The sequence below is a fragment of the Lygodium microphyllum genome, chromosome 24 (genome assembly GCF_053477565.2).
Source record: "Lygodium microphyllum isolate KBCC chromosome 24, Lygodium_microphyllum_v1.1.10, whole genome shotgun sequence".
NCBI classification, from domain to species: domain Eukaryota; kingdom Viridiplantae; phylum Streptophyta; class Polypodiopsida; order Schizaeales; family Lygodiaceae; genus Lygodium; species Lygodium microphyllum.
Window position 1 is genome coordinate 22,396,674 of NC_141158.1, and position 72,089 is coordinate 22,468,762.

The 72,089-nt window shown below is 42.3% G+C and overlaps 1 protein-coding gene across 5 annotated transcripts; it reads left to right on the top strand.

The window, feature by feature from the left end:
• Positions 1-7,995: 7,995 nt before the first annotated feature.
• On the top strand, positions 7,996-38,975 carry LOC148014913 (uncharacterized). 5 transcript variants are annotated; one of them, XM_087664903.1, is made up of 6 exons: positions 7,997-8,375; positions 8,472-8,687; positions 9,111-10,058; positions 10,422-10,574; positions 10,663-10,740; positions 38,706-38,975. In XM_087664903.1, exons 3-6 carry the CDS (start codon positions 9,195-9,197, stop codon positions 38,751-38,753), a joined length of 1,143 nt encoding a protein of 380 aa, XP_087521029.1. In that variant the 5' UTR covers positions 7,997-8,375; positions 8,472-8,687; positions 9,111-9,194; the 3' UTR covers positions 38,754-38,975. The 5 variants fall into 5 exon arrangements, with proteins under 5 accessions (XP_087521026.1, XP_087521029.1, XP_087521028.1 ...); XM_087664900.1 differs by lacking the exons at positions 8,472-8,687; positions 38,706-38,975 and adding an exon at positions 10,888-11,232 and having other exon boundaries at positions 7,996-8,375; XM_087664902.1 differs by lacking the exon at positions 8,472-8,687 and having other exon boundaries at positions 9,100-10,058.
• Positions 38,976-72,089: the final 33,114 nt, after the last annotated feature.

Sequence of the window (72,089 nt, forward strand, 5' to 3'; positions counted from 1 at the left end):
TTTTTCTTTTCCTCCAGGGAAAGGGCAGGAAATAGTGGGGCAGTAAATCAGTATAAATAGTGGGGCAGTAAATCTAAAAAGCAAACCAAGCATGAAAGTTAAAAAAGTGAACCACGCATGAAAAAGCTCCAAATTAAAATGCCATGCAGGAACAGGTGATAGAAGTTGAAAAAATAATAATAATTTTTTATTATAAATGATGAAATCTGTTATGGTTGTCCCACAAATTGGTTGCCAAAATACTAAGGAGCGATTTGACTGGATGTACAGGTAGTGACCATGGCAGGCCAAGACAAGGTGAGCAAACTCCCTTTTTCGGAGGAGGAACAGGCGCGGTACGGCCTCACGGTGGAAACCAGAGCATTCAATCAGCTGAAGTTCCGCCATATATTCAATTTGGAGGATGTAGTTATTGAGGAGCCAGCAGTGCGACGAATCATGGAGCAATGCCACTTGCAACAGTACCTGGAAGCAGTAGGCCGGAGAATAGACTATGCCCTGTGCGCAGAGTTCCTACGCACCTTCAACAAAAACAGAGGCACCATCACAGTACGGGACGCAGGAGCCACCAACCAGGTGCAGGTTGAGCTAACCCCGGAACTGGTAGAACGAGCTCTGGAACTTCCAAACAAGGTGGAGAAGAAGCCGAAAAGGGACGTCTACGCCATGTTGGGAATGGACAATGTGAAAGTCCACACCAACGACGGAGTCAACTTGGCAGACATCCCTGATCCAAAGATCCAGCTGCAGGCAAAAAAGATGTATGCCCTATTTTCGAGTCAACGGTACAATAGCATCATGTCCAGGATAAATGTACCTTTACTCGAAAGCATCGCGGCTCAGGCACTGGATGAGGTAAACCTCAATGGCTTCGTGAGAAGGACGATCGAGGCCTCAGCAAAGGCCCTGGCAACGGCAGGAAGGGCCGGGGCAGGAGAATCCCTCTCGCCTCGATCGACCCGCAAGGCCTCGTCCTCCAAGGCCTCCACCGTAGGGTTTGGAGGTGTCCTCACTGCAATCCTCCACGAGGCAATAGGGCAGGGACGTGCTGAAGAGGACAAACAGGGAGGCGGCGAAAAAGGAGGCGAATCGCCGTCGCAGTCCCAGCCCCGGCCGGACGAACAGTCGGATGAAACAGAGACGGACACCGACAAGGAGGAAGAGCGCCAGGCGGCACCAGAAAGGGAAGCGGAGCAACGAACCAAAGCCCTGCATGGAAAGAGAGAGGAGGAACGAAGGAGGAAAGAGCAGGAGGAGCTCGAATGGGCCCGAAGAGAGTCGGTGAGAGAAGAAGAGGAAAGAAGAAAAAGAGCTGAGGAAGAGCTGAGGAGGAGAGAAGAAGAAGAATTGGAGCTGGCAACGCGTCGCTCCATCGAGGAACAGCATAGGAAAGAAATAGAGGGAGCGGGCAGGGCATACCAATCCGAATCTGAAGCGCCCGGCCCCAGCACTGGTGCACCGAAACCCGTGCCGCCGCCTCCTACAGAAGGGAAGGGAAAAGAACCGATCAGACCCGCCTCCCCTTCCCCCACACCAGCCGCACAAGCCACTCCCCTTAAGGTGACGCCCCCTGACACGGCCACCCTGGTGCACACCGCAAAGGTAGATGAAAACAATATAGTTACCTGGCTACAATTCTTAGTGGAACGAGAATTGGCAAGGGACGCAGCCAAGGCCACTCCAGTCTCAGGGGCCAAAATGGCAGCTACGACCGAGCTAGAGCAGGAGCCAGACGAGAAAAGACAAAAGGTGGAGGAGACCGCCACTACTACGATCAGGCCCCACTCTCCACCCCCAGCAGGCCACTATGATGACTATGTAAAGGAGCTGCTCGCCCAGTTGCAAACAGCCAGGCAGGAAAGGCGGGTGGCGGTGGAAGAGCTGGCAGCGGAGCGCGAATCGCAAGCGGCCCTCCAACTAGACAGAGTAAGACAAATAACAGAATATCAAAAAGAAATTGATGCGCTTAAGGAGGAAGCCAGCACCAAGGAGGTGGAGGAGCTGAAAGCCCTGAAGGAGCGCGATGCTACTTGGGAAGGACGAAGGAAAATTCTGATGGAGCGTCTCACCAGGGAAAGGGAGACAAATGCCCACCTTCAGCGCAGAAATGACCAGCTATCTGCAACTAACTTGGAAGCACAGAGCCAACTCGAAAAAATCAGAGAAGACGTTGCAGAGCTGGATCAATTGCGGGCAGAACAGGTGCACCGGTTACAGGCGACGCGGGACCAACTCAACGAGCAGATTGCAGAACAACAACGAGAGCAGTCCCGTTTGCACCAGGAGCTCGAAGCCCAACAACAGCAGCTCAGGGCAATGACCCTCCGACAGGGAGAGAGCCTGGAGGACATGGAGAAGCGGGCAAAGGAGTGGGCAATTCACAACGAGCAGAGAGTGCGAGACCTAGCGCGCCGGCTGGCCAAGGCTGAGGGTGACAAAGTGATGGCGGAAAACCAAGCAGAGGCAGCTCAACTTGCTATGATGGCTCAGCAGCACACTTTCATCAACACGCTACTCCACACCACCCACTCAGAAACAGGAGAGACCAATGATCAGTTGCAGAAAAAGCTAACAACTGCGCGCAAGGCCCTTATGGCAAGCCTGCACATACCACTGCAACTGGGAGGTCCTCCGCAGAGCCTGGAGGAACAAAGGAAATATCTGACACAAGTAGGACTCATAACACAGGAAATGGATGATCTGGGGTTCACTGAAGAAAAAACACAGGAGGAGGAGCAAGCGGAAGGGGGTGAGCACGAGCTTGAATTAGGGCCTCAGGACGAGGAATATGCCCCGCCACCCCCTCAACCCCAACAAACCGAAGTGCCACCCCATGATGCACCCGCCGAACGAAGAGCGGCCCACACCACTCGAAGGAAGGAACTAGTGGAGAAGGCAAGAAGAAAACTCAAGGCCAGACCCGCCCTGAAACAGCCCGTCCCGTTCCCGCTGCGCACCCAAGACTCACCCGCTGAGTACCGTGCTGAGATGATCATCTGGGAGCAGCAGGAGTATAGCCAGGTCCCCTTCGACCTACGCTTCGAGTTGCCCACCGCTCTGAATAGGGTGCTGCCCATTCAGTTGGTGGAGGATGTCATCGCCATGGGGGCCCGGCTCAAAGCTAGATGGTTAGAAGAGCATGAGGCCCACCCAACTGCTTGGGGACCGAGGACCGCGAATTTTGGCAAGACAAAGTCCTCCAGGTACCCCGCACCGTGGAAGGATATAGTTCCCAACCTACCTGGAGGCAGCGCATTTTTTACGTCAACCTGGAGGCGTGGATGGCGTTTTGCAACACCCTCCCTTCGGAAAGGAACGACCCCACCTATATGCCGTTTCCTCGAAGGGTAGGCGTGGATTTTAACCCGTCCATCCACGACAGGTTTGACTTTTCCATTATTTACAATGTCAACTCCACTTCCCATAGGAGCGCCCTTCTCTTCACCCTACCCGATTTGTACAGCTCCATAAATAAATTCCTTACTGAATTCTCTTCTTGTCCTGATCCAGCCTTCATCACCACCTGTAACTACCTCAGATTAATTAGAATACTAGTGCACCACGAACCTGCGCCCCAAGAGCGCCATCTTCCGCCCCTTTATTTTGATCCCAACGCCATAGATAGCACCACCATGACTCGTTTCATGATGCGCGCTGCCCTTTTGCCATCCTTTTGTGTTGCACTGTTGGAGGACATGAATGACAGCAAGTTCACACAGTGCAATCACCCCTTTCTCTCCACCACCACCCTTAAAACCCGCCTCCATACTAAAGGCTACTTGCTAAGCCGGAAGTTCCTCAACAAGGCCCCCCGACCTCCACCCACACTCCCCCATAATTCGGATGATGAGGGGTAGAACTCCCATTATCCCTTGTATTACTGCTCCCATGTAACCATGGCAAAAAAAAAAAAAACTGAGGTGTACCTTATCTCCCCATTACCACCCTCCTGCTCCACGCAGCCCCCGTCGCCCGGTCTCCTAACTACGTACTAATTAAGTATGCACACGCACGCCACTCCTATAATACCTACACAGAACTAATTCACAGTTTGGGTCCTCAAGTGCAGGACAACACTCAGCTTGCTCGGAGTTCGACTTGTCTCCCAAACTAAGTCTTGCGCACAATACAGAGACTAGCACCCCCCCCTAGGGAGAGACCACCTGACAGGTTTTTCAATTGCAGGTATCGACAACCACGACCCAAGTGGCATGCATTCTTCATCAACCTCCCATGCTAATTGCCCACCCGGCATCCAGCGAGCTGACAAACTCAACCAACCCGGCATCCCCAACCAACCCCCGCATACCCAGTCGCCACTGCAAACCCCAAGCCCCGGTCACCCCGAAGTCCTCAACGCCTACCACCACTTGCTCCCTCCGCCAGTAAGTGCCATGGGACTGGCACTCGTCTAGGAGGGGGCAATGTTAACCTCAAACACGACAAGAGCGAAAGAAGGCAGAGAAGACGTAGGGCAAAGGCGAAAAGAAGGTAGCCCGACGGAAGGAAAAGAAGGAGAAAAGCCCAAAAAGCGCAAGGACAACCGTCAAAGACCAAGGCAACCATAAAAAGGGAAAGGCGCATAAAAAGCGCACTCTAAAATCTTGTAAAAGAGTGCCGGGCTCTCACCCGTGCTATTTGTAAAGATAAAAGGGTAGTGAAAAGAAAGCAAGGAAGAGAAAAGAACAATGGGAAACAGGGCCTGGGCTATGACCGGCCATGTAAAAAAAGGAAAAAGGGAATGACCGCCCAAAAGGGAAGTAGGGTTTTTTATAAAAAGTTGAAAAGTGAATGAATAGCTCATTCTTTGGTGTGGCAAACTAGTCTTCTCCTTCCTCTCTTCTTCTCTTCTTGTTCTTGCTTGTGTGTGTACTCTTGAGAGAGGGAGTGTGAGAGATTGAGGGAGTGAGCACGTGAGAGAGTGAGGAATCAAGAGGGTGAAGCTCTCCACCATCTCCTCCCTTCTTCTCCTCTTCTCCTTCCTTCTCTTCTCTTGTGCGCGCGGCTATGGAGGATGAGGCTTGGAGAAGGAGGAGGCTTGAGGATGCTTGAGCTAGCATCAAGAATCGTGGAGCTACCTAAGTGTGAGAGAGAGGAGGGCACTCGATCGAGCATCAAGGTAAGTTCACTGCATTCATAGGATCGACGGCGTGACGGCTAGGTGAGAGATAGCCATGAGAGCTCGCTTGGAACGCTTGAACAATAAGCGGTCCGTGGGTCTTGGCGGTTGAGCGAAAGCTCCCACACACGGGCATCCAAGTGTTTGGATACGAGTCTTGGTAAAAGGGACAGAACACTAGAATATCATTGTATGTTGGAAAATGTACATACAAATAATTATTGCTATTGTCTTCTAAAGATTGTTTGATATTGCCCCTAAGTATGTTCACACATTAGACATATATATGCTACAAATTCTCGTTGGGAGTTGTAATATGAAAAATCATATGGATTTGGTAGATAAATGGGAAGAGTAATATGTTGGAAGATTTACAATAGCTTCAAATGTGAGAGAGCCTTTTGACATGTATTTTGTTATGAAAAGAAGTAAGCAATTTATCTTTCTTGATAATCTATAGAGCCCATTTGGACAAGTACTTGAGTCCATAATGGTTGCTCTCTTCAAGCACTGTCTCATCTATTAACTAGTTAAAATGTAATTGTTGAAATTTTCTAATAATAGTTTCATGAAATTACTAAGAGTATGTTTGTAGATGACAAATAGAGAGCTAGTTTTGGGTAAGAATATCCAAAATCCCATATTCCCCATCGTGTATCTTTAAAAAGTGAGTTTACACATACCAATTTCCTATAACTTACATACAAAAGAATTATCAATAATGATTATAATTTTTTGTCCATTGACCTATTGCTAGGTTTACACTTTGACTATGATGTTGTAGGTTATGATTTTCCCGTAAGTGTTATAATAAACTTGATGTGACTTTCCATGTTATAAAGACAATTTACAACAAATCTTTTAGGAAATTATTGAGTACAAATTTCATTTTGCTTACATGGCACTAAAATAAATTCTATTGAATGTATATGAGAAAGCATTGAAATTTATTGCTAGTACGTATGTACAAAAGCATCCTCTTTTGAGCTCTCCATTTTTTGTTTAGAAAAAAAAGGAAAAACCAAATGAAAATTATCCTATTTTTATAGGTTTTTAATTAATCTCATTCTCAACCTAAAGACAAGATTATATCCAAATGATACTTTTCCTCCTAGACTTTACATTTTGGCTATAAGAAGATCCTCCATAAAACATAATATCGATAAAAACTATTAAATATCAACTAAACTACATTTACATCGAACATACACCCAAGAATGCAATAGCATCAATGGGACCCCCAAAAGAGAGACATGTAAATGAGAGACCCTACTCTTCTTATAACCTAAAATGGGATGAAAATGGCAAACACCTAAAAGAACACATAAATGGCATGAAATTTATTAGAATGTATTCCAACACAAAGTGTTAAAACATTATTGAAACATCCAACACAAGGACTTTGACACCATTAGTGGCATCTATGGACCAATTATTTGTTCAAGTGGGCAAAAGTAGGGTTACATTTATAATAGTTACATTTGTGCTAGATGATTGGACATCTAAAGGGTCTTGATTCAAAAACATAGCAAGGATCATTTCGATCATCGATTATGCAACACTAACATTTCCAATCCATTTGCATTATGATAGAATAAGGACAAAACTAGCATGCTCACTCTACAATATCGTATGCACACAAAGTAAGATGTTTTGTGTCCAAATCAAGTATTGTGACAATGCTATAAACATAAAAATGATGTGCAATAATTTGATCCTATCATTTATGTCCAAGCTTTAGTACAAAGGTCAATCAAAGGGAGGCCTCCATTTGCACCCACTTCTATGCACCTTTCATCCTAATTGTAAACTTCAATTTCCCCTTTTGCAAACTTTCTTGGGAGTGCACCAACAATGTACAAAGAAACTCTCAAGGCATGTGCATTGTGCATGGAGGAGGTGTACTTGATTCCCATGGCCATGCCAACATGTTAGTCCTCATACCTACAAGGACATTCTTTGGGGAGAAATTGAGCATAGGTGTCTAAGAAGTGATCATGATTATGACCTCTCTGTTGGCAACATGTTAGTCATCGTACCTACAAGGACATTCTTTGGGGAAGGAATTGAGCATAGGTATCTGAGGAGTGATCATGATTATGACCTTTGTATTGGCCTTATAAAGAAGCTGATCATATGAAACTTGTTAAAAGTTTCAACGACAACTAATATATAATTAAATATTTTATAGTGGCAAAAGTACAAACATACCCCTATAGTTTGTGGAAATCCCCATACTACTTGAATTTCAAAAATTACCAAAGAAAAACCTTATATGCATTTAATTTCAAAATGCTTTGAAAATCACCCGACCCCTTCTTTTTTTATATTGAGGACCTATCGCTGAGTATGTTGAATAACAATCACCTTTACATAAATGAGGTGAAGAGTAACTACACTTTTGCCTTAGTAGTTTGTCTCATTGTAAGTTATGAGGGGTATGTATAGAAGTTCGAGGAGCATTTTGGAAATTTCAACCAATTTGGAGGAGAATATTGGAAATTTGGAGGAGAATATTGGAAATTTGGCCAAATATGAACGGCAATATGATTTATTTTTTTTGGGGGGAAATTTTGTCCTTATGACTTTTTATAAAAAGTAACGTGGTGTTAAATACTATACCAAAAAAATAAGAAATACGTAGAAAGAGTTACCTAAAGGTGGACTTTTATTTTAAAGGTTAACATAAGGTTTTGTTATTGATTAGGTAAGGTTTTGACTTGGAGTAGAAGTATGCATGGGACGCGCTCAAAGGTGCAAGCGTATCCTCCTTTAGGGGATTTTATATTTCGTTTTAAGGGGAAAAAATCGCCCGAAAAGTGTACTACTAATAATAATTGGATACAAATGCTTCCGTCTCGGTGTCGACTGAGCTTCCCTTTGCCTTTGATCATCACTGCTACACCCACAAGACAAAAATCTCTCTCTCTCTCGCTCTCTCTCTCAACCCAGCCTTAACACACACTGGCTTCCCTTTGATCATCACTGCTACACCCAGAAAACAAAAATCTCTCTCTCTCTCTCTCTCTCTCTCTCTCTCAACCCAGCCTTAACACAGAAGCAAGCGAAGCACAGTCAGTATTCTGAGACACCATCACCCGCTTCAAAAGACCGCCAATAACAATTATATCTCAGCTTGCATTCTTTGCCCTTATTCTCCCCTCTTGCCCCCTTCACAATGGTTTATAGTAATGATTGTCAGCTTCAACATGGCTCGGAACTCTGTTCTGCATTGTTGGACCCCGCTGATTACAATGTAAGATCCACTTGCAATTTTTTGTCACATAGCAATGCAGTTTTCGCTCGATTTGCGCAGCCCCAAGTTAATGTTCATGCATCTCTGGTTGCTTAGAATCAACGCTCGGAATCATGGCCACTGCAATTCCCACCTTGACAAGTACCCAGTCGGTTATTCATGAGAATCGGAGGCATTGCAGGCATGCCATATAAGAGGAAAAACTAGGCTTATTATGCAAAGGAAAGGCCCGACGTGACCACCACAAATCCCTATTGGAGTCTCCATGTTATATAACTAAATTGCAGTCTCCACGATATAATTAAATTAAACGTGGGTGAGGAGCACTAGGTAACTGTCTTGGTGCATTAGGCATATGTGACTAAGCTTTCACAGGATTGCAACGCTAATCAATACGGTGGGATAAGCATGTTGCATAAAATAGATTTACAAAGATGCTTGACACTGCTGCACACGGTACGGGTTCTCAATACATGGGTAGGCATGCAATGTGACAACATCTGCATGCATGTGCTAGCCAGCTGCCAACATAAGCACATCTACATTCCACTTTACATAAAACTTCTGCACGAGGCTTCTATGTTTGCATCTGCATTAGAGGGCAGCTCTATTTTTTCATCTCGACTGGTCCATTATTTCATGGTTCTTGTTGAGACAAAGTACTTTGTTTATGCTAATATTTAGTTGCACTTAATGAGCTAACAGAATCATCTGAAATTCAAAGGCATGCAACAGGAAGTACAGAGCAATGAACATTTCTTGGCCTCAGATCTTCAAATTGACACTGCATCAGGCTCAGATAGTGTCAAAACTGGACAAATGGCCTTGGATCTGCAACTTGATGCTAGAACAAGGTCAGAGGCTGTTAAAGCTGAAGACAACTCTTTCACATTAGATATATCAAGAGCAATGGAGCAGTCAATAATGTGTGATAGTATCAGCGGTTCAGCTATGTCACCACAAGCATGTCTCAGTTTTCCAACATTAAGCTCAAGTTCTATGGGACTCTGTGACAATCTGAGTGAGGATAACATTTCCATCAGCGCCAAAGTATCATCTGACTTCTGCCCAATGGGTGTGAAAGATCATGAAATTTCCTCCAGTAACGATAGAGCAGCCCCAGTCCTGGAATGCTTGAGTTGCCCTTCAGACATAGCTTCATGTCTAGCTGTAGAAACATGCTTTCAGCCTGAAAATGCTCAGCTTCCCAGTGCAAACTTCAGAAAGGCTGTTGCCAAGAACTCCACAGTTTCTTCTTGTATCCCATCTCTTAACACCCCCATGAGGATTTTAGGACAAGGACCAGTCGGGGTCTGTGATGATGAATTGGATGTTGAGCACGCTGCAATGATCAAGCAAACTACTTTACACAATCCCTCCCTTGTCTACTCTAAAGGTGCATTCATGCTAAATGATTGCTCGGAATTAATTGGCAGCAGCGGGTTTGGTCAAAACAATGGTATGCTGCAAAGGAACCTATCCCTACCTGTGGTTCCAGAATCTGGAGAACTTTCTATCGCTCAGAAACAAATAAACAGCAGTACATTGGCGAGTTCAGACTTCTTCGCTTTGCCTCGTGTTGGCGATGACAATGTTATCCCACTATGCCCATCACATATGACTTATGAAGATTCACACATTGCAGATGTAGAAAGAATGCCTTTCTATAATCCTACAGTCCAGGTTACCTTCAACCTCAGAACACCTTGTTATCAAAATAATCTTTCCGTTAAATCTTCCCTTTTGTTTTCTAGAGAAGATGGTATTTTAATTACCACAAGAATGCCACATATTATCATCCATTCAGTTCCAAAACTCCAAAATAGTTCTGATTAAAAGCACTATCACTCTTTATGTCTTTGCATGTTTATGATCCACTCACTGGTTACATCTAGTGCTTCGTATCGTTTCTTGAGTTTCTATGTACAACATTATGTCATGCATTACCCATCTCCTGGCTTGCTTGTGTTTGGAAGTACTATGCTACAGCTAATTTACCTACATTGGGCATTTCATACTGGACTTTGACTGTTGGTTTACAAACAGGCATTGAGTTCAGATGACCTTGATATATTAAATGCCAACCGGCATACAAGCACTGTACAAGACAGTCACCAATACACAAAAGAAGAGAGGGAAAAAAGGATAGGCAGATATAGGCGGAAACGCAATGAGAGAAACTTCAAAAAGAAAATAAAGGTGAGAGTCTGTATATATTCTCATCTGTTTAGCATGCCTGCCTTAATCATTCAGGTACTCACTTTTGTCTTCCTACATGTGTATGCAGTATGCTTGCAGAAAGACACTAGCAGACAGTAGACCACGGATAAAAGGGCGTTTTGCAAGGACCGAAGAAACTGGACATGTAAGCCTCCAGCATTAATTTCTATTCACCATGTAGCAGGTGTTTAAACTTCCATTTTCCTCTGAAGTTTTGTGCCCCATGGAGCATCACCTTCAGTAAAGAAATGCTCAAAAATAAGGTCTTCACAACCATTATTTCATGTAATAGCTGGAGAGGACAGAATGTGAGCTTCTTGTTTGCTAGCAAGTTTGTGATGCTCTTATGAGATTCAGTAAGCATCCCTTTGAGCTGTTCATCAATATGATACCACTTGACTGGAACCTCCTTCAAAACCCTTACAAGTCTTAATCGTGAGGCTCACTACAGCCACTATACGTCAAAACACTTAGAAGAGTCTTGATTCATCACAGGCACTCAAAACATAAGCACATATAAATTCATATACTTTTGGCAATAAGATGTCAAGATTATGATCTTCTGTATGCAGTTCAAGGACAGGAGAGACATTTTTTGAAACTGCAAATTCATGTTCTTATTTCCCTTGCCTCAAGTCATGAAGTAAAACATAATACAGCATGTGAGGTTTTCTTTCCAACACTGACTGAAGAATTTGACAGAATGTTCATGAATAAATAGTTTCATATTTTTCCAATGAAAATCGGGAAACATAAAAATTTTGTGAGTCTTTATTATTAGCAACTCTGAGGGAAGATCCTAGTGCGTGTAGTAAGAGGAAAGAGGACACGAGAGAGAGAGAGAGAGAGAGAGAGAGAGAGGACCATCTACTGGAGACCAAAATGACCTATGAGTTCACGGATAAAGAAGAACAAAACATGCTAATAAAGGCTAATCAACATGTCTCTCCTTCATGCCTAAGATATCCAGCACAGATGTAGAGATGAAAGTACACATCAAACAGAATTATTTAGACAAGTCAGTCCAAGTGCCCTTTTCTTCTACCACTTTGACCTATGTATTAAGCCACGAGTTGCACACAATTTCACAAGAGCGAGTCTTCATCATATCATTAGTTATGAGCACACATGGGCGCACAAAACTGATAAATTCTACATATTTTAAGATGTTTCATTATCAGGATGGAGATGAAGGAAATTCATATCAACACCTACCAAAGGTCCAGTGGGCCTGAGGTTAAACTATGATGGTTCCACGGATTGCCTTATGAAGGGAGAATTAAAGAAGTACAACTAAGTGCTGCAGTAACAAGTAAAAAGTTTCAATGTGGCAATAAAGTACAAGTGCATACAGAAAAGGGTATGAGAGTATATCTGTCATATGGCATGAAACATTGCCAATGGTTCTCTAGAATTTCTATAACGTGGTTCTCTAAAAATGCTAATGCATGGCCTAGCCACAGTTTCCGTATCACCTTGAATCACTCTTTGATCTCGACTGGTATGAGCAAGTGTATACACTCTGTTCCTCTAGGCTGTGGTGCATCTATGTGATCCACCTATCAGACGAGCCTCTAGAGTTCATTCATCTTCCGTGTACACAGATAGTCATCATATTTATGGACAGAAAATAGCCATAGAGTAGCAGGCAACTAGAGTTCCTAGTGAGTACCCCAGGAGCGGAATAGAGGTGGACAACACAGCATTTCCCGGGTGGATGCACCACCTTTAAGCACACACAGTCAAGTTGGACAAGGTGATGCCCTTTTCATTCTCATGCGGTTTATAGCAGATCGGAGCAATCCAGCCTATTTACACAAGGGGAGGTAGATTGCTCCTACTCAAAGTCACAAAACACATATTGGCCCCAATACTTGGCACCCCTTGCAGCATTTCCTTAATTTTACTGAGAGCTACATTAATTGGATACAAGGGAACCTCTAACTGCTCTGAAACTTAAAGAGTTTCTGACACTAGCAGTCCATAATCAGCGACTTGTTCTTCGGTACCTGCTCACACCAACCATGAGTCTCAGGCATCAGATCTGACCAGATCACCATAAAAGCATGCAATCTCTGCTTAAGCTGAGAAAAAGACACCTGTCCAGTCCAAGACAACTCCCAACAGATAAATTGGTGCCTTTTGTAGAGAAAAATTGCTGCATACAGCCTACACAACCCTAGACAGCAAAACGATACTATCCAAGATCCAACCTTGAACAAAGCCTGCAAAAGATGAAGAACAGTCTGTCTTTATGACCACATCGGTGGAAGAGAAAACAAAACTATCCAGGAAGCTATGGGAGACAGCCATGAGTGCCCTCTCTAGTGTCCCCCAAGACTAGTCGCAGATGCCCACGTTCCTCTCCATGTGCCACAATCTCTCCCAAACTTACACACAACTTTCTTTAGCCTTCTCCATGTTTTAAGCATGGAAAAAGCATACTCTAGCCAAAAATATTGAATGTAGGTGTCCAAGGCCACATGTATTGCACAACTCATGCAATGACTTGCCTACCCAAAGAGCTAGGAGTTAATCACAAGTTAATCCTGAACTTGGAAAAACATCCTTGTCACAACACTCGTTGCCCTAGATGTATTCAAGGCAACGGAAAGAATGCCACTTGTATATTATATTCCTCCCATCTATCCACAAATGAGTACACCCCTATGCTTCCTAATGCTATTGTGCTAGGCTTCCCCTCACGCACTCTCCACCTCTACCCTTGACCACTCAGACACCGAGATATCCATCCTACGCAAGTCCTCTCCTTTGCATACTCAAAACAGTGACTTATCTCCTATCCTTGCAATTCCCTAATGGTGACTATGCCAATGTCTATGCATGGTGGACACTTTCCGGCAAATCCCCAAGTATACTCCGGAGTCCACTCCCTACCCCTACCTTGGTCCTTCCCTATCCTAAACTCAGCAGCACTCACACTCCTATTGCTATGGCCAAATCTACATTTAGTGATAAAACTTGTTTTTGTTAGCATTCCTATATTTTCCACCCTTGTCACCCCTTAGTTGTGAGCTTTGTCAAAGTCAAACAGAGATATAGGAGCTCCAACTATTCACGCATTTCAGTTTCCAACCCTATGATTTCAGTTTTCTAGTGTGTTTTAGTGTGTTCACATTGTGGGATACTGAACTGGTTCCCATGCATTTTAATTTCAATGGAATCAGCTCACACTATCCGAGGTTGGTTGGGGTCAACCTGATTTTGCAGATCGGCTTCATTAATTGCAACCGGCTATATCAAGTCAGCTGCAATTAATGCAGCCAACTGCAGGTCAGCCATCACTATGGCCAACTGCTATAAATAGCAGCACCCAGCCAGAACTTCCACATTCATTTTCATAGCGGCCAGAAACGTCAGAAACGTTTAGAAACGAAACGTTAGAAACATGTTTTGTAAGTTTCTTTCAAGAGGAAGTAAAATAAGAAACACGGGTTTTTTTATATAGGGATTTTTTAATAGTTTTAACTAGGGAAAGAGGTATTAAACCTCTATGAAACTCTCTCTTAAACAAAGAAAGGCCAATCAAGCTTGAGTGATAAAACATGAGAGTCAATTGAGAATAATACGTTACATATCCATAATCCATCATTGACTTATGTCAAAGTTAGTCTTTAGACAAGCTATACTATGGTTCAGACCCCAAACATTATGATTCATACATATCACGCAAAGAAAATTGAAATAAACATGTAAATAGCTCATGTACAATATGGACTGAGTCGAGTTGCAACATCATGATTCTCATTCCAAAACAAACTGACAAAATGTCAAAATCCAGAATGAATCATAATATATTATAAATAACTCGTAAATGAGACTAAAGTCATACAATACTAAACTCTCAAGACAAGAATAGAATCTAGATACTAGATTGACAGATTCCAATAACTAAACAAAATCCCATAAATGTAAGTCTGTCATCCAAAATCTTGAGTCCTCACAAGCCATTACTCATCATCATGATCATGTTTAACATTGCCCAACAGTTTTTATCAAAAAACCCATGTTTTTGGGTCCCCCCTCAAAAAAAATTTTAAAAATCCGCATTTTTTATTGACAAAAACGTTTCATAAGTTTCAAACCCAAAGAAACATGTTTCTTTGCTGCTATGTTTGAAATTTTGCAGATTCCAGCACTCTCTCCACACAACTGCATCATTCCTCCATTATCAGCCTAATCCGGTGCCCTCACTAACAACAGGGGCTGCATGCAAGGACTAATCAGTCTGTTGTATCTTCAACATTCCATTTTCAGATCAGTGCAATCTTTTTTTTCTATTCTTCTCTACATTCATATCAGTCTCTCTCTTCCCTTCTCTCTCTGCGTTCGTGTTTCTTTTCCATTGTGCACTCTCACATGGTATCATTGCCATAGCACTTCTACAAAGAGGAGACCACACATATCTTGCTATAATTGTGCATGTTTTCACATTTTCCAACCATTCAAAAGAGGGTGACTGCTGCCAACTCCTAGTAATAGCATTTTCACATCAGCAATGTATGCAACGATGGAAGCGTGTGTATCTATTGTAATAGATTGCACAATACAAGAGAGGAGGAAAAAGAGAAACACTACAAAGAAAGGACACTACAAAGAGAACAAGAAGAAAAGAGATCAGAAATAATAGTGAGTCACCGACTGTGTGGACACCAACACTAGCTCCCTCTCTCCAACGGAACCTACTGTAAGTGCATACAGAATATTGATAGAGGAGGAAGCACTTGGCCTATAAATTGATCCCCCATCATGAATTAGTCAACCAGCAAATAAAGGGCAATAAAATACAGTCTGCCACATAGAGAATGCCGGTTGGCCATAAAATCAGGTCCAAATAATCTGGCAGCCATGTCATTGGAAAAGAAATGTGCCCAACCCTTTAGAATGGGGGGTAAATGGTACTTGTGCCTACGTCACCCTATATTTACTTCACACACCATGACCACACAGATGTATACTATAGGTAGTGGGCGCCCATCATTGTCACTCTATTCTTTATTCTTTCACTGACTATTGAATAAGGGAAGGCCGATCACACATTGTGACTGTTGGAGTTCCCACATACGATGTCTCTCTCCCTTGCTCTCTTACTCCATCCACCATAGCTCTTGCTTTGCTCTTGCTTCTGCTTGTGTGCTACTACTCGGGCTCTACCTTTCAACTGGTATCAAAGCCAACCCTTCGAAAAGCTTCTCCATCCTTTGCTTCAACCTGGATTCAAAGCTTCAGCTCAAGGTTTCAAGGCAGCTATTGTTTTTTTCTTCGAGTTATGCATCGAGTCTTTCCTTCTTCTGGCTTGTTCAACTTACTCCCCGCTTATCGAGGAGTTTCCCAAGGCTTAGTTAAGCCATGTTAAGTGCTTATTAAGCTGAGGAGCAATCATTCTATCCACTTTGAGTGAATACAGAGCATGCTATAAAAGTCGTGGACAGCTATGACAGCTTGACGACACTTGTATTTTGGCCATAACTTTTGCATACGGTATCGGATTCAAGTGTTCTATAGCTAAAAACAAGGAGCCCGATGAGAGCTACAGATTTGGACACTCACATAGTTTATCATCTGCAGTTTTCTCTTCTTTGTTTCACACAAAATAGAACAGTTCAGTTTGGACAACAAACAGTAAATTCCATGATGCATGTTTGATACTTTGAGGATACTATTTTGGTGCCCAGATGGTATGATTATACTTTTGGGATGGTACTTAGATTGTTTAGAGCTTAATTAGCTTGGTTTTGCAGAGGTCTATTGCTGTCATAACAATTTGGACAACTAGCATACAATAGTGAGCTTTAAGCTTTGAATGCCTATTCTACCTACATGATATTTCGAGTATGTTACATGTCTACGATGATGTCTAGCATTGATGTATGAGCTTGAATATGGTTATGACATGCTTTGACAGTTGGATTTAAGCTATATTTGATGTACTTGGGCTTTGGTCAGTTGCTTTGAGCTTTTATGCTTACTCACACATTTTGAAGCTTCATTTGACACTTATGCTTCTTGATGTACTTGTGATGCGCATGGGTTTCCTAGATGCTTTGATGTATATGTCTTGAGTCTTGCTTACTCACTTCGCATTCCAAATTCACTCCTAATGGGAGACACTTGTACTTACTCAACATATCTTGGTTCTTTGAGATAGTGAAACTCTTGGTTTATGTTTATACTCTCTTATATACTATTGGACGCAATTACCACTGCTTATGGACTTATTTGATTCCCTATGCTTTGGATACCAGCACTTACCTTTGTCAATAGATTATCAATGATGTATATGCTTATGGGATGTATAGCTTACTAACAATTTCAGTTTGTGATAGTCTTTGGTATCGATAGTCTATACTTAGTCACTACTAGTTGCATTCTTTATATCCCAATTGCTACTTGGATATCCCTGACAGTGACTTAGGGGCAATCTCGCAGTAAGTCCTATGGTCGTAAGGTCTCTCTTAGGTGTCATTATTGTGGAAAGCAGGGTCATATTGGGCCACAGTGCCATAAGATACATGATAATAAACGCAAAGAAAAAAGCAAGGGCAAAGTGCACAATAAGTCTAAAGATCATAACATTGTTCCTAGTAAATCCAACGTGAAAAATGAGGAGATAAATGCTTTGAAGCCTAAGTCTGATGCTGATTACATCTTAGCATCCTTAATCTCTTAATGATAGTCAGTTGGCTAATGCCTCGTTCATTTTTTCTCAATGTTGGCTACTTGATTAGGAGACTTATTTTCATATTACTCCACATAAGAATTGGTTTCATTTCTATCGTATCATGATAAGTTCTGTGAGACTAGAAAATGACTTAACATTGAATATTATTAGCATTTCCGATATTAGACTGCAGCTTGCTTTAAGTAGCACTTTTGTTTTGCATAATGTTCTCCATGTTTCAACTTTAACCAAAAGTCTACTCTCTACTAGATAGTTAGATTATGCAAGGTATCATGTATCTTTTAGTGATTTCACGTGGAAGATTACCCATAGGAATCTTACCTTTGCTCAAGGTGCCAAGGGTAGTAGTCTCTATCCCTTGCTTGTATCTAGGTCTATTGATCATGTTTTGACTATGGCTAACATACCACATGTATTTTTATGGTATCGTCGCCCATGTCCTTAAAATAAATGAGAATGCTTTCTCGTTTGCAGTATCTTTCGCCCCTTGACTACAAATGTTTTACTTCATGTGATCATTGTCTTTATGACAAGCAGAAATGTAGTATCCATAAGAAGTCTCGTATTACATGCATGGGTGAGCCTCTAGCTCTTGTTCATTCTGATGTATATGATCCCATGCCTTGTCAATCACTAGGTGGCAAGAAGTACTTTGTGACTTTCATTGATGATTATTCGCATAAGGTCTAGGCATATCCCATAAAGCAGAAATCGGATGTATTGCCTAACTTTTAGCATTGGCTTGCTTTTGTTGAGAATCAATCTAAGTATAGGCTAAAATGCCTAAGGTCAAAAAATGGGGGTGAATACGTCTCTAAAGCATTTGAGCAGTTTTGCAATGAGCAGGGTATTAAGCATCAGTTGACCGCCCCTTACACCCCATTCTAGAATGATGTTGCAAAGCACATAAATAGGATGATTCAAGAGAGTCTGTAGCATGCTTAGCCAGACAAGCTTACTACAACATTTTTATATTGAGATAGTTACTATTGCCATATGCTTAATAAATAGATCCCCATGCACTGCTATCGGTTGTCACATTGCAGAGAAGGTATAGTCTGGAAAACCTCCATTATATGCTCATTTGCATGTCTTTGGATGTGAGGCTTTTTGCCATATTCCCAATGACAAACGCAATAAGCTGAATCATAAATCAGTAAAATGCATCTTTTTTGATTATGGGGATGCAAGTCAGATGGACTATCGCCTATGGGATCTGAAGACTAGGAAGGTCATCCATAGCCATGATATTGTTTTCTATGAGGAGAAGATACATAAGCAACCTGAGCAAGTAGTTGAGATATGCAAAGTGATATTTCAAGAGGAGCCTCCTGTTACCATACAGCCAGCTAGATAGCCTACAGTTGATATTCTAGTGGTCCATGATCATGATGTTGGACAAGAAGTACAAGCCCCACAGCCTGTTTTGCAACGCTCTACTAGAGATAGACGCCAACTTAATCCGTTTGCGCCCTCCATGGACTATGTTACACTGACAAATACTAGTGAGCCTCTTACCTATGATGAGGCCATGCACAGATGTGATAACTAGTCTTGGGAGAGGGCCATGCAATCAAAGCATGACTCATTGCAAAAAAATCATGCGTGGAATTTGATTTCTTTGCTCAGTGGAAAGCGTGCTTTGCCATGCAAGTGGGTGTACAAGTTAAAGAGTACCTCTGGACACCCCAAGCGAACATATAAGACCAAATTGGTTGCCAAGGGTTTTAAGCAAGGGCATAGTGTTGACTTTGATGAGGTCTTCTCTCCTATGTTGGGATGTAAAGGTCCTTTATTCACCTCCGCGTATTGTACACGTGTATTATTATATTGTACATGTGAATGCACCCTTACATGCCCTAAGTATAAATACATTTTATTCTTTGTGTACCAACACATTGTTGGTACACCCAAATCATATCGTACTCTCTCTGTCACTCTCACTCAACTGTACATTTCCCCTGCTACAAATCTTCACGCTTCTTTTATCTGCGCGCTCACAACTCGTATCAAAGCGCAGGTTGTGCACACTTCCCGAGACCATAGGCATTAGTTGCCAATTGCAAGCTCAACAGGTGAGAAGCTGCCGACCAAACTACAGACAAAACAGGCAGAACAAGTCGCGTATAGAAGATCAACGAACATGTCGTGTAGAGAACCAATGAGCAATCGTGCAGATTCTGTGCAACACAGGTCGTGCTGAAGACCAGCGGGTAGCCAAGGCGACGCCAGCAGGCGACAGGTCCCGACCAACGGGCAACCAACAAGTACTGACGTGACACGGCATGACGGGCAGACAGGTCGCGACGCCAGCGGGGTGCAGGCGCACGCAGCAAACCAACAGGACATGACGGGACAGTGGCGACAGGCCACATTGCGTGACTGACGCAACAGGACAGCACGTGACACACATAAGCACACACATAAGCACAGATCTTAAATCTATGCAAATCTGCTTCGGGAATACATCGAACCTAGGAGATGGCAGTTGTGTCAACGGGATCATGGCCATATCCTCGGAGGATATCTTCCATCCAAGAGAGGCAAGCTCACCTCTCATATCCTTTATCTTTGTGATGTGCTCCTTCATAGAAGGAGAGTCATCAAGACTGAGCATCCGCATTCTTTGTAAAGGTCCTTTTGTGTTGATACAAAGACAAAAGCTTGAACCACACCTCCACGACAGTCTTCAACTTGAGAACATGAACTAGGACAAAGTCCTAAACACTCATAAACAAAAAGGATTGAGCTCTAGAATTGAGCCCATCCCGAAAGGCAACACGGTCCAACTGTCAAAGTGAAACAATGCTGTCCTACCGGCTCTTCCATCAAATCAGAAGCTTGATGGCAACAATTACCGTATCCGGTGAGTGATGAAGTTGGCCATATTGGAGTCTTATGATTTGGCGGAGCTTGTGATGGAGGAGATCAATCGGCCCCTCGATGAGAGATGAGTCCAAACTCTCTTCTAGTGCTCGTGCGGAGTTGACCAAAGCTCAATCTCATTGGGACAAACTGAATGCCAAGATTCATTCTTTTCTCTTTCTGTCTTGTACAACAATCGTGATAGCCCATATAGAGCACCTGACGGTGGCTCGGGAGATATAGCTGAAACTTGACCAGACGTACAACCGGATGACCCTTATGAAGAGGGTTTCTTGTGAACCTTGTCCGTGAATAAGTCTTCGCCTAGAACTCCACGTCAATCTCTGTAGACATCTTCACCTGCCATGCCTGCACAAATGCAAAAGAGACTCCCTCTGACTGTGAAAACGCAGCCTACTAGGGCTCTTGTCTCCGTGTGCTGAACCTTCTTTAGCCGCCGAAGGCGATGAAAAGGTAAAATCTGCACTTGAAGGCCAAAAACACAGCCTTCTTCCTTCTCTAACAATAGAAAAACAGCAACAGCTTCAACAAATCTTCTCTTTTCTCACATGCCCACGCTCACCTCAGCCTTGTTCTGATGCGCAGCCCACCTACTCGCACTTGAACACTAAAAACGCAGCCTTGTGTCACGCTGAAAACTCCTCTTCAGATAGGTTCACCCTAGGTCAGTCCTTCAATGCTCTGATACCATGCTAGAGTGAAGCAATGCGGAAGCAAATGACCGTGACGAAGAGTGAACGAAGAGAGAAGAGAGAGAGAAAGAGATAGTGAAACACAAAAAATCTGCAGTGAAGAATGCTATATAAGAATGCAGAATGAGAGAATATCTGCGTATGTCTCCGCCTTGAGGACCTCGATCTCTATCAGCCCGAGTGCTATCTCCATCACCAGTAGGCTGTAATATACAAGTGAGAGACAATGTGCTGGAGGGCTGCTATAAATAGCAGAGAAGAAATGCCAAATAATGACCAGGTCAGCTGCGTTAAATGCAGCCGACTGGTGCAAAACTGTCCGACTGCACCTAGCTGACACTGCCACATGGCATCTGCCCTGGCAGCGATGACATGGCTGCTGGCGTGGCTGTTGATGTGGCTGCTGCTCTACACACTAGGTAACACTCCTGGCTGTCCAGGGAATGACCATCTCTAACACCAACGAGGTACCATCAACTGGATCCTCTTGAGGGCAAGAAATAGGCTTGAAAACGAGCTCCCAAAGATCAAAGGTGTGGAGGATGCACTCCACCTTGCAAGACCACAACGAGTAGTTGGCACCATCAAGTTTATCTTCTTTGGATGAGGAAGGAAGAACATGCACCTGTATAGAGGGGATCACGAAATGAATCTTCACAGCAAAAGGAGCCTTCATTTCAAATGGGGCCCGTTGTGAAGGATGAGCAGAAGAGAGACGGGTTTGAGGAGACTCCTCCCATTGAAACTCCCGAATCATGTCTCTGCTCAACAGAGTTGTGAGACAAAGGCTCCTCCTATAAGTCATATAAACTGGTAAGATATCTTCCAAATCTGCAATCACCCAACAAACTGCATGTGGATGGGAACAATATGAATGTCAAAAGGCAATCAGCTATAAAAGGTGAAGATGTGCCACTTGAGAGCAAGGAAATACTACCGCTTGCAACCACAAGAGATGCCACCACCTTTAGATGATGACGACTGGCTGAAGCAAGCTATCGCTGAGCAATCAATGCTGTTGGTAGGGGTCATCAAGCTGAAAATGCAAATGTAGACCCACCAGATGCTACCGTCTCCTCCACAGGTAGCTACCTTTGCAGCAAACGCAAGGCTGAATGGCTGCATTTGACAATTGGGCTGCTCCTCGGCAATAGATCTCAACTCTATGCTCTCACTTAGGCAATGATACCATGTGACAGTGCACAACAAAAGAAGGAACACGAACACACACACACAGAGCAGAAAATGAAGAAAGGAATACTGCACTGGCTAAAGATGAATGCTAAATACAATGATGTGGACTGATCAGTCCCTACATGCAACCCAAGGCGTCAACGAGGACACCAAATCAAGCTGAGATGATGGCAGCACCAAGTCGGAGTGTATCTGGGAGCCAAAGTGTGCTGAAATCTACAAGAAGTGATCAGCCAAGTGAGGGTTGTGGCTATATATAGCCAAACTCCTCTACAACAGACTGACTACTAAAAAGGCCTCTAAATCTGTTCAACCTGCTAAAATAGGTGATATGACTGCAATAAATGCAATCCGACTGCACATAAAAAATGGAAAATAATGACAAAATATCCCAAGCAATCATGCAGCGGATGTTAAGAAGACTGCTAGGGTTTGCACTGAGAACACACAGAGTGTACGACCACGACAGAAACACAAAGACACAAACACAGACACACAGGGCAAAACTCAAACCCTAAACGCAAGACTCAAAACTCAAACACAAAAACTGAAACACAAACAAAAGAAGGGAGAGAGAGAACACAACTCTGAAGTGAATGAATGTTGTAAATGAATGTAAGAGTGTACAGTGTGCTCAAGGGCAGAGCAATGTTGGAGTGTGACGTCCACCGAAGACGGATCCCAAGTCTATGACCATCAATCGGAGTGTAGGAGTGCTGAATAGTAAATGGCAGCAGGCTGGTCACCAAAACGCAGCAGTCTAGAGGCTAGAAACTCGTAAACGCAGCAATGTACCACTAATCGAGGGCTGGAAACTGTGCACAGCCTGCTGTAAACAGCAGGCTGAAACAGTGTCTAAGAGTGTCAGGGCCTGCAATGCTGAAAACGCAGGCTGGCTGTCCATGGAGATGATGGACAGCAGGCTGAACAGCAGTCTGGGACAGTTTGGAGTAGTCGCCAGCAACTGAGAGCTGTCGCCTACAGCAATGGACAGGCTGAAGATGATGTGGCTGCAATCGATGATGGCTGGATAGCAGATGGAGACAGGCTGCAGGCTGGAAACTGGGCGCCAACAGCAGCAGAGGGTGTGTGGGCTGGTGTAACCTGCAAAACAAAGATGATTGCTGAGAATGAGGACAGCCTGTCTATTTATAGATGTAGAAGGGCGCCCCAAAAATTAGGGTTTCCACTAAACTTTCTCGAACCGCTCCCCGTTTTAGGGTTTCCACTAAACTCTCTCGAACCACTCCCCGTTTTAGGGTTTTACTCTAAAAGAGCATTTTTAGTGTGTTTTGGGGCTGTTTAAGAGGCTAATCAGCAAGTAATGCATATTTTAGCTCAACAATAGGCACTGTCATGGGGTGGAATCCAACTGACAGACAAAGGAAATGCATAAGAAACGTGCCTAATCAGGAAATGCATAGAAATGCACACTAAACTATCAAAGCTCCAATGTCTCCGTCAAACTCTGACAGGAGCTCACGACCAAGAGTTGACAGACTGACATGATTAAATAGGACAAGCTAACACGAAAAGGCAAGGAACACCTAGTGTGCAAGTTGAGAAATAGTCTTTACAGCCTTAAGCAAGCATCTAGAAAATAGTGCCACAAGTTTGATGCTTTCATGCATTCACAAGGATATACACGTAATAATATGAATCCATGTCTCTACACGAAGAGGCCTCATGATGGCAACCTGATTATCTTGGTACTTTATCTGGAAGATATGTTGATTGCTAGGAAAACTCATGATGGGTCGAATGCCTTGAAAAGTAAACTCAAGAAGAGCTTTGAGATTAAGGATATGGGTCAGCCCTCATATTCTTGGCATTTGCAACACGCACGATTACTCTAAGGGACTCCTTTACTTATTACAAAAAAGGAATGCATACAGAAGGTCCTTGAACGCTTCCATATGCAAGATGTTAAGCCTATTGGCTACCCCTTACCTTCCCATGTGAAGGTCAGCCAAGCAGATTGTCCCCAGTCAGATGAGCAAAAGGCCAAGATGGCCAAGATCCCTTATGCATCCGCAATGTGCAGTTTGATGTATGGCATGATAGCCACTCGTCCAAGCATAGCATTTGTAGTGGGAGTTGTGGCATGCCATATGGCTATACCTGGCTGGTGACATTGGGATGTTGTAAAGGGTATCATGAGGTACCTAAAAGGCACTGCAGATATGAGCATTAGCTATGGTGGTCAAGATAGTACAACCATGGGTTACATTGACTTCGATTAAGTATGACATGTAGATAGTAGGAAGTCCACCTCTACATATATCTTCACTTTTACTGGAGGTGCTATTTCTTGGATGTCTAGAGTATAGAAATACACGGCCTTATCTACTACTACGACAGAGTATGTTGCAACCACTGAGGCTTGTAAGGCGGCCTTATGGTTAGGCCATCTAGTGATAGACCTTGGTATTATTGTTATTCCTACACTGCATTCGGATTCTCTAAGTGCTATTCAGTTGCCCAAGATTCCAATCTTCCATGAAAAGACAAGGCACACTGAGGTACACTATCACTTCATCACAAAGGTGACAAAGGACGAGTCTGTTAAGCTTGTTAAGATCTCGATTGACGAGAATCCTATAGATCTCCTCACTAAAAGTTTCTCAATGAAACATTTTGTCTTCCTTAGGAAGATTATAGACGTAGGATGAGATGAGGTCTATTCCTCATCCTATTGTACTTTATGTACATTTGTACTATCACTTTATACTTGTTTTCTCCTCACTAGAGGCACATTTGCCTTTAAGTAGAAGGTTGTTAGGGATAAAGGCACCTGTGCCTATGCCACCCTATATTTACTTCACACACTGAGACCGCACACCTTTACACTACAGGAGGTGGATTCCCATCACTGTCACTTTATTCTTTATTCTTTCAGTGACTATTGAATAAGGGAGGGCGAGTCACACATTGTGACTATTGGAGTCCCCACATATGGTGTCTCTCTCTCTCTCTTACTCTCTTACTCCATCCACCATAGCTCTTGCTTTGCTCTTACATTGCTTATGTGCTACCACTCGGACTCTACCTTTCATAGCACATGCACAAACTCACATGAACTGATAATATCCACTAACACCCTCTCTCAGATCATGGATGATCTGGTAGAACAAAATATACAATAATAGTGACTCGTCATAGTACATACAACAATGAATCAAATAAGACCATGGATACCCAAGTAGTAGGTGGCCAATCCACCACCAAGGTGCCTTGAAGAGAACCTGATGCCAATGTTGATCAAACCACCTCCTGAAAATAGAGAAGAATAATAGTAGCTCTCTATGCCTTTCAACAATGCATCTCCAATAGTATACATGACCATCCTGTCAACAATGACTCTGAGCATATGTGACAATGGAATCCCCACCTTTGGCCCAACCATCAAAGTGTCCCCTTCTATGAACTTAAAATAGGAGCCAATCTTGGTCTCTATCAAACAGCTCATTATGAACCTAGATGTCATTCCAACTCTAATATTTTAAATCCTGTCAAACTTCAGTCATAGATGAGGCCTATCTACCCCACCTCCGCCACCTTCTCACACTCCCTTGCTAGCATTGAAGAGTTGTGAGGGATAACATGCCCCTGCAGCCATCACAGGCCTGCATGGCTAGAGCCAGACCTTAGACCTATAGGTAGTAGATGGTGAGGAATCATCAATAAAGTCATCGCCCTTCTCCTATGTCCACTCAAGCTCCTTCCACAAAGCTACTAATGTCTTGTAACCGTTTTAGAGATGTTTCTCTCGCCAAACTAATAGCACTAGGACTTCTACCATATGTTAATCCTTTCTGAAGGTGGAATATTTGGAGTACATAGAAACAGCATCCTTACCAAAAGCTGAGTCTGAGCACAAGTCTCCAACAAAACACTCATAAATGAGTAAACGACATCAAAAATGCAGTCATCACTAGTAGAAGCCGGCGGACCCATGATGATACAAAGAAAAAGAATTGAGGGAAAGAAAAGGGAAGGATAGATATATGCCTCGAATACAAACTAACATGAGTTTCAAGAGTTCAAGCAATAAAGAAAGCACATAGCAAAAGGATCAACGGTACACAATGTTAGCAATCATGTTTGTCATGCCTTGTCATCTCCTGCCTATGAGCCTCAGTCTGAGTCAAACGAGGACATTAGGAGCTCTGACATGTCTGTCGTGTGTTATGATGGGGGAGGCTAGTCACTCTCGACTGGCTGTCTTAGGATGTGTATTTCTTTTTGGCCTCTTTTAGTGGGCAGCCACTGGCTGCCCGGCTACTTTTTGGTCACTGTTGTGGGGCGCCCATTTTAGGGCATTTTTAGGGTTTGCGCCCATTTTAGGGTTAGGGTTAGGGTTTGTCCTTTTGCCTATTTATAGGCAGCCCCCCTCCCCACTTGATCACTTGTCTTCTTGCAGATTCAGACACTCCTCCTCCGTGGTGGTGCTGCCATCATCATCAGCCTGATCTGGTGCCCTCACTGATGCTGTGGGCTGCGCGCAGGGACTGATCAGTCTCCTTCCGCCTTCCCGTTTGTATTCAGCATTCATTTCAGTTAGTGCGGATTTCTCTTCCTTATTTTCTGCTCTCTCTCTCTCTCCCTCCGTGTTCGTATTCCCTCTTCCGCAACGCACTCTCACATGGTATCAGAGCCGAAGGAGAGTACACGGAGCTGAGATTTACGCGGGAGATCACCCAAATCTTTGCATTTGCTACTAGCCTCATCCCCAACAGCCAAGGCGGCCCTTCCAGGAGGTCACCATCCTTGCGTTTGCTGCAAGCGCCCCCTCCAGAGGCTGCCACGTCATCAACCACCACTTCCTGCTTGCGTTTTCAGTCAGGGCGGCCACTCCTACAGCTGGACGACATTCCTCCAGTCTGCGTTTTGCTGATCTGGCTGTCGTTCCATCTCCAGGCGGCTCTTCTCCTGCTGGCGACCTACTCCCAGGCTGCGTTTTGGTGTTGGCGGCTTCTGTCTTGGTGCTATTCATCAGACAACCTTGCATTTTGCAGCTCCAGGTGTCTGTAGGCCTCCCCAGCCTGCGTTTTGGTGATTGGTGACCATATTGCTGGTCATTCTTCGGCATCGGCAAAGTTTTCTTTGGTATTTGGTGTTTTGCAGATTGGAAGATGTCTTCTCATCAGTTTACGGGCTTTGATGACTCAGATGACGAGCTTTTGTTTCGACACTCATTTGAACGGAGGCGTGATTTCTATCACGAGGACCGTCATCCGAAGTCTATTCCTCTTTCCCGTCCCCCTTCTATTCATGTATCTCGGCGAGCCCCTTCCAGTGGGCTGAAGATGCAACCTTTGGTACCCCCTATACAGGTACCCGTACTTCCTCAGCTGCCCAAAGAGGACCGATTGGATGGCTCCAACTTTTCTCTATGGTCCTGCAAGGTGGAGTGTATCTTGGACTCCTTCGATCTTTGAGAGCTTGTTTCTGTTTCTATTCCACGGCCTAAGGTGGATCCCGCAGATAGGACTTCTATGGATCGTGCAGCCTTATGGGATCGGCTCAATTCTAGAGCCAGATCTTTCCTCTTTCTGAGTTTGCAGGATTCTGTCCTTGTTCATGTTCACAGGTTGAAGACTGCAGCCGACGTATGGAGCAAGCTCGCGTCTCTCTATCAACAGAAGACGTTTGCCCACCGGATATCTCTCGAAAAGAAGTTGCGGATGCTCGCTATTGATGATAGTCCTTCCATGAAGGACCACATCAACAGATTACAGGATATGAGGGATGAGCTTGCATCCCTCGGTCGGACGATATCTTCTGAAGACATGGCTATGATTCTCTTGACTCAGTTGCCATCGCCTCGGTTTGATGTCTTCTACACCAGCCTTCTTACATCGAGGACCTGTGAGAAGCTTCTATGGGAGGAGCTATCCCCGCTTGTCTTGGAGCATGACGAGTGACTCAGAGAGGTCAGTGCTAGTGGATCCGACTCCACTAGAGCCTTTGTTGCAGGTTCGGGAGGACAGAAGAAGAAGAAGAAGTCAAAGGCTAAGAAGAAGGACAGTTCTTCAGGCTCTGACTCAGATTCAGAGAGACTGAAGTGCCCACACTGTGAGAAAGGGACACATCCCGAGGAGAAATGCTGGAAGAAGTACCCTCACCTTCGTCCGGGAGCGAAGGGTGAATCTACATCGGAGCCTTCTTCTACCTCTACACCAGCTGTTACCCATGAGTCAGTGTTCCTTCATATCCATGCTTTGGAGGAGGATCCTTCTTCCGTGGCTGCAGTGTCTTCTGCGCAGCCTTGGTTAGTGGACAGTGGTGCTTCGAGTCATATGACTCTCCGAGGTGATTTGTTACAGGATCTCCGTCCATCAGAGGATTCAGTCACTGTTGGTGACATTTTATCGGTGTCTATTAGTGGTGTTGGCACATTGCCTTTGTTTACCGACCGACCTTCGAGCTCCTTTTCACAGGCCCTACATGTTCCAGATTTGGGCCTTCCCCTCCTCTCAGTTTATGGCCTTACGAGGCTTGGCACACGAGTGATCTTCACAGAGCATGCCGTTGTTATTGAGGATTCTTTTACAAGAGCTGTCTGTCAAAGTGCAGCGGTGCGGAAGCGTAGGACTGAGAGAGAGAGAACGCAGAGAGAGAAGAGAGAGAAAGAGACAGTGGAAGATGAAGATCTGTTGTATAAAGTGTGTTGAATACAAAGATATGCAGATATATACACGGGCGCAGTGCGCTGGACTGCGTGTCTCCACCTCGACGATGCAACCTGCTGTTCACCTCAAAGTCCGCTGCAGTCTGCACTGTCTCCTGTCTGAAATCTGCGAACAGAGACGGAATCTGCGCGTGCCACCAGTCTGTAATCTGCGAGCAGAGAAGTGTAGGAGACTGCTGAAGTCCTCGGCTATTTATAGCCAGAAAACAGGGCGAAAAACAGGGCAGGTCGGCTGCATTAAATGCAGCCGACTAGACTGCAGGCAGTCGGACTGCCACGTGGCAGTCCGACTGGACTGTGCAGTCCCGGTCAGGCAGCACTAATCTCTAACACCCCCTCTCAGAGCCTGGGCGGGGCAGAAGCCTGAGGGATCTGGAATGTCTCCGAAGTAGAGCCTGGGGAAGTGCCTTCGTAAACAAATCTGCAAGATTGTCCTCCGTCTTGCAGTACTCCACAGTGATGGTCTCATCCAGAAGCTTCTCTCTGATGAAGTGGTACTTGATCTCTATGTGCTTCGTCCGGGCATGAAAAACAGGATTCCGTGCCAAGGCAATGCAACTCTCATTGTCACATTGCAGCAAAGTAGGACGAGTCTGGGGGCACCCAAGCTCCTTCAATAATCTCGGAAGCCACACAGCCTCACATGTGGTGGAAGACGCGGCCCGATACTCCGCCTCAGTAGACGAAAGGGCTACCGTGGGCTGCTTCTTGCTACTCCATGAGATAACACCTGCACCCAAGGTAAAACAGTAACCTGTAGTAGACCGCCTGTGGTCCACATCACCGGCCCAATCCGAGTCGCTCCAACCTGCAAGTACAAGATCTGAACCATCTGTCCCTGCGGGATAATGAATCCCTAAATCAGACGTCCCCTCAAATACCGAAGTATCCTCTGAGCAGCCTGCCAATGCACCGTCTTAGGTTCACTCATAAACCCTGCCAAGAGCCCAACAGCAAAACAAAGATCAACACGAGTGTTGAGAAGCCAAATCAAGGAGCCAATCAACTGACGATAGCGGGAAGCATCCGCCATGGGAGAAGCTGAATGGGAAGTGGCCTTCCAGTTCGGATCCATAGGAGTAGAAAGGGGCCGACAATCCTCCATCACAAAAGAAACCAAGAGCTCCTGTACATATCTCTGCTGAGAGATGAAGATCCCCCTCTGAGACTGATAAGTCTCATGGCCCAAAAAGAAATGGAGTAGACCCAAGTCCGTCATCTCGAACGTCCGATGTAAAGCTGACTTCGTCTCTTGGACCTGCTGTGCATGATCACCTGTGACAATCAAATCATCAACATACAAGACAAAAAGCACACAACCATCCTCGGAAGTGTGAATATAAAGCTGCGGATCGGCCTTAGAATGCCGATATCCCAACTAAGACTGAAGGAACGAATCAATCTTCTCGTTCCATGCACACGGAGCCTGCTTGAGGCCATACAAGGCCTTCTTCAACCTGTAGACTTTCCCATCTGAAGATCCAAAGCCAGGAGGCTGCTCAACATAGATCTCCTCCTTCAAATCACCATTGAGGAAGGCCGACTTCACATCCAACTGGTAAACAGGCCATCTCCTATGGCCAGCCAAGGCAAGAACAGCTCTAATGGTCGCCATACGAGCAGTGGGAGCAAAAGTATCATGACAATCAATCCCTGGGCACTGTGCAAAACCTTTAACAACAAGGCGAGCCTTGTGCTTATCCAAAGAACCATCGCTAAGGTATTTGCCATTTGGTCTTGAAGACCCATTTGACGCCAATCACCTTCTTATTCGGGGGGCGGGGCACGAGTGACCAAGTGCCATTCCTCTCAATAGCCTCCAACTCGGCTTCCATAGCTTTCTTCCATGGTGCGGACTGTAAAGCCTCCTTCACGGAGGTGGGCTCTCGATCCTGCATAACACAGGTCATCAAACAATAGTTAGAGCAAACAAGCTCCGTAGAATGTGCCTGGTGCCTCCGTGACCGCCACGGACCATCCTGCGGTCCCCACTCCTCAGGAACCCCCTCGATCCCTGAATCACGGAGTGTGTCACGAGCCCATCGAGGAGGAGGCCGAACCTCCCCTCGTCTCTCTCCATCAGCTGAAGATTCTGGAATATCCACCGGTGGTAACTCCTCAGGGGTGACCGGTGGAACAATAGACTCTGTGTCAGAAACAGAATTATAATCAAAAGGCACGGGCTCCAATGGAACTGTAGCAGGAGCCCAACTCTCCCCTGGATCTCCAAGAACGGGATGCTCCTCACCCGTTGATATAGCCGGAACCTCCACAAACCGCACATCTCGACTAGTGTACACATCCCGCTTGACGGGATCATACAATCGATAGCCTTGGGACTGGGAACTGTAGCCAACAAATACCTGTATTCGGGAAGCTGCTTCAAATTTATCACGGTGAGCCTTGGGAATGTGAACATAGGCATCACACCCAAAGACCCTAAAGTAAGAAACACCGGGCTTAGTCCCAAAGTAAGCCTCAAAAGGGGTCATCCCATCAACGGCCGAAGTGGGGGATCGATTAAGGATGTGGACTGCAGTAGCCACAGCCTCGGCCCACAGAACCTGAGGGTTCTGTCGGTGCTCCATCATGGTGCGTGCCATCTCGATCACACTGCGGTTTTTCCGTTCAAGAATGCCATTTTCTTGAGGAGTGTTGGAATTGGCAAACTCCTGGTGAATACCTTTATCTGCACAAAACCGAGCAAACTCATTAGAAACAAATTCACCGCCCTTGTCGGATCGCAAGGTCTTCAACTTCCGGCCCAATGGGTTCTCCTCAAAGAGAAGCCAATCCTTGAAGTGGGAGAAAGCTTCTGACTTCAATGCTAAGAAATAGGCCCATGTCATCCTGCTGTAGTTATCTACGATCAGCATGAAGTAGAGCTCCCACGCAAGGACTCGTTCCTCATAGGGCCACATAGATCCGTAGATACAAGCTCCATCGGTGAAGTAGACCGCCGCGAAGCTGTGTGGGGAATGGCATCCCTATGCTGCTTCCCACGAATGCAGGAGACACATGGCTGCTGGCTCACCACTATATCCGGCAACCCTCGAACAAGCTGTCCACGTGACGCCCTCCGAAGATAATCATAATTGAGGTGACCAAACCGAGCATGCCATAACTCTGACTGTGTCTGAGAGGTAAGAAGAAGAGTAGAGAGGGCGGTGGAAGACTTCAATTTATAGATACCGTTCTCCTCATATCCGGATGATAGAACCTTCCTTGACCCACGATCAAGGACTCGCACCGAATTACTGTCAAACTCCACCAAAAGTCCAAGGGAGCAAATCTTATGAACTGACAGGAGATGATACCCTAATCCTGGTACATGCAAGACCTCTGAGGTATGGGTACCACCACGTCCATCTGGAATAAGCTGCATCTTACCCCGTCCTCCAATGACACTGAAGAGCTATCTCCAATGAGAATCTGCCCACGCGAGGGTTGCAACTGGGCAACACCATTTGATGAAGGAGTCATGTGCCGGGAGGCACCACTATCAACGATCCACTCTCGAGCCTGGGGAGCCGTCATCGCAGCATCAGAAGCATTCGGTGAAGAGTCCTCAATGACAGCTAGATGAAGAAATGCAGCTGATGAGGGTGCAGCCACCGCTCCAGAATCCTTTGTGTCCTTCTTGTTGGTGTCCTTCTTGTCTTTGTCAGGGCAATCCTTCTTCCAATGGCCAGTCTTTCCACAAATATGACATGTGGATTCTTTGTCCTTGTCCTTGTCATTGTCCTTCTTTGACTTGGTATCCCCCTTCTTCTTCTTTTGGTCCTTCCCCTTCTTCTGAGAGGCTTGACCTGTCAGCGCCTCCGACTTGGAAGCATTCTGTCCCTTGAGCTGTTCCTCTTGGTCCAAGACCATAGGAACCAACTCTTCCCAACGAAGAGTAGACTCTCGCCCCGAAGCAATAAGGGCAGAGTAGAATGTACTGAATCGTGGCGGCAACTGGGACAAGAGTGTGATCGCCATGTCTTCGGAGGAAATCGGCTTCCCCGCATTCTAAACCTGCATCTGAAGCTGTCTTAGCTTGTTGATGTGCTCCCGTAGCGAAGAAGACTTGTTTACGGACAAGGTCCGCATTTGAACCTCCAAAGAAACCCGCTTCATAAGGGTCATCTAGTTGTACATCTGATCAAGCTCCAGCCATATCTCCCGAGCCACCATCAAGTGCTCGATGTGAGCTATCACGGCTGTAGTACAAGATAGAAAAAGAAAGGAACGAATCCTAGCATTCAGTTTGTCCCAGTGAGACTGAGCCTTGGCCAACTCCGCACGAGCCTCGGAAGAGAGTTTGGACTCATCTCTTACGGAGGGCCGGTCGATCTCCTATACAAGCTCCGCCAAATCATAGGACTCAAGGATGGCCAACATTATGACGCGCCAGGTGCGGTAGTTGTCGCCATCGAGCTTCTGATCTGCGGGAAGAGCCGGTAAGACAGGCACCTTCCGGTCCATAATCGTCTGGAACTCCAAGTCAATCTCTATAGACATCTTTACCTGTAATGCCTTCACAAACGCAAAAGCAGCCCCCTCTGACTGTGAAAACTCAGCCTGCTAAGGCTCTTCCGCGTCCTGAAACTTCTTCACCCGCTGGAGGCGATGAAAAAACAAAACCTGCACTTGAAAGCTGAAAACTCAAACTTCCTCCTCGTCAAACAGCAATAAACAGCAGCAAATCCACCACCTGGACTCCTTTCCTGCGCACCCACGCTCGCTTCTGCCTTGTTCCGAGGCGCAGCCCTCCTGCCTACCCTCAAACGCTGAAAACGCAAATTTGTGTCGCGATAGAAACTCCTCTTCAGGTTGGTTCTGCGCTCAATCAACCCTCTAACACTGCTCTGATACCATGTCAGAGTGCAGAGGTGCAGAAGCGTAGGACTGAGAGAGAGAGAACGCAGAGAGAGAAGAGAGAGAAAGAGACAGTGGAAGATGAAGATCTGCTGTATAAAGTGTGCTGAATACAAAGATATACAGATATATACACGGGCGCAGTGCGCTGGACTGCGTGTCTCCACCTCGACGATGCAACCTGCTGTTCACCTCGAAGTCCGCTGCAGTCTGCACTGTCTCCTGTCTGAAATTTGCGAACAGAGACGGAATCTGCGCGTGCCACCAGTCTGTAATCTGCAAGCAGAAAAGTGTAGGAGACTGCTGAAGTCCTCGGCTATTTATAGCCAGAAAACAAGGCGAAAAACAGGGCAGGTTGGCTGCATTAAATGCAGCCGACTGGACTGCAGGCAGTCGGACTGCCACGTGGCAGTCCGATTGTACAGTCCGACTGGATTGTGCAGTCCCAGTCAGGCACTGATCTCTAACACTGTCTTATCTACAGGTTGGCAAGAGAGCGGGCTTTATAGGCTCCATTCCCCTTCTTTGATGCAGGGTCCTCCGCGGCAGTCTATTGCTACACCCGTTCTCGCTTGTGCACCTTCTATTCCACAAGTTCCTTCCCATCCCCCACCTTCTCCTCAGGTGGTTCCCTCATACCTCCCATCCCTTTTAGCGGGGGACGATCTTGGTGATGCGGCTGTGGATTCCCTGGCCCCTAGTGTTTTAGAGGGGGATTCCCAGGATCGTGAGGAGCTCCTTCAACGGCAGTCTACATCGACGGACTTCATCGACATAGGCATTCCTCTTGCCACCCCAGGATCTATTTCCTCTTCGGCCTTCAGCCACATCCAGGATCTGAGAGGGGGTGTTAGCAGTCATGTTTGTCATGCCTTGTCATCTCCTGCCTGTGAGCCTCAATCTGAGTCAAACAAGGACATTAGGAGCTCTGACATGTCTGTCATGTGCTATGATGGGGGAGGCTAGTCACTCTCGACTGGCTGCCTTAGGATGTGTATTTCTTTTTGGCCTCTTTTAGTGGGCAGCCACTGGCTGCCCGGCCACTTTTTGGTCACTGTTGTGGGGCGCCCATTTTAGGGCATTTTTTGGCATTTTAGGGTTAGGGTTAGGGTTTGTCCTTTTGCCTATTTATAGGCAGCCCCCCTCCCCACTTGATCAATTGTCTTCTTGCAGATTCAGACACTCCTTCTCCCCCATGGTGGTGCTGCCATCATCATCAGCCTGATCTGGTCCCCTCACTGACGCTGTGGGCTGCGTGCAGGGACTGATCAGTCTCCCTCCGCCTTCCCGTTGTATTCAGCATTCATTTCAGTCAGTGCAGATTTCTCTTCCTTATTTTCTGCTTTCTCTCTCTCTCTCCCTCCGTGTTCATATTCCCTCTTCCGCAGCGCACTCTCACACACAAAATGTAATGGATGGAACAGGACAACCGAATACACAAGAACCCTCTGTAAATCATAAAAGTTGATTAAAAAACGACAATTGCTGCACAGAGAGAGAAAAAATAGATCAAACCACACTTAGGCACCAGGTTTACAGCCACCTGAAAACATTGTCACCCAACCCTGCATAGGAGCAAAAACAATAAACACAAATGTTGAATGACCAAAATACAGGCAAAGAGAGCATTAAATGCAGTCATGTTAGCAAATTAGTCGGCTCACTAGTGAGTCAGTGCATGTGTATTTGTGGGCTAGGCACAGCAAATTATTTTAGGCGTTATTTTTGTCATAGAAATAGGGAATGGCCGTTCCAGCCTATAGGAATGGCCTAACACCTTCTAGACCCTCAAAGGAGTTGAAATGGCCACGGAACGTTCCTTGCCGTTCCCATGCTCATTCTAGCCTATTCCCTACCATTCCCTCATCCCTTCCTTGCTTGGAATGGTTGTTCCAAGCTTGTTGGCCAAAATTTGATGTTTTTTTCCATTTTGTCTTCTTGCTTGTGTCACGACTCACACTCTTGCCACATGTTCATCTGTCTCCATTGTGTAATTTGCACGCATCTCTCTTCTCTCTCTCTCTCTCTCTCTCTCTCTCTCTCTCTCTCTCTCTCTCTAGTTGAAGACTCAAAGCATCAAGACAGACTAGTAGTAAGCCAACCACTAGTCTATGCAAGGTTCACATTCGATGCATCATCAACTCTTGCAAATCACAATTCAATTTCAGCCTTGACCTCAATTCCAAGGTGATCACACATTTGAAGGGAAAATGAGGCATTTGGGGCAATTTAGGGCAATTTGGAGCTATCAGGGTAATCAAGGCAATTTTGGGGCAATTTAGGGAAATTTGGAGCTATTGGGGTAATCAAGGCAATTTTGGGGTGTTTGGGCAATTTGGAGCATTGAGGGCTATTGGGACAATCAGATGGGCATTGGAGAACTGGGAATTTGTGGCATTTTTTATGCGTTGAGAGTAAATTGGGCCCATTTTGGGCATTCATGGCATATTTGGGGCATTTGGGGCATTTGGGGCAAGTTGGGGCACTTAAGACATGCTTATACCCCCATTCCCGTTCCTTGACCTTCATCGTTTCCCCTATTCCAAGGGATCCTATTCCTGTTCCCATTCCCTGTTCTAGGTAACTATGATTTTTGTGATTTCTGGCATTATTTTATGGCTGACCAGCATTTTATGATTATTTTATTTTGTTGGCCGACTTAATGCATTTTTGGCATTATTTTAAGCATATTTATTGGAGCTCCCTCCCCCTTAATGATAATTCATTTGCAATCTTCCAAAGCAGGTCCTATTGGAGACAAGGAGCCTACCAATGCCCACATAGTCAATGACTCAATGTTGTACACAATTGTCCCATGTTTGGTATATGGATTCCATTTACCAAGCATGTCTCCAAGTTCTCTCTTTGCAGTGTTCTTCTGTTTTCTCTTTCCTCTTGCATTGTGCAGTCTATTACAGCAGTCTTCTACGCTTCCATCGCCACACCCACTTTAGACATGGTATCAAACATTCGTATTAGGTCCTCGAGTGCTGTTTTCAGCTGTGGACAATCTACCCTCACACCTTCCTACTGCTGATCAGCCTTCTACTGTCTACTGCTGCCCAAGCAATCTGTCTCTAATCAAAATCCACCTAATTTCAGTCATCTAATGCCTGTGTTTTACAGTTGGCTGCATTTTGATTTTGTGCATTATTTTATTGTTGTACGCCTGCATTTAATGCTTGAACTGCCTGTATTTTTTATTCAGCTTTCTGCAGTTTTTCTGGTTCTGACCTTGTGCAGGCTGGGTGACAGAATTCTCAAGTCTTGTTGACTGTAATCTTTATCTTTTTGCTGTGTTTGATCAGATTTTGCCATCTTGTATCAGTCATGTTGTGATCAATTGTCTATCCACTATGTGTGAACTTGTGAACAATGCAGCCTATGCTGTGTTTAGCTGTACTCTCTCTCCATTTCTCTTCTTTTCTTTATCTTCACATCATATCCTCTCCAAATGGCACTTCCTTGTTGCCCTACTGATGATAAACTTCATGGCCCTGACTATCTCACATGGAGTATTGTCATGAAAGCCTAGTTTGTGGAAAAGTGATTATGGTACATGGTTTCAAGAGCTATTAAGCAGCCCCAATCTCCCTCCTATTCCAAATGATTGGGACTCTATCAGTGCCTATGTATTCTGCTCTTCTCTAATGTGTCTCTAAAGAGGTTCTACCAACGGTTACCTCCTACAAGAAGCTTCCACGGTATGGAAAAAGCTTAAAATGTTGTACAAGGCTCCCTTGACCATGTGTGCCATTACCCTCTAGGCACACTCTCACAATCCTTGGTCTATAGGGTGTGATCAATCCCCAATTTGCCCACGTACACAAAATCAAGCAATTTAATTAGAGGTAAACTTGCTACTTTTTGAACCCTAATGGTCTTTAGCTTCCACCAAATTGTGTTTCTTCGAAGATTACCCAATCTAAAAGTTGAGAGAATGCCTACGACTTCAACTGCAAAAAGAATACCCGTGTCATCCTACTATCAACGATGAGCATAAAATAGCTAGAAATTCTCACTACGGCCTAACCTTATTCTTCTAAGGCTTCCCTTTCAAGCTTAGAGGATGCTTGGCTCTTGGTTTGTAGTTCCAAGTTCCTCACCCTTTGCATCAGCCACTTTTGCAGATTCACTCTGCCTCTCTAGTGCTTCTAAAGGTTTATTCAAAGGATGGTGGTTTCTGGCATGCTTAATCAGTCTTCTTGGTGGCTGCTTTCTGGTGACCTTGGTGGCCCCATCTCTATGCTAGAGAGATGAGATCCAATGAATCAAATACACCACATAAAGAAAAAGTACCAAGCAAGTCTCATATGAATGCACAATGCAGGTTGATAATTTTCTGTTCAGCATCAGAATTGTGGCTCAGCACTGATACAGGCACTAAAGCTATATAATCAAGGATTACTCGTTGGAAACATTAATTTCCTAAAGCATTCTCAAGGTTCTATCTTCCATCCCTAGCTCAGATTTTGATTGACTAGATAATTGTCGGGCTTGTATCCTGATCCCCAAGGTTTTGAATCAATTCCTTTGGTGTAAATTTGACTTTTTCCAATGTATTTTCTAGGGCATATTATCAGACGAAGGGGCAATAAAAGCCTAACAAGATTTGGCGGTCCATTAAGTCTGCACGTAGCATATGCCATGTTACCCTACTCACAGTTCAGATATGAATAAATATACCATATCTACCTATTATGATCGGTCTGAGATGATCTCCAAGTGCAGAGTAGGATATTTTCACAATGTGCAGGCACACTATTCTTAAATATTTTTTATTTCATCTAATTTCATTCACTACACTGGATTTCAACTAATTCCATCAAGTCCCTTTCATTTCGTTGTTGGATAATCATAGGTTTACTACTAGGCATCAGTATATCAAAGGCATAATCTTCATCGTCCAGCTTCAGATCACAGGAAGGCTTCAACCATTGTTAGCTTCTGAAGAGGACCAAAGTGTCATTCTAATTGAGTAAAAATCTGTGATGTATTATGTAAGCCCGCAGGTGCACACAGTTACTTTCCTTGGAAAATCTCCATGTGTATAACTAACTTGCTGAAAACTGTGTGAAAAGGAAATGGGAAACAGCAGCGAAGGAAGTTTACCGGCTTTGGACTGCTGAATCATTGTCGGGGCGATGGCGATGGCCGTTCTGAGTGCTTAAGCCACGAGGGAAGACAGACAGATTTATAAGAGAGAGTTATATTTTCCATTTTTTCATTATTTTTCTATTTATACCTCCATTCAATAAGCTGATGACATGTCCTTTGAAGTCTATAATTACATATATGGTAGAAATTTTCAAACTTTTATTTATTAACATTACCATTTAATAAGGACATGTTCCCACCAACCTTGTCACTTGGAAATTTAACATTGTCCTTTTGATGTGTTGAAATATGTGTTAGCAGAGGCAAAAACATCTAGAAAATTTTGAAACATGTTTGCATGTGTGAGCCGGTTTCAAGTTTTCTTCAGCCATGGCTCAAAGTGATTGTAAACATGAAATCTGCTGCAACTTAAGATGCCATGGAAACATGTGAATTTGCAAACTAGTTCCCATTTTGGTTGCAAACCAAGCCCTAGTAAGAGCAGATCCTAAGCTACCAACATGTTCTTTGAAGTCTACTAGTCTTTCTCTCTCACGGGCATTGTCAAGTCAAGTTCTCACGAGTGTTTAAATCAAACTAATTAAAATGATTAATCATTATGTCACATGCAATTATGGGAGAACTGATGGTCAATCAATGGATGACACACACACACTCCCTTAATTAAGTCCTTTCCTTGAATGTATAGACAACATGATGGCAATAGTATAAGCATCTTCTAGCGATATGCTATCACATATGCATTTGCAAACCTTTTACCATTTCTCCATTATTCCTTAATACTTTCTTAATGTTGTAAAGAGTCTCATACAAAGCATGGAATCTCTCTATGATTTGAAGTATATCTCCTAAAATATAAACTCATTATCATTTGGCAAGGACTACCACCTATCTAGCATAATTCTCTGGTAAATGAGGGGTTGCATGGCATATAGTAAGGGTGAAATATAGTTTGAGGTTGTTGTATAGGTCATGATTATCTCATATCGAAGACCATGCATGCAAGAGTGGTAGTTGGATCAAGACTCATCTTCATGAATTTAAAGGAGCCTTTAGTATGACCACATTCTACTTGTAGATTATTGGCAACTTTATATGTGTGTGCGCGCACACATGCAAGGATGTGGACATCTGCATATGTTGATGTATGTTGTCGAAGCATGTTACTACACATGCTTTTGTATGGGTCAATGTATGTGTGTGCAATTGGCATGAATATTTAGACATGTTGCTTCATAGTACATGCGTGTGGAATGTGGGGAACTTAAACTCCTTCAGTGTGAACTTTTTCATGTGCTTCCATGAGAGAGAGAGAGAGAGAGAGAGAGAGAGAGAGAGAGAGAGAGAGAGAGAGAGAGAGAGAGAGAGAGAGAGAGAGAGAGTGTGTGTGTGTGTGTGTGTGTGTGTGTGTGTGTGTGTGTGTGTGTGTGTGTGTCTAGAAAGTTGTAGCAATAAGAGCTATTTATTTATTTATTTATATTTATATATATTCTAACATACATTGCAAGATAAGACTCGTTGCCAAGGGGTTCAAGCTTGGAGTATTTCATTACATAATTTTCATGTTGCGCATGTTTGAGGAAGTTTCAAAGAGTACACTACAAGACAAATATGAAGATGCTCTTCAATCCGTCATCTAAGCTAAATTGAATTCTCTTAAGCCCACTTCTCTTCACAAAGCTATTTCTTATGCCCATGATGAATAATAAAGGTTTGCTACCTTACATGTGGGTACTTGGAGACCATATCAACATCAATGGCATCCAAAATAGGCAAAGAGACAAGTACCAATTTTTCTCTAGCAATATATAAACTGGGGACCAACATTAATATGAAAAAGAAGGGGACTCCTGTGATCAAAATGAATAATAGCACAACCATCTAGAATTCAGGCTACAAAATAGAGCCATGTATTAATGCAAATAGTGGTCATCATCATATATATTACTTGCTTGAGACATACTACAGATAAAGAGTTTAGTAAACAATATACCTACAGGGTTGAAGTATCTGTGATGCTTATTTGCTCTACTGACAAATGCTTGGATCATACCACTTGAGTAGTATATGATTTTTGGGATATTGTGAGTGCTGAAAGTTCAAAGCTTGGACTGATTTGTTGCTGGTTATACCAGGGTATTGATTGGTTATTGTCTATAGGAAGGACATCTATCATCTTCACTTGACATACATCCAATATATGACCGGTTGGACATGTATCAACTCCTGCATAGAGTGGCAACTGAATGAGATGTTTTGGGGCTATTTTGAGGTTTGAATACTCTTGTTTTAATAGAGAAAATACTGTTGGTTATAGCAGTGGATTGGCTGTATTTGGTACTGCTACTTGCATACAGTACAAACATTGATGCTTGTACGGACATAGTTTGTGTTCGGGATATCTTGCCACTACCATACAATGTTTTGAATTGATTTGAGCTTGGTTTATGCTCAGTTGACTATGTTTTTTAATTGCTGGAATATAGTTTACATCAAGTAGGTTGTCAGGAAAACTGGTCCTGAACTACAGGAAGAATGTTCCTGAATTGCAAGAAGATTGTTCCTAAACTGCATGAAACTGTTCCTGAACTGCAAGAAGACTGTTTTTGAACTACAAGAAAATTGTTCCTAAACTGCAAAAAGTCTATTCCTAAACTACATGGAGTCAAGCACTTATAGATTGCATATAGCATTGAATACCTTAGTTGCAAATATGGCAAATGCTCAAGGCACTGACAATATCACTCAAATTGTGGGAGAGAAGCTTGATAACAAAAACTTTGCTCTATGGAAGTTTAAGATGCAAAACTTTTTTATTAGTAGAGGCTATTGGGATTTATGTATGGGGACTGAAGTTGAACTTGAATTGCCTGAATGGAATCCTACACAAGAACAACGGAGAGCTCACCGACGGTGGTCGAAAAGAGCTAGTAAAGTATTGCATTGGTTTTCGTTATGCATTTTTGATGCAATGGCTATGCAGATTACCAATTGCTATTCCCCGAAGGATGCTTGGGATGCACTCATGAAGAATTATGGTAATGTCACGCATGCAAGAAAGATACAGTTGAAGCAGCAGTTCAAAAATATGTCTAGGAATAGCAGGAGAATTCAAGCATACACAATTGAAATAAAGACCATAACTGACCAGTTGGCTACTATTGGATCTCATGTTTCAGAGGATGATATGATTGCAGTGACATTGAATGGGTTAGGTAAGGAGTATAAGGCATTTGATACGTCTATTTTTGTGAGAACAGAACCCCCTGATTGGGATGAGTTACTTGCATTGCTGCTATATGAAGAAGTAAAGCTTGGCTTAAATACAGGTTCAAGCACATCTCAGGGCAGAGACATTGTCTTTTACTCTTATCAGCGAGCTAGAGGTGGTAGAGCTTGTGGAGCTTTTCAGGGTCGAGGAGACACTCAAAACACATATGGACATCAATAGCAAAATGCTTGGCATAGCTCAAATATGCAAGGACAACGAGGATTTAGAGCCTTTAGAGGCAGGGAGAGATCACCTAGAGGCTTTCCTTAGGTTCTAACACTATGGTATCATAAGCAAAGACCAAGTACCATAGTGATCCCCATGTTCTATAGAAATGAGATCAAGAAATTGTTTCTTTGTATAGTATGTACAAAATTCCTTATAAATGTGTGTGAAAAGACCATAGTACATTTTGTAAAAAAGTTTGTTTGTATGCAACAATCTTGATTGGAAAGCAAAAGGCCTAATTGAATAGTAAGTCACATTTGTCACATTGAAGGACATTGCTTTCAGAAAAAGCAAAAGCCTAGTTGCATAGATAATCCATGCAAAATTTGCACAAGTTGATGTACTACGAGAACTGTTTGAACTCAACCAAGAATCACTTCATTCTAAAGGGATAAGGTTAAAGAAGGAACTCGCCATGAGTCAACAAACCCAAGAAACAAAAACTAAGTTGAACCTACACGACACCCCATAAGAACTGAGATGAAACTCAAGGAAAAACTTGCAAAAGAGAATTGACTTAGACCTCAAACTAGAATTGAATACATCACTTGAGGAGCAAAGGTGAACCTAGGTTAGTCAAGTTGTTGCAAGCGAAAACAAGGTTGAAAGGGATTAAACACTCAACTAAAGATTTAGAACTCTCAACCACAAGGGAAATCCAATACATACGAGGAAACAAAGACCATAGAATTTAAAGTGATTTTCCAACTAATGAGGGTAAACTAGGCGGCAATATTGCAATAGAGTTAAAGTGCCTAAATGCCTTAGCCAATATTTAGCCTACTAGGGTTAAGTATAAGAGGCTAAGTTGTAACTAGCCTAATATCTTTTTGCCATTTTACAACATAACATGTTTGAGGTCTCAACCTCCCACCATCTAAGAGCGTGAATACTCTTGGCCACCATAGCTTGGGGTGCATACCATGCTGCATCCTCTCATCATTTGATTTTCAGCCATTTATGGTAATATCCTTTCATGCCTAGCCACCTTGGCTATGGTTTCTTGGCATTTAGTCTATTTCTTTGTATTTTCAGTTTAATGGTCACCTATGGGAATTAGCTTCTTTACATTGGTATCAGAGCACATCTTTCATCCAATGGGAATGTCATTTTCATGGTGAATCTGGTTACAGTTTAGGCACAAAGTAACTAGAGGATAAGAATTAGTCACATGATTTGATTCAGTTAAAACCGTGAAGGTCTTTACAGTAAGCTGTGACTAAATTTGATAGTCTTGAAGAATGTCTAAAGAAATAATGGCAGATTCATAGTCATTTTGGTGGTTCGTGGTCAATTTGGGACCATTTTGAAGGATCATGGACTTAACTAAAGCCTAAATAGGGTTTAGAGAGGTTAAACCATGGTTACTTTTTTGGAGCAAGCTTCTCTTTTCTCTTTTCACGCTTCTTGCTCGGAAAACTACCATGGAGATCTCTTCTCATTTCTCTTTTCCATGATCATTTCTCTTCAAGCCACCTCTATTGGAGATGATTCTTAATACCATGGGCAACCTATGGACTACCTATTTGATGGTTCTTCATCAAGATTATCACCATGTGATGTAAGAGAAGCTTCTGGATAGTTTGCGCTAGTTTTCAGCATGTTGTTGACTCTTGAATCAGTTCACAACCTCATCATGAAGCTATGCCCTCTCTTTCATGATCAAATGCAGCCCTAACCTGAAGTACTAGTCATCTCTTACTTGATATTTCACTTTCCTTTAGCCATGAAGCTTCCTTCACAACCCTAGCTATAGCTAAAAATGGATAGCATGAAGATTTCAGCAATTTCTTGAAGTTTTAAGTCAATCTTGGTCTCTTTTAGCTTCAAGAAGTGGAAAGCAAGCCGAGGGGCGGACTCATATACTTTGGTGGGGTAAGGAGCAAAGGTCCATGGTGGCAAGCATCGCTGGGGCCCGGGGGTTCTAGTGATGCCAGAAGAGGAGCACCCAAGGGTCTATCCATCTGCTTGTGGAGAAGTCATAGCACTAGAGTGTCAACCTATAAAAGGGAGGGTGGGTGGAGAGGAAGAGAAAGGTATCTGTCTCCTAGTGATGTAGCGGAAATGAAGGGGAAAATCAGTAGATGATGCCGAACCCGTAACCTGTTTGTGCTTTCTCTAGTGAACAGGGTCTTTAGCTCCTTGAACTCCTATGCTCTTGATACCATGAAAAGGGAAATCAGTAGATGATGCTGAATCCACAACTTGTTTGTGCTTTCTCTAGTGAAGAGGGTCTTTAGCTCTTTGAGCTCTTGTGCTTTCTCTAGTGAATAGGGTCTTTAGCTGTTCGAGCTCATGTGCTCTAATACCATGTCAAAAATAACAGGTATGCTTTGATACCATGCCAAAAATAATAGGTATGCTCTCATATCATGTCAAAATAAGCGACAATGTAGAGAGACAGTAGGGTTTACGGGGAGTAATACAGTGTGTACGGCAAATATTGAGAGAGAAGAGAAACTTTGAAACAAGCAACAGACATTGGGCAAACATTGGAGCTTCCAAGCAAGATTAAAGCATTTTCCTCGTCTCAAATTGGGGAAAAATAGAATAGCCATCAATCTTCATCAAAATTTGCCTCACTGAGGCTTCAATTCATGGGGCTGTCTACAACCCCGGGAAGGTTTAATTGAATGTATTTCATAAAGATTGGGCTTACATTGAAGAATTTCTTCAAGATTGAAGGCATTTCCAGCCTCTTCTACTTGGCAATGTCTGAAAATTCTTAAAATCTTTGATTCTAACAAGAATTTACACTCCTCAAAGCTCAAAGGATCTTCCCCATCAAGCCATTGTAGACTCCTATCAAATCAATGGATTCTCTTGATTGCATTATTGGAGCAATCTTATTGATCAGGAGCTAAAATTATATGGGAGCATTCATAATGGATAAAGCTTTCTCGAAGATGGCCTTATGATCTTCAATCTTGGTCCATTGATAGTGGTTTATGTTGAATGTTGATTGGTTGGATTCATCTACTACTCTTCATCAACATTAAAGAGGTAATTCTATTGCTTTCAGCTTAATCTCTCTTTTTATCCAATTGTTGAACCAGTCCTATTGTTCATAAGAGAGATTGAGTGTAATAGAACCACTTAATTCCCATTGAAGGGCATGTAGAATTCAACCTAGGATTGATTATGATTGCTGGATGAATTTCTTTCATGCCCATTCAAATGTTGATGCTAAATTGATTGCATAAATGATATTCACTGCCTACTTAACTTGGATTTTTGTTGGATGATTGAACATTGATGCCATAGGACTAAAATAATGATGAAAATGGTAAGTAGGAATATTGTAAAAGCAGTGAATCACTGCAAGAGGGTAATGCCCTATTCATAGACCTTTCAATTCAGTCATTTCCCAATACCCACTTGCTTTTCATTGAAGAATTTAAAGGTTTTTTTCAATCACAATGCATAACATCCTTGTTTGATGAGCCATTAGAATGTACTTGCCATGTTGGTTCCCGCAAAGAAAAGCATATGCCAGGCGAGTCAGGAAGACAAAAGAGAGGTGACCCTCCCTTCCCAATTAAGACCCTGAAGGGGTGCACAACCTGGCTTGAGGTGGAACTTTGCACACCTCTCTTGTCTCGAAGCCCACATAGTTTTCAAATTTAAGTGTAGGTGCATTCCCCTTTATTAGAGTATGGAAGTACTACAACAGTGATCAGTCCTATTTAGGGTACCACAGGTGGTTGAAGGTTCTATTGGAACAAGATTGGAAGAGGTGCAAGGCATCTCCTATTTTCATTATACCTATAGGTATTGGACAGAGTTTCTATAGGTCATACAGTAGGTACATACCAATCTATAGGTTATCCTTGAGCCCTACAAGTGCCCCATAATCCTATTCTAGTTGCTACAGTGGTTTACAAGGGTTTCTTCCACTCAGGGTATTCCTATAGGGTCAAACATGGTACTTATAGGTGGTGGACAAGGTGCAAGAAACTCCTATTCAGACCTGAAGATTCAATTACAAAAAATTATACCATGGTCCAAATTGAGAACTTGATAGCTCCATTTGAAGAGGGGATCCTAAGCTTTAATTTTAATAAAAAAATTCGGCAATCCAATATCAGGAGCTCAAGTTATTGCTTATTTTCTGACACTAGGTATTCTGAGATAGCACCCAGACAGCATATAGGGGGACACTATTTGACATTGTTCCACCCAAAGTATCCAACCCAAGTCCATATCTTTTAAAATGCATATAATAAGCTTCCCATAGAGCTATTAAGCATTGGGATTGGTGCTATATTCTAAGAGAAACATGGGATTAATTGAGAAACTGTCTACTACTACATCATTGTCTCCTAATGGCCAGGAATAAGAAGAAAGATCCCACTATTGAAGCATTGAATGATGGTGTCAGGGACTTTCAAGAGGATTAAATTTACACAAATGAATCCCATAATGTTAAACAAATAGATTAAGATTTAAGCATTGGGATTGCTTACAACACACATCAAGGATGGCATGACATACATGAAGTGCATGCATTGCAATAATCAAGTGCAATGCATCCAAGAATTTTTTTTCAAATACCATGTATATGTAATGCAATGCAAAGGTGAAGTCCCTTAAGTGTACAAATATGTAAACTTATAGATCAAACAGCATGGATTGTACACAAGCAATTCTCTTCATGATTTCACCCTAACGCAATACGTTGTTGCTAAGGCAACACCAACGTTATTCGTGCTACTATAAAAATAAAATGAATCCTATATGTTAAGATATGCATAAAATCATATTTCAATGGATTCTTAACTCACAACCCTTTCTCCCTACCATTTATGGGTTTGCATTGGTTGGTAGGTGTAAAGAGTATTTTTAATGTAGTTTTTTATATAAAAAGCAATAAATACGTAGTTTAACATAAAATGGAAATAGGTTGAGGCTAAAACTCACGCCCTAGCCCCACAAAACCCATTTTTTATTTTTCTTATTATTTGTTATTGGTATTTCTAATTTTCAGACATATAGCTTGTATGAACCAAGAACCAACATTATACAAAAGAATCATGAAAATGCTTAAAACCCTCCAAAATCTTGTAGTTCATGCATTGTAGATTTTCTCAATCTTCATTTTAATTATACAAACAGTACGAACCAATTGAGAATTCTGATTTTTTAGACACTAGAAATCATATTCAAACATTCTAGACCATTTTCCATAATATGCGCAAAAGATTCATCATAAAACAGTAAAATTGAGCACTTATGCATTTACTTTACTACGAATTTGCATGTATTTCAAAGTTAGGAAGTTGTTGATGCTCTTTCATGGTGGTTGCTAACGCATCCCCAACCTTTGATTTACACTCCATAACACTTTAGCATCATCACACGCCCAAAATCTATGGCTTCAGCCCATCCTCTCTCACATAGATTGAGCCATGGGAACAAGGTGCAGAGAGGAGAGAGAAAGACTAAAATGAGAGATTTTAATTCCTTATATCATATGCACATGCATACAGTTAGATTAAAACCTTCAACACGTAGAGATCACAGATATGCCTTCCATCTTTGGATGATCTTGCCTGAGTCAAAAAGCCACACTTGATGAATCAAAGGGCGTAAAAAAACTACACCCCCCTCCCCCTCCATGTTGAAAAAATGTTTTTTGTTTAAGCCCTTAAACTGATTTGCACATAAATAAACCATAAAGAGCATCAAGCTGCTTCAAAGAAGAATACACACAAAATATAAACACAACTCTCACCCTACTCCTTGAACAAATTAAGACATGAAGATTCACAAGGGATAGGCCAAGTATAATCTGATAGACATCTAGAGCTAGCCACTAACCAATTGCTTCACCACAAACTAGCTAAAAAGAACTATCAAAGGAGTCATCCTAAGTGATGGTTTGACCTACCTACCTAACCTAGGACAACTAGAACAGGAACTACTGTAGGAAATCAGAGTTTGCAGTAAGAAGAATGTGCACAAGAGGGAGAAGAGAGCTCAAAGTACAAGAACAAAATCTTCTTACTAAGTTGCTTAGAGTACAACTTCACTACACTCTCTCTCCCATGATAGTGACACATAGGCTGTTTATATAGCCTCTGCCAAGCTAGGGTTAGGGTTTTCCTTACCCCTTAAGGCCATTCACATACATCTACCCTCATAGACCCTTGCTTAATGTCACTAAATTGATTGCTTATTACTCATTTTCTATTTAATAAATTCATGTCAATAAATTAACGACTCACTTTTCTTTAAGTGTTGATGATGATCTAGCATGGTCATGAGACCATTTAGAGACCAATATTCCTAATGCATCACTTAATGGGGTGATTAGAGCACTGTGACGGGGATATCTGGTACAGGCATTGCATTCATTTGGGGTCATCCTCTCCCTTACAAGTCAAGGTTTAAGGTCTTTTATTTCATTAAGAAAGATAAGAGAGCTAATTATCTCACTAAGAAAGATAAGAGATGTGATCCTCTGGAAGTGAGGAGAGAAGTGATTTTCTCTTTCTAAGGTCTAAAAAAACACAAGCTTTTGTGTGGAAGCCAATCTTAAGGTTGAGGCCCAAGGCAATTTAATGAACTCTCCTTAAGGTGGTTGTATGGAACACAAGTTAAGAGTACAATTTGAGAAGCTATTCTTTTTAAAAAAGACATGGTGAATCCTTTTTTAAAATATATCGCAATAGAAAGATGATCTCTAAAAACGGGCCACTTGGTTATCAGAAATAGCGAGATCTACAACTTTTGTGTTGGACGTTTTCTCATCTGAACAACGCACAGAGAGATATCTCGAAATTAGTGCTCCAGAGTAGGTCCTGGAACAACCACATCTTGCATGAAGATCAACTCAAGTCTCTCTCCAAGAAGAGAAGCTCTTGGAAGCCTATAAAAGAGGAGGCTCTCCTTGGGTGTGGGAGAGGTGGAAGGAAGCATCACTTTGCATGCATCCAAGAGGAGAAGAGAAGGTGCAATTGGTATGGAAGCTTTGCTGAAATCAAGTTCCAAGGGGAAAAGAGAAGGTGCAAGTGCTGTAGAAGTTCTACTGAAATAAATCGCCAAGAGGAGAGCCCTACATATATTGTGTAGGAGAGAAGGAGACTCAAGAAGGATCAAAAGGTATCAACTTCCAAGTTGTGCAAGTGTTAGCTAGTTGTATATCGTGCAAGGAACCGTGATCTTGTTTCCAAGATCTACAAGTAACAACTGGTTTATGTGTAACGGAGGAGCTTGCTCCTTGTCAATAATATAACTCCACCAGGGGGGGACTGGCCCATCTTCTAGTCCCTAGTGTGTTGTCAATTTCTCTATCTCTCTCTCTCTCTCTCTCTCTCTACATCTTTCTTTTCTCTCATCTGTCCTCTCTCTGCGCTAGCATAATATTCACCATATATACTTTAAGTATATAAGAAAGTTGAGCGTGTATCTTTGATCTTATAACACTTAGGGTGGATTCCCATACATATATTCTAACACCCCCCCTCAATGCCAAGGTGGCATTGGATCACAAGGCATGTTAAAGTTCACCCCTTCAATCAAATAGGATATCCATAGGTAGAGGATGTTACAAGACTCAAAAGAGTCGATCATCTGTGGATTGGGAGGCAAAGTTGGCCTCCAATTCCTTAGTTACTTCTGGAACACTAGGACACTTACTGGTGATATGCCCGGTCTTTTTGCATTTATTGCACTTCATTTTGTTCGGATATTTCTTCCAGCAATTGCTTACAATATCCCCCTTTTTGTGACAGAAGGAGCACTTAGTAGAAGTGGTATGGACTAACACTTGCTCACTGGAAGTGAATACTGAAGTTCCTTCAGTATGGTTTCTCTTCTCTTCATCCAGGCAAGATTGGATGGTACTTGCCAAGGTTGGGTTTGGGATATTAGTTAGGGTAGTCACAAGGGTTGGAAAAACCTTCTTCACAGACTTCAGAAGGATGGGAATAGCATCTTCATCATGAATGGGTGCTTGAATGGAGGCAAGCTATGCCATAAGCCCCTTCATATGTGAAATAAAATTGCTTAGGTCTTCTCCCTGTTTGTATTCGAAGTTGAAAAACTCAATCTTTAGAAAGATCTCGTTTTTCTTTTCTGTAGCACCGTAGAGCCTTTCAATTTCATCCCACTTCTCCTTGGTAGTGGAGAGTTGGTCAATATGATGAATTAAAGATTCATCTAAATGAAGCATGATGATGGCCTGAGCTCTTTCATCATCTTCTACATCAAGGGGATTGGATGGGTCAATAAATTTTGTCCCTTTTTTGAAGGGCCTGTAGCCTCTTTCCATCATTTTGTATTTTACCAGGACTTGCCAAGGATGGAAATCTTTTCCATTAAACTTGCGAATTTGAGGCCTTATATCTGTATAGGCCATGAACACAATATTATGGAGTTTGGGAATCTCCCAATTCCCATTTTTTGAATACTAAAAAGGTGGCACCCGGATAACATGCCTATAAGTTTCTCAAAACCATATGATATGACCTATCATTGGAAAGCGCTTGAAAAATGGAATCTATTGAGCTATAGAGCACTCGATTTGGTGTTATAATGTTCAAGTTATGACAAATCCAAAGATTTGACCACATGTCCCAAACTTATGGGAAATTCCCATATTCCCCAATATGGTGTTCATGGGCATTATAGGAAGGTCTTGCCTATTGCCTTGAGCAATGGCAGTGTCTAGTCCTTTACATTTGGCCAAGTACAAACCAAGTAACAGAATTGATAGCCTTACAAATTATAACCAACTTTTAAAGTTGTAGAGTTGAAAACGGTTGGAAATCATACATATGCAGTATCTCAAGATAGGATTTAGGAGGTCTTATTCTTCAAAAAACCCTTGATTTAAGCTTTATTGTTTTCCTAGGTTTCAATGAGATGAGCTTTGACTGGACTTTAGGCTGTTCCCCTCCTTGTGGTTTAGTATACAAGCATTTGGTTGAGCAGGGTTGATCAATGACCTCGACACTTGTGAAGAGTCAGAGGAAATTTCAATCACATCAATATTCATAGGGCAATAGTACTAATGTCATTAAATGCATTTGCAGTGCTTAGAAGCACTCATCGCAAGATTGAGATGTTTAGGTATTACTTTGTCAAGCTTGGTGAGACACTTGACTTATTTCCGCTATTAAAGTCACACTTCTCTATGAACTTATGATGTCCCCCGAGTGTTGGAGCTACTCATTGACCAGGAATAGACCTTAGAGCATATGGTTCAATGATTAGAATCACTGTTAATGCTTAGAAATTGAAAATTTTGAAAAATGGAAAAGCTTGAAGCTTTCTGGCAGCAATGGCTGCCAAAAGACCCACAACTAGGGTTTTGAACACAACAGATTCTAGGAGATGGATTAGGACAAACCCTCTTAGGTGAGGATGGTCTACTATAGGGACCACAATATCCTTATGACATCCGCCATGATTGCACCCACTACAGGCCACGCCAAGGAGCTGAACAGGAGGCTACAAAATTTGCATCAGATTCATTATTTGTGTAATTATGTCTTCCTGGCTGCCCAATCTCCGCGTTTGAAGTGTCATGCTAAAGCGCCTTGTGCTAGAATGAAGTCTTCAGAAGGAACCTTGAGCTAAAATGCTCTCCTTTGGCCTCCCCAGGTCCTCCAAGGTCAGGGGGTCAAGGTTTGGCTATAGATGTAAGAAGAAAAAAATGAAGATGACGGAAAATCATGTGCACTTAGTGAAGTTGAGGATAGAGGAAGTTGAAAGGATTAGAGGAGGCTCTGATACCATGTGGGAAATCATAGTTTGCAACAAGAAGAATGTGCACAAGAGGGAGAAGAGAGCTCAAAGTATAAGAACAAAATTCTGCTTACTAAGTTGCTTAGAGTACAACTTGGGTACACTCTCTCTCTCATGATAGTGACCCATAGGCTATTTATATAGCCTCTATCAAGCTAGGGTTAGGGTTTCCCTTGCCCCTTAAGGCCATTCACATACATCTACCCTCATAGACCCTTGCTTAAGGTGGATTCCCATGCCTATATTCTAACAACTCCTACTAGGCGAGGACTCCTATAGCATGGTCTTGCATTTTTAGATCCTTTTAATTTACCACTTTTTGATACTTTTGGATGATACTTGGGCGTGGGAGCTAAGTAATTTTTTACCCAAGGAGAATAGGGTATCGGCCTCAAGTTGTGTCTCTCGGTACCTAAGAACCTACCAAGTGTTCACAAGGTGACACTAAATCCTTTTCTTTCACTCAGTTTTATTTTCACTCCAACCATCCTTATTTATTTTGTCCAACTTGACATCACCCCCAGGAAGACAAGGCCTCGGCCCCGGTTCCCAAGAACCTACAAGACCTTTGCAAGGCAATGCACATGTGCTTTTGAGATTTTTCTTTTGTTTCATTTCTTTTTCTTTTGTTCATGGGTTAGAACCCCTTTTTTACACACCTCCATATACTGTAGTCTTTAGACATAAGCATTGTTTCTTCTCTTTCTTTTATTTGGCAAGCTTCTCTGTCTACCTCACAACTAATAGGAACTCCCAAAAGCAGTTATCTAGCAGGCTAGTAGAATAGGGTCACTAGGACTACCTTCTAAAATAGTTCTTAGAGTGCCTAACAATGTCTTTTTAGGAGGCAAATAATTGCTTGGACCTCCCTAGACACACCTAACCTAACCTTGGGACTTCATGCCTTGAATGCCAATCCCCAATTTAAAAAAAAAACCCCGCATACACATAACCATTCAGCATAAAGGGAAAGAACTCATAAAGAAAGGATATCACCTAGACTTGGCCACAAGAAGCTTCTACACAACAAGAGGCTCCCTCCAGGCTCCATCAAATCTGTTTACTGTAGCACTAAAATAAAACCCATTAACCACACATGCACCAAACAACCAAATGGCCCTCTTGGCTTCATAAAAATAGCTTATTGCTGAAAACAAACCATTGGTCCCCACATGACTCTATTGAAGTATGAAACTAATGGCTCGGGGGGGAAGCCTCCATGGCGTTGAGATACACAATTTCGATAAGGATGACACCACTACCACTGGGTAGCTCCTCTAGGGTAGTTTTTCATCTTTGCATTATTTGTTTTGGTCCCTCATCTTGCTGTTGGTTATTCTCTTGCGCTTGATGATTTATTGGACTTGGCTGCTTACTCCCTTGCTGAAGAGAGCTAATATGACTCGTGCAAGTACTAGCTAGACGATTGGACTCCCCACATATTACATTTGACATTAGGGCAGTTTCTTGGAAAGTATCGACCACCACACCACTTATAGTTGAATCTTGATGGACCACCCGCTTCAGGATGTAAAATTTCTATCAATTTTTTATGCTTCTTTAGAAAATTAATATCTACAACTATTTTTCTATATTGTTCCACTAGCATATCGGTATAATGCTTCATCACGTCCTTGACTTCGCTAAGAACATTTGATGTACTAAACTCATAGTTGTGATCATCTACTTGCCATTCAATTGGTCTAACCAGCTAATTATGGATTGGCTACTGCCTGATTAATTGAAACAACATTAGGGTTTGTCATTTGGCTTCCATTTTTTAGTGGAGCCATTGGATAGCCATCATCATGGTCACATTAGAAGGAGCTAGCAGCATGGGCACACTCTGCATTATGCTTCCTCTCCCATTCGAATTGATCATGGTTTCCTCTAGAATTCCATTGAGGTCAATGCTAAGTTATTTCCAAGCCCTAGGCTCGAATTCAAGTTTTCCCTAGATGTGTAGGCCACTTATAATCGTGACTCTACCTCCTCTGCTCATGTAATAGCAGTATAAATGTCAGTAAGAGCAACACTACTCAATTGCACTTGGATATTAAAGTCCAATCCATGGTAAAAGTACTGTAGTTAGAGTAGCAATAGCTGGAATGGGAATATAGGTTTGTAATTTGTGAAACACTTCTTTCGATTTCTCGGCATACACTCAAACATTCTCATGAGGTTCTTGAAGTGTTACATTGAGAACATGTAGCTAATACTCTCAGCGAAAAACTCTCTTTAGAAGGCCACAAAAAATAGATCGATTGTAGTTATGCTTTTGGCTTCTAGGTTGTGATACCATACTATACCTCTTCCTTTCAAAGTGATACTAAAGAACATCATCAAATGTTCCTCATCTTGAATTCGGTAAGTGAACATTAACTTTTGGAACTCACTAATGTGGAGCTCGACATCTTCCTATGCTAACCCATTAAAAATGGGTAGAGGGAATCCTAAGGCTAGCAGATCCATAGGAATTGCAATAGGTTGTGCCACGACAACTGGATTTGCTAAGGAAATATGAATTGGTGGAACTACTACCCCACTCAAAGTGGATTGATCTAAGGGAGAGGGGAAGTATTAGATCTTCCTCCTCCTAAAGAACTTCTTATAGCACTAGGGTCCCTAAGACCCCTCCCTCATAGAGGGATATCAAACTGCTTCGTTGAGGGGAATACCTTGTAAGGATTTCAACCCGCCATCTAGCCCTTTCGGCTCTTTCTTGTCTTTGGATCTTGGCTTGCTAAACTGTGTTTATCAAGAAGTAATGGATCTATTTCAATGTCCTTTGGCAATACTGAACGACTCATCCTTATTAACCAAGATTTAGAAAAAACCACTTATTAGTGGCTCCCACCAAACACACCACTTGCTCTACTATTGGGACCAAAAAATGGGCTTGACACTAGCTCTAAGGCTCTAACTGCAAGCCTCCCATGACCTCATGGCCTAGGAGTGTCTCGAGGCTACACACATTAATCTAACTTAGACACGCGTTTGCACTATTCATAGTCCAATGAATACCTTTCTAACTCCAAGCAATTGGAGTTCCCAAACAGATCGATGCCTCGTATCACATACACAGGGAACACCCTCCAATTGATTATTGTAGCCCCACTACGACTCTCCTACACCCTAGGGATTAGTCCAAGGGATCACGCCATTTCAACATGAAGCACATGCGAAACATTGTCTTCTCTTTATATTCATTCCAAGAGACAATTTAATCCTTACCAAATCAGGCCCCAAAGGGAACGAATGTACTATCCTATAATATGGGATTCCTTACACTCTCAATGTGGGTCAATGATTGTAAAAATTAAGTGCAATGCATCCAAGATTTGTTTTTCTGATACCATATATATGTAATGTAATGCAAAGTTGAATACTCTTAAGTGAACAAACATGTAAAGCTATAGATCAAACACGTGGATTGTGCACAAGCAATTATTTTGATGATTTCACCCTAACACGATGCATCATTGCTAAGGTAGCATCGAAGTAATTTGTGCTATTGCCCTTCTTAAAGAGTTAAAATGACCAAATGCTATTTGTTAAGGTATGCATAAAATTAGATTTCAATAGATTCTTAACTCCTCACAACCCTTTTGCATCTCTTTCTTTCAAAGTCATACTAAAGAACATCATCAGATGTCCCTCATCTTCTTAACTGCAAAAACATGTAAACTTATAGATCAAATAGCATGGATTGTGGGCAAGCAATTCTTTTCATGATTTCACCCTAATGCGATGCATCGTTGCTAAGGTAGAATCAAAGTAAATCATGCTACTTCCCTTCTTTAATGACTTAAAACAAATGAATCCTATACGTTAAGATATGTATAAAATCAAATTTCAATGGATTCTTAACTCCTCACAATCCTTTTCCTCTACCATTTATGGTTTTGCATTCGTTGGTAGGTGTAAAGAGTATTTTTCATGTGTTTTTTGTATATAAAAAGTAATAAATATGTACTTTAACATAAAAATGGGGATAGCCTTAGCCCCATCATACACTCACGGACACATTCGTAATTTTTTTGTAATTTTTGGCACATAATATATATATTTTTTCATATAAAATCTATTTTTTATTTTTCCTTATTATTTATTATTGATATTTTTTATTTTTAGACACATAGAGCTTGCATGAACCAAGAACTAGCAGTATACTTCATATGACCCCATATGAACACCAAAAGAACCATGAAAACGCATGCAATCCTCAATTTTTGCAAAATCCTGCAATTCTCGCATTGTGGATTTTCTTGATTCTCATTTTAATTATATGAACAGCAAGAACTAGCTAAGAATTCTGATTTTTTAGGCACTAGAAATCATATTCAAACATTCTAGACCATTTTTTGTAATACGTACAAAAGATTCATCATAAAATAGTAAAATCGAGCACTTACACGTTTAAAATATGTATGTATTTCAAAGTCAAGAAGCTGCTGACCCTCTTTCATGGCCATTGACACGTCCCCAATCTTTGATTTATCCTCCATAACACTTCAACATCATCATATGCCCAAAATCTATCGCTTCAGTCCATCCTTCTCTGACATAGATTGAGCCATGGGAACAAGGTGTACAGAGGAGAGAGAAAAACTGAAATCAAAGATTTTCATTCCTTTTATCATATTTCATGTGCATATAGTTAGATTGAAGCCTTCGCTCAACGCATATTGGGGATATGTCTTCCATCTCTTTGATGATCTTACTTGAATAGGAAAGCCACACTTGATGAATCGAAGGGGCATTAAAAATTTGCACCTCCCTCCTCTCCACATTGAAAAAACGTTTTTTGTTTAAGCCCTTAGCTTAATCATTAATCTTAGAAGTTAACTCGTTCAATTTTTTCATGTTTACAACAATGTTCAAAATTGGTTTCGGCTTGAACAGAGGGCCAAATGAGCTCGAAATCGCAAACAGACTAGACAACTAGCTTTGTGGCATCGATGTATCAACTTGGCCTCCATCACACACTTTTCAGCTCTCGGAGATCCAGTAGTTGCTTCATAACACTAAATCTTGGAGGGATTAAATGGGGGGTCAAATGACTTGCGATTGACGATTGAGACTTGCGTTGGGTTCTTGACATTGATATGAATCTAGGAAAACTCTAGCTCCTTGATCAGCAACCATTTCATTTTCCATGAAAATTTTCTCTTTTACACCTCCCACGGTCCATTTTCGCTTTAAATCAGCTTCAAAAATCTACTCTCAACTCTCTGAAAGGAGACCAGATCATTCTTGAGACCGAACCACATCACTGGTGAATACATATACTCCCCATGTAGTGATGAAAGTGGTTTTAGATTAGTCTTCTAGATCAAGGTGCACTTGATTGTACCAGTTAAAACCATTGAGAAAGGAGTATATCTCGTGGCTAGCTACTTCATCCAATATGGTATCCAAGTAAGGGATATGGAAAGGATCTGGGATTGTGGCTATGTTAGGCTTCTAGTGATTCACACATATCCAAAGCTTCTTATTTTTCATTGTGGAACAATGACAATTGGGGATATCCCATTTGCTTGATCTACTAAAGCGATGAAACCTACTCTTAGTAGTCAATCCAACTCAAATTGACTTTCTTAGCCATGTGAGGGTTCATTCTGTAGTGATGCATTTGGATTGGAACAACATTCGGTTTTAGAGGAATCTGGTGTTGATAGAACAATGACAATTGGGGATATCCCATTTGCTTGATCTACTAAAGCGATGAAACCTACTCTTAGTAGTCAATCCAACTCAAATTGACTTTCTTAGCCATGTGAGGGTTCATTCTGTAGTGTTGCATTTGGACTGGAACAACATTCAGTTTTAGAGGAATCTGGTGTTGATGGAAATGAGGATCCAACCCCTTTTATATTCGAATATTCCCATGTGAACACATCCTTGAGTTTGATCAGCAAACTAATGAGTTATTAATAAAAGGGTGGTTGTTGCAATTTAGCACTGATCTTGGCTGGTTTGGTTTTTTTTGGGACACCCAGATAGACTATGTCCAACTCATCTTCTTTGACTCTTGTTACTTTCTACATATGTGCTTCAAATTGGCTTTCTTGATTTACGATTTCACTGATGTCAACATTAGCAATTCAATCAATGTGGGTGTTGTTTTCTTTGAGTTTCATAACTCTGTTGTCTCATTTTTGCTCTTTCGGGGCTTGAGGTTGTAGACTCGGGGGTTGCATATATTGTTCACTCATTTGGAGAACATTAATGTGACACACCAGGGTTGTAGGTTGGCATTTGGATTTAGGAACTCCTCTTCTTCATCATCACTAGCTACAACCGATCAGCAATGTGGGGCGGGTGGGACAACATTGCTCAAGAAGACTGTTACCTTGTGTTCATCTCTCAAGATAGTCAATTTATCTTTATCTCAATTGTTTGTGATTGACTCTTTCTTGGTGTAGCCAAGGCCTTCCCAATAGCAAGTGGTAATCTTCGCCAACATGCTCCATATGTAAGACTATTAAGGGCACTAGAAATTGTATTGTGGACATTTCTAGAAGTACAAAATTGATAATGTCCAGAGGTCATACTTGGTGTTGATTGGCCATCCTCACTAGGAAGGGAGTTGGTTTCCATTCCATCAATCCTAGCTGTTAGCAAGTTGCCAATGTGATGATATTCATCCTTGATCTGTTGGCCGACCAAGACATTCTAGATGATTTGGTCCCTGCACCAAACGTGAATCACTAGAATGGTCAAATCTAATAGGGGGTTTGCTTGTTGGATCTTGCATGACTATTTCCTTCAAGGCATGGGTTGTTGTGGCCACTACTTCCAATTCTAGTAATATCGGTCATTCAGGTTGAATCATCTTCAAGAGATGATCCTTAAAAGCGGAGACTAGGTTAAGTAAATCACCTAGTGAAACGGTAATGTTGACAAGACCCCATCCAATTGATGCTTCAGATGTGTCCTCGGAATAGATGAAGTGTTTGGCATGTTCCTTTTTGCTATTGTGGGATTGATTTTCTTCTTCTAGATTCCACTACCTTCGAGGTTAGCATCCAGTGTTGTACTTTGTCTCTATCCAAGTGATGCTCCAGATTCTTCTCGTGGGCTTTGTCAAAGTGGATATCTAGAATTGACTTTTTTTTGCTTGCCAATATGAGCTTCTTGCAACTTCTCTTTTTGACTTCCAAGGCTACTACCTAGAGTCCTCTCTCCATTAGGTTGTAGATCTTCTCGCACAACTTGTTTGATTATCTCCTGTGGTAGGTTTGTTCTTTGTGTCAAATCAAGCTACTGCAGTTTGAATTTTGAAGACTCCGAATTGATGATCAAGTTGGGGCTTGGGTTCTTCCATGCTATTGGGAGCGAGTCTTTGTAGAATGCTATAATCCTTGAATGGGTGGGATATAGAAAGTTTACTATGGTGGCTTGGAGCTATCAGGTTGATTGCTGAATTTTACCTCTAGACTCAAACTCGGGGCTGGATATTTCATGGCCATTGGTGCACTCCATCATGCCCCACCACCTAGTGGCAAACTTTTCCTTACTCAGCCCATGAAGTGCATGTGGATCGCAATGTAGTATTGTTATAGGTCTTGCAAGACTGAGTAATCACATGCACCTCTGGTTTAGAAAATTCCTTCATCTCCACTGTATTGGCTCCGATCATATGTGTTGGGCCTTATACTACACATTGTATGATTGCACATCTTGACAATTAGCTCAGCAATGTCCATCTTGCAAGCAAGAAGCAATGTTTAGCAAAAGGACCAATGACCTCTTCGACCCCTATTGCACCCACCGTGGTCATTGTCAGGTTGTGAGTGGTTCTAATTGGTATATGCCATGACTGGGGTAGGAACCGGATTGGTGTGGAGGTTTATCCATTGGTCATAGTTGCTTGCTCCAATCCCTTGCCATCCTCTTGGATGAGCCATTTGATACCTACCATTGTACCAACAATACAAAGTGTTTTACATTGGCATGTTGCAAATATTGCATAGCCTAGATGTGTATGGGACTGTTGGACTATATGCACCACAAAGGTTATTGACCTCATTCTTCTTGGTGCTTTTCATCATTTTCTTTCCTTTGTCTTTCTTCTTACTCTTATGTTGCTTTCTTTCATCCCCCTCCTTGGAATCAGACTTTATATTGTTGGATTCTACTTCCAAGTTAGACATGCAAGTCAATTCCTTACTATCATCATTATAATGTTTGCATTGAAATTGCTAGATTTATTTTCTTTTCTTGACTTTTCCTTTGACAAAACTGCTCTAATTTGAGAGATTTCTTATAAAATGGGTCAATGCTGTTACAAGATAAATCATCGAAAGAAAATGTTCTTTGAATAGGTTTATTGAAACCCTGGACATATAGGGTATTCAGCATTTCATCTTTTGGCTCTGCATTTGGATCAATGCAACTATTTAGGATTGGGAACTTGGAGGTGTACTCAATTGGTATCCTGCTACCTGGTGAGTCCTTTCCAACTAGAAGTCTGCCAACACTTCTCTTCTGGCTTCCAATTTAGCTACCGTTGTTTTCTTCTCCACCTTTGCCCTGTTCAATTGTGCAAGAAGCTCTTTGACATACTCGTCATAGCCCACAGATGGTGGTAGTGTTGTAGGTATGGTCATTGTAGATGCCTCTATTCTCTGCCTTTGGGTCTTGCCTAGATTCATCATCTGTAGCTACCCGATCTCTTTGTCCCAATTGTCAGAGCTCCCCCACTCCAATTCGGGGCTATTTCTTGTACCTTATTCACTAGGTATTGCACCCAAGCCATGAGGTTGCTTGCATCCATTGTGTTAGTGATGCCTTGGGTGGTTGTGGAAGTTACAAGTTGGGGCACTAGGGGAGGCATGATTGGATATAATAGTCCCTTTCCTTTGCCTTCTGCCATCGGTGGTGGTTCAAACTTTGGTGCTGGTGCTTGGGCATTCTTCCCTTGGTGGACTCATTGCAGCTAATTCCTCCTCCCTTGAGGGCTGTTCCACCGACATATGGATGGCTTGAGCTAAATCTTCCTCCTCCTTCCTATGCATCTCTTCTACCTCTGCTTCTTATTTTCTCCTTCTTCCTTTTTCAAACCTCCTCGACTCCTCTTGCACCCTTCGTAGCAACTTGGCCTTCCCTTCCTTGTCATTCTCTCCCTAGCCTCTTGCCATTTCTTTTGAGGATTCGTCTTCTTTGGCCTCCTAGGCCCTCCTTGGCTGGTGGATGGTACCTCTGGTTCTCTATCCTCTCTCACCATCCTTTCACTCAAATGCTCCTATTCCTAGGGGTGGTGACCTTTCAAGTGTCTCCCAGGACACTTCCTCTTCATGTTCCGCCTCTCCCATAGCCTCTTGGATTATGGTGATCAATACAAACCCTATGATGGATGCTTTTGATGACAACTTCTTCCTTGCCAGCCTCGGTGTGGAAGCCGGAGACTCCCCGCCCACTAGTCTAGTCCCTATGGCTAGTGCCTTTACCGAAGATTCAATGGTTTTTTGCATGTATCCATTCCAATTTACTTCATCTGGGACTTGGCTACAAGGCTCTTTAATAGGAGCACTCCAATTCTGCTAATCAAGGCATTGTACCTTTGGCTAGAGAACAATGCATGGATCACCTTTGCTTGCAACTTGACTTCAGGATCTAGGATGTCGGCTAGGCTGATGCTATCATTGGTGTGTGGACTAGGGTTTTGTCCATCCTTAGCATGCCATAGATGTCCCTCTTAGGTCGCCTCTCGACCTTGTTGACTAGGCCCAATGGTTTTTCCACTACTTTGGGCTCAATTCCACCTCGATCCTACGGGGTTCTTCTCCTTGTTGCACTGTTATGATGCCACAGTTCCTATTGGTATCGAAGGTCCATAGGAACAATGCACACATGTTATAGTCCATAGCTTGTTTGACCTTCTCCATGTACTTTCCCAAGTTGCACTAGTCACCGCTTCACGACTGATTCTTCCATGACCATGTCATCCGAGTTCATGATATTCCCGAACTTGAACCATTGCCCTGATTTTTGCCATTGGCCTGTTCTTCTTTTGTGAATGGAAGCTTTCCAGCCACCATCATAGATTCCTACCATAATGCCACGTCTTACCATTAGTTTTCTTGAGATCTCTTGCAAACCAATAAGTAGATAATGAATGTGAGTTATGGAAAGGTAAAGTGCTTAAGTATAGAATAAAGAATTTTGCGTCAAGTAGTCCATGCAATCCAAAAGAAATTATGACAATTTTCCTTAATCATAAGTTGGTTTTTGTTCCTTTAACCATTGGTTGAGGTTTGAGATGGGTTTGAGACATGTTTTCTTTTCCATCTTACCCCCTTTCCCCGAAAATGATGTGAATCCTTCTTAAGATTGGAGAATGAAGGGTTAAGGGTATTAAGTGCAAGGTTGTGATGCTTCACTTTGCGTTAGCCAGGCATAGAAGTGTGGGTTATACTCCAAGTGAGCATTATGGTCCATGTCATGAGTTCTAATACCTACGTGCATAATGTAGGTCAGGACATCAATTAGGAAGTCACCGAAGCTGATCCTATACTGGTAATATGAAACTCTTCCTCGGTAAGGATTCAATCTAAATAGGGGTGGGCCATGTTACGATCTTCTAAGGGTTGATTGTGAGTGATGGCCAATACTCTAAAGGACATAGGAGCTACATAAGTAGGGTCATACTCAAAGGTTTTAATGGTGTGTCTCTACTCAGCATTGGTCATGATTGGGCAGCCCTCTTGTTTCCATTGAAGATAGAGAGCATACCATTTTCATAGGAAGGAGGAGTCACTGATGACGGCCAGCCTTTTAAGTTATTGTAGCTCTTGGTGTGTGGTAGAGACTTTTCTCTTGGTATAGGAGGTGATTAGCCTTTGTCTACGTGCTTGCTCAAAAGAAATCTCAGTTACCATGGGGACTTTAGTGACTTTTCTCTTGGTATAGGAGGTGATTAGCCTTTGTCTACGAGCTTGCTCAAAAGAAATCTCGGTTACCATGGGGACTTTAGTGACATGAACTCAGATTCTTCCCAAGTACATGGCATAATGCATACATCAGTTGCTAAAGGCTCGTCTAGGAGGCCTAGGTCTAATTGTTCGTAGTTTTTAGCAAGAATTGTGAAGGTAGCATCCAAGCACCTACTATGAAGGCATGTGACTAGGTCATCCCCTGTGTTTGTAGCTAGATTAGAGGCCAATGTAAGAATAGATTTCTACTCATAAGAATATTTAAGGCCTGTAAGAGGTTGGTGTTTGATAGGCTAGATAGCTCAACAAGTGGTGTCTACTGCTTCGATTGATCCTTAGGGTGCGGGCTAGTCACTTGTGTGAGGGGCTTGGTTTCGGGATTAGATGTTGTGCTACTTTGCTAGTTGTGAAGCTATCAAGGTGCTAGCAGTGTAGGATTGGGTCAGTTTAGGGACAATTGATTGCGATTTTGGTTGGTAGACTTGTTGAGGTTCCAACGGGTTTGGTTTTTAACTCAAGTAGTTTACATGTTTAGGTGGCTCACTAGTCGTTGGAGATGGGCTAATAGCAATTGGCTGAGGGGCACATGTTCTACTCTTGATCTTGGGAACCAAAATCTAGTTGTTTCCCTCATAGTAGCCTTGTTTATGAAATAGGGCCATAGATACCCACGGCATCTTGACTGTTTATCAAGTTCTAGAGCACTGTCTCTCCTATGCTTAGGATGTGTGATGGGACCAAAAATGGGCCAGCATTGGCTGTGGCACTAGTCTGACCTCATGCATACAACAGACACCTCCACCACCACCCGGCCTTGCAGTCCAAGAGCATCTGTAATAACTAAGTGTACCCTAGATACTTCTAATATTACATTTGTAGCTGGATAAAAGTCCAACGATACATTCCCCAAAACCCCTCAGAGGGGGTATCCCACACATATTGGCAATAAGCGCCACATATCACACACGAAGGAGGCACCCCACTGGCTGATTGTCGTGGCCCCACTGCAGCTCTCCTATATCTTGGGGATTGGCCCCTAAATGCGCTGCTTTTACATATAAACACATTCGCACAAGACTTCTCTCTTTGTCAGTGAGATCCAGGAGACATCATGTTTCTTACCAATAATTTTCCCCAAGAAACAAACGGCTAACCTGCGGTAAGGGAATTCTCACCCTCTCAAGCGTAGGTCAACAATAATTCAAACAATTGCTATACATTTCTAGGAGTTGATACCACACGTATGATTAATGCAATAGTGGATGTCTCATCGTGCATAAACAGTTATGTTTCAAAATCAGCCTATGTGCTAGTATGCAAACAATCTTTCCATGAATTCCAACTCATACGCGTATATGCTTCGTTGCAAGAATCTAGCACAAAGGCAGACCTTGTGCTACTAGATCCCTAATTTCCAAATAGGTTGTTTCCTAAATGCTATGCATTAAAAAAACCAATCAGAATTTGTATTATTTCAACCCTCAAATTGTCACTCAAAATCCTACTCCCCCTCACCGTTTAAGTTTTGCTTCGTTGCATAGGTGTATAGAGGTTGTTTTGTCATGATTAAGTGTATAAATAGCAATAAATCACACACTATAACAAAATGATAGGGAAAAATGAGGCCAAACCTCATGATTTTCCCCATCATACATCCATAATCACTTATTATATTTTTTCGTATTTTTCTAAGGCATATTCCTATTTTTCCTCTTATTTTCCTCCATTTTTCTCTATTTTCCTCTATTTTTCAAATTAAAAATTGATATATTTTCAAATCTGTGGCTCTTGATTCTTAGAAAAACAAAGATGTAGATTTTATTAGCATTTTATCCCATGTGTATTGGTTTATCCCACCTGAAAACACCAAAAATCCCATTTTCCTCATAAAAACCATGTTTTATGGGTTTCTAAAAATTATCTCCTGCATTTTGACTTTATGTTTTCTAATTTTTTCATCATGGAAGCATAGAAAAAATAGTGAACAACATTTCTACCAATTTTCACTCCATAAGAATAACATTGACTCAATCAAATGTCAAAAACAAGCAATTTTCCTTTGTAAAATAGAATTACCGGTTTTTTCCTTCTTTGCGGGTTTCAAAATTTGATGTGGAACTGCAGATCAACCCTCATTCAATGCGCACTCCACCTTTCAATAGCAAAATCTAGCCCTCCACAAAATCCGGGAATGATCTAGTACCATGCCGGACAAGCGCTCTTCAATCGGTCTTCAATCTTCTTCATGGGCATGAACTGTCTCTTAAGGGGAGAGAGAGGGAGGAGAGAGAAAGACTGTTTTTGGATCTCAGCAACCGGGCAGCCAATGGAGGAGCGGCGACTGGTGATATGGAGTGAAGAGAGAGTGCATCAACTTGTTGTGGTCAATCTATGGGGTTACATTGAGGCTCCATAGCCCCCCCTTCTCTCCCTTCATGGATTCGTCGCCTGGAGCAAGAGGGCATTTTTTATTTCCTCCACGCCATTCAAAAAATGCCCCCCCTCCTTCATGCGAAAATTTTGGGGGGTGGCTCCCAAAAGTCACACCCCCCCCTTATCTCTTAATCCATTCACACTTGGCCTTTGTGGTCCTTGGCCTCCCGGGCATCCCCCTTCTACGTTCGGTGTCTGATTCACAATCTGGAAATTTTTGCTTGACGGTCTCAAAGTCCTTCACTACGGAGCATCTCCCAAGGTCTCATCTATTATGCCAAAAAATTATGAAAATTCATTGACCGCCCACTCGGTGGGTCTTTAAAGCACTTTTGGGCCTTATGGGTCCTCTAGAAGCTGGGAAAAATCTTAAGAACAAACCTTAAGGGATGGGAAAGTCAATATATATCTCAAGAGTAAAGGGTTGGGATAGAGGAAGCTCTCTTCTTGAGCTAAAGCAAAGATTGGTGAAGCTCTTCAAATGCCTAATCTAATACCAATTGAAAGGTGGAGAAAGAGCGAAAGTAAAAGAGAATAAAGAACTATGGAGGTTCAAGCAAAGAAGAGAGACACCAGTGTGTGGAAACTCCGACAATCACAATGTGTGAGCTACCTTCACTTATTCTATTATAATAATAAGAATAAATAATAAATTGATAGTGATAGGTGGCCACCACTTATAGTGTACTAGTGTGCAGACTGTATCTACAAGTAAATATAGGCAACTAGGCACATAAAAATTTAACCCCCAACACCTATCTAGTAGAAATAGAGGCCATCCAATAGAGAAGAATACTGCCCTACTATGAATGCAAAGTTTTCATTTTCCACAAGGGAGAAAATAGGACACCCTAGTTGAAAATATAAATTTGCAACCCCTAGAGTGATGAGCAAAATGACTAGTATCTCGAACAAAGTGCTCCTTGTCAAATATTCTTGGCTCCACATTCAACTCTAATACCATGTGAGAGTGACAGTGGAAAGAAAAGTGAAAATGAAGAGAAGAAGGAGACAAAGAGAGAGCATAGGGGAGAGAAGGAACAATGTGGTTGCAATGGGTAAAGGTATAAGGATGCAATAGTTAGCCCCAACACATAGCTCTACGCATCAATGTGGGTGCCAAACAATAGCAGGGGGATGAGAGAATGAGGAGGGCTAGCTTATCAATCAATTATGGATAATGAGAATGGGAAGGTAGGCCACCTATATATAGACCAATTGGGGCCACAATTGGTAATAAAGTGGCAATTGAGCCCAAAATCTTGATGCCCAAGACAACTCTCTTTTATCTTTAGTATGTGTGTAACCAACACTCTGTCACCTATCTTATGTCCAGCTGTATCAGCAAGTGTGGGACATTAAATAAGTCAGTGACTTTAGGCTCTGTGTGAATGGTCTGTAAGACCTTTAGTACGTTATATTCACTTCAGTTATGTGCTATGGAATAATGAAGAAAATTGAGATGAGAGCACACTACTCCTCTATGTTGCTCCAACCCTTCTCTCTATCTCTCAACATGGGATCAAAACCATGAATGGGCTCTGTGGTGGATAGCATTTTGGAAGAAGACTTGAAGACTGAAGGCCAAGGGTTCTTGTGAATAGCAAGCTGCATGCAATTGTTGTTTTACAAGGTATGTGTTGAAGGTATTTTATCTTGCTTGAAGGAGAGGTTGTCTAAGCCTATCTAGAGCATTGTGGAGGCTTGTTTGAGCACTTTGAAGAAGGCATTGGCCATCATTGGTGTGAAGAATTGTTGTTGATCCCCCCATGCTACATCACATGATTGCGCCTATTTCTTATTTGATCTCCTCTGCTGCAATTGAAGACATTGAGGACTAGCCTAGCTATCCAATGCCTAGAGATACATTACAAAAAGTACTTGAAGGTACTAACATGGCAATGCATTGATGGAAGCTCAGTTTGAAGGTTATGCACAAGTATAGAGTGACAAACTTCAAGTAGAGGAAGACCAATATGGAGCAAGTAGAGATCAGGAGCTACATGCTCTCCTATCCTTCATTATTATTCTCATACTATCTTCTCTACAATCTTCTTTTTTTACAAGTCTCTAATACGCACTTTACAACCATGAATAAGGCTTAGGCTTTTGCCTTATTTCTCAACACTCCCCCTCAAGCTCAAAATGAGCTTGCAAAGGTAATATTCCAAGTGCACTCTTGAAATACTCAAACTTATCTTTACCTAATGCTTTGGTAAAGATATCAGAAACTTGGTCATTTGTTTTGACACACAGACCAAGTCAACCTCTACATCAATGACCTTCTCTCTAATGAAGTGATAGTGCACTTCTATGTGTTTTGTCCTAGCATGGTAGATTGGGTTCTTTGCTAACATAATGCTGCTAATTTTATCACAATATATGATGACTCCACCGTCAATTTCAACCCCCATGTCACATAAAACCAATCTTAGCCATGTTTTCTCACATGTTGCCAATGCAATACCTCGATACTCAACTTCTGTACTTGATAAAGCAATTGTAGGTTGCTTTTTGCTGCTCCAACTTACCATGGCTGATCCAAATGAAAATGCATAGCCACTAGTGGATCTCCTATCCATAATATTGCCTACCCAGTCTGCATCAATATACCCTAACAAGGTAGGATTTATTCCCTTCTCATAGAATATGTCAAATCCAACTATCTTCTTCGCATACCTTAGAACTTTCCTCACTACATCCAAATGTGATTTTCATGGTCTTTGCATAAATTGGCTAATCAATCCGATAGCATAACTCAAATCTGGTCTTGTAATGGTTAAGTAGTGGTTAAGTAGATAAGACTACCAACCATTTTTCTAAACATAGTCACATCTTCCACATATTGCCCATCATTAATCATTTTGATGTTCTGATCCAAGGGAGTATCCACTGGTTTACATCCTGTCATGCCATACTTCTCCAACATCTCCAAGGAATACTATCTTCTTCGTATCAACCAAATACCGTAAGGTGTATCAATGACCTCAATGCCCAAACAATATCTCAACAGACCAAGTTCCTTTATGTCAAATTCCTTATGAAGACCATGCTTAACTTCAGCAATCTCCTTCTCAAGTGTACCTGTAATAATGAGGTCATCAACATAGATGACAATCACAACCATGCCATCCTCTGTATTCTCACATAGAGTGAGTAATTAGCCATACTCTGTTGAAATCCCATGCTACATAAGAATCTGCTAATTCTCTCACACCAAGCTCTTGGTGCTTGCTTCAGTCCATACAATGCCTTCTTCAACTTGCATACATAATGTGGATATTTAGGATTCGCATACCCTTCAACTTGATACATGTACACTTCCTCTTCTAAATTCCCATTCAAGAATGCATTTTTCACATCCATTTGATACAATTTCCAACCATATATAGAAGCCAAAGCAATCACTGATCTCACTGTAGTCATCTTTGCCACTAGACTGAATGTCTCCTCATAATCCAATCCATATGTTTGTGCATAACCCTTTGCAACCAGCCTTGCTTTATACCTTTCTTGAGAATTGTCCAATTTGCACCTGACTTTGTACACCCATTTGCAACCAATTGATTTCTTTCCATGAGGTAACTGCACTAAATCCCAAGTCTTGTTTTTCTTCAATGCATCCATCTCCTCATCCATAGCTTGTCTCCATTCTTTGCTTTCCACTGCTTCCTCAAAGCAAGTAGGTTCCACATGTTGTACATATGAAACCATATAAGCATAATGCATCTTCATGAACCCATTATATGTCAATCTATCAACATCATATCTAACCCTTTTCTGATCTCCTCAACTGAGGTGTACTACTTGGAGTCTCAATTGCTCTTGCATGTGGTGCACATATTTTCCTGCACTTCTAGTACACAGAGTTTTTACATGAGGAATGCCATACTCATCATTGATAGATTCGTCCTTTAAACTTTCAGCCATAGGCTTCTTGCCTTTTGCAATTTGTGCACTCTTTTGAGAACTCCTCAATCCACCAGTCCATGGACTATAAGTACCACTACTTTTTGCATTCTCCTGAGGTCCAGACATATCTTCTAAGTGCCAATTTCCAAGCTTACTATCTGCGAAAATTTTCTTCACACTGCAATCTTAGGCTTGTACCATGATTCATACTCATTGAATCTGACATCCTTGTTAATGTAAACTTCCTTAGTCACAGGATCATAGCATTTGTAACCCTTTTGCTCATCAAGGTAACCAAGAAAGATGCATTTTATAGCCTTTGACTCCAGTGTCTTCTTCCTCAAATCATCAAGATTGTGAACATAGCAAACACATCCAAAAACCCTGAAGTAGGAAATAGTGGGTGTCCTACCATACATCTTCTCATACGGTGACATGATGAGTCAAAACTGTAGGTGTCCTATTCATGATATGTACTACAATATGCATTACCTCTATCCAATATGTCAATGGCATATTCATTTGATTCATCATTGCCCTAGCAATCTCTACAATGATATGGTTCTTCCTTCTTGCCACACCCTTTTGCTGAGGTGTGTACCTGCATGTAACCTGTTTTTTGATTCCATGATCTCTCAAAAAATCTAAAAATTCATATGAGATGTACTCTCCTCCATTATCATACCTCAAGCATTTTATGTAACAACAAAACTGTTTTTCAACCATAGCTTTAAACTCCAAAAACCTTTCAAAGGCTTCACTTTTATGCTGCATAAAATGCACCCAAGTCATTCTGCTAAATTCATCAATAAAAGTGATATAAAACTTGCATCTCCCACTTAATGAGACATTCTGACATGGACCCCAAATATCAGAATGCACCATTTCCAAAGGATAACTGCTGATTCTCCCCCTCTTTGGAAATGGTAATCTAGCTTGCTTGCCAAACTGACATGCCTCACATACATGATCATAATTAACATAACCAAAATGGGGAAAACCATGAACCACATGTTTAGTTTGAATTTGTTTCAATCTTTGTAGGTTTGCATGACCAATTCTCCTATGCATAATTCAACATCCTTATCTTGACCATCCCCACTTTCAACATACATAGAATTTTGAATGACGGGATTACCTACATCCAAAGCAAATAACCTTCCTTTATTCTTTCCTTTTGCAATCAATCTGCTAATCCTTCCATTTTGAAATTCCTCAATGAAGCATCCATATCTATTGAATCTCACCTGCATTTCTTGGTCTGGTTGACCAACTGATGCTAAGTTCTTAGCGATTGTAGGTACATAAAGTACATGCCCAAGCTTATTTTCAACTCCATCTCTAGTGACAAGTGGCACACTACCAATATGAGTAACTATATGCAAAGTGTCATCCCTAGTAGCCACATATTCTTCATTTTGTATTTGATGTTTGTGTCAAACCACTCAACATGATGAGTCATGTGATTTGTAGCCCCTGAGTCCAAAAACCAATCATCCTCATTCCCTTTCAAAATGTCCATATTGCCCATAATAATTACATGCACCATCTCTATGTGGAGGATAGATCGTCCTCTACCTCTAGAGTAAGCTCTCCCCCTACCTCTAGGCATGAAACCACCACGACCAAAGGTACCTCAGCCACGTGCAAAGTTATCACCACCACGGCCATAAGATGAGCCTCTAGCTCTAGATGGGCTGCCACGCCCTCTCTGATGATAAAGGAAACTATTTCCACTTGTATTCTTGCTACTGCTAGATGCATTCAGACCCAACTTTATTTCTTTTGTAAGTAGCAAAGCAATAAATTCTTCAAAGTCTGGCATAGAGCCTCCTCTAATTTAAATAGAGGTATCCAAAGATTTATATGTTGGGCCAAGTCCATCAAGTGTGACTGAAACCAAGTCATCATCATCCACTGGTGCATTGATAGATGCAAGATCTTTTACAATCTGTTTGATCTCTACAACATAGTCACTAATAGTGTGATTTCCTCTCCATGTTCCATGCAATATTTGCTTAAGTTGTATCTTCCTTGCCTTTATACATGTCCCATACATTTTCTCAATGATCTCCCATGCTTCTTTACAAGTGTTTGCCTTCTTGATATGAGGAATCAAAGTCTCTGATATGCATATAGAGATCCAATGCAAAACTTTCCTATTCTTTCTAGTTCAATCATTGTATGCCTTCTTTTTCTCCTCTCTAGGATCCTCAAGAAGCTCTGGACATGCATCATCACTTGTAATGAGATCCCAAAGACCTCTCCCCATTAGAAAGTTCTCCATCGTTTGCTCTAGTGCGATCTTCTAAGCCAGCCTTCTTAGCTAAGTTAGCCTCTCATTAAGTACAACTACTTTGTCCACCATATCACCTACTCAAAATTTGGCTTCTAACCTCCCCCCTTCAGTAGGTTTTGCACTCCTTGGATGAGGAACATCAAATACGTTTTGGGGAAGACACACACATAGACAACAAAAATCTACAGAAGTGGATGTCAAGGAGGAAGAGCTTCATACTACCTTTGGGCCTCTTGCTAATTACATCTGCATAGAAGGTAGACCAGACACATCAAAATCTCAGCATGACCCGAGTCATAGTTGATCAATCAACTTGACACCTTACTCTTGGATGCAAGTGGCTGCAAAATTAGGATCAACCATCACCAGCAGCAGCAATAGCAAGACATCTAGCTAGTCAACCATATTTGCATTCGTGTTTTGCTCTACTTTCATGGTCACACACCTAGTGACAAACCCATTCCAGAGAACTCTTTCGCAGAAATAGAAATGCTAAGGTTTAAGCAGAAAA

Bases quoted from the DNA above. Each gene is read 5' to 3' on its own strand.
- LOC148014913 (XM_087664899.1), top strand. From the start codon at position 8,298: ATGGTTTATAGTAATGATTGTCAGCTTCAACATGGCTCGGAACTCTGT. The intron at 8,376-9,110 runs GTAAGATCCACT...GGCATGCAACAG, and splicing joins TGGACCCCGCTGATTACAAT to GAAGTACAGAGCAATGAACA. The intron at 10,741-38,705 runs GTAAGCCTCCAG...CTGTGTGAAAAG, and splicing joins GGACCGAAGAAACTGGACAT to GAAATGGGAAACAGCAGCGA.